A 72089-nucleotide genomic window follows, 5' to 3' on the forward strand; every position below is an offset into this window, starting at 1 on the left:
CAACAAGAATTGGTGGAAAAGGTGATGTCTCAAGAACCCTTGAGCTGCTATCCGCTGGTTTTTCCACAAATCCAACTCGGAGTTGAAAATCCCGTCTCCTAAGATATCAAACATCTGCTTGTATTCAGGCCCTTTGAGGAAGTTTTCGAAGTTGGAACTCATAACGTAGTGAGCATTGGCAGGGTCACATGTCGCCACCAAGTTCATCTTAGCAAACCAAGGGCCTTTCAAAACAAAAGTGCTCTTGCAGCTTTCTTGTGTCTCAGTACACCAGTCGTGGACCCGGTGAACGTTGAGGAGAAGCTCAACAATGCCAGGAGAACTCTTTGGACACCATTTTTATTTCCCATAAAGCGGTATAGAAACAGAAAGAAAATGAGAGCCAAGAAGAAAACTTGAAGAAAACTCTGTAATGCTATAAAATTGATATTGCCAAGTTTAGGCAAATTCCTTGTTTTTGTTAATTCGATTTATTAAGTGAAGTTTTCAAACATTACTCACCGTCCCAACCATCTAATCTCTTGTTTAAGCGCAATAAATAAATTAGATATGCATTAATCAAGAGAAAAACAAGAGATTTCTAAGAAAACTTTTGATAAAATAAATCATGATTATCCATTTAGTTACGTTAATATCATAATTAAATTTGGTGTACTCATTCTAAACCTTTGGAAAATGTCTTCTAAGTTTATGACCAAGCCATGTTTAGTGGCACGGTCAATGATATGCATCAGCCCCATTTCCACCTTGTCTCGTTAGTCCTCAACAAGAATTGGTGGAAAAAGTTGTAACAGCCCGATTTTCAATGATATTAGAAATAGTGATTTTGAGACCATAATTTTGACAAAATACTTCGTTAGTATTATTTAATTAGTATATTTATGAGGTATATATAGTCATTAAATTTTGGTTGAGAAATTTCATTATTTGGATAGTTTAATAAGTAAAAAGAACTAAATTGTAAAAACTGAAAAGGTTGAGTAGTTAAATTAAAGGAGCTAAATGGACAATTTAACCCATGGAAAATTAGTTAGTGGGATTTGATGGGATCATGTTTAACAAAATGGTTTAATTAGCTTAATTAAGAATTTATTAAAGCTCAATTAAGAAAGTTGAAGTACTTACAAAAATGACATAGTATATATATTAAACTAAACCTAAATTAAAAACAAAATTTTCACTATTTCTTCATCTTCCTCATGAAAAAAGAAAGGAAACAAGCTAGGGTTTCAACTTTGATCTTTAAGCTTTGAATTGGTAAAAGTATTGATGCTCGTTTTTAATAATTTTTATGTTTTTGAGTTCGTATCAGTTTGGTCTAGCTAAATTGAGGACCAATTTGTGAAACTATTAAATGTTATAAAAGTTTTCATTGATGAATGAGGCTATTTCTTGAAACTTATGATGAAATATGGAGCTTTGTTGATAGATTAGATTATTTTGAAAAGTGATTTTTGATGATTTTGATATCTAGGGACTAAATTGATTAAATGATAAATTATTTGTACTTGAGGTGAAATTATTGTAAATAGGGACTGATATGATATTATAGAAATTTGGTTATCATGGGTGTTTAGGAAAAATAAGTAAATTTCATGATTAGGGTTTAAAGACTGAATTGAATAAGATGGAAAGTTAAGGGAAAATAGGTAATTTGTCAAAAAAGACTTAGTTGCATGAAAGGATCAAATTGTGTTGTTATTCTAATTGATGGAATGAAATTATTATTGTTAGATCAAGAATGTGTTGATAATCGTGGAAAAGGGAAAACGCAGAATAGTCCCTATGCTTTGAAATCTTTTGCAAAACAATCTGGTAAGCTCGTATGTTCAATTATTCTCCTAAATGCTTACATTCTTGTTTATATATTGTTAGTGAATGATGTTTCATATACTGGAAGTACGCTCTATCGAGCCAAATCTTAATGTTATACTGAATGAGGATCAATCGAGCAAATCATACTATTATACTAAATGGAGCTTAACTGAGCAAATCTTGTTGTTATACTTACTGATATTTAATTGATCAAATTCTACTGTTACACTGAGTGAAGCTCAAATGAGTATAAATCTACGGATATATTGATGAAAATTTCAATCGAGCAATGCTCACTGAGTATATTGAACTATTGAGTTGGTTGTAATTACTGTTATAAACCGCATATAATGGAAATCTCTAAGCTTAAAGTTGATTAAATCTATGTTTGGTTGGAAATGTTTTGAATTTCTAAACGAACTTACTGAGCTTCATTTAAGCTTACCTATAAATTTGTTCATTTTGTAGATCGCATTTTGAAGGCTAAGAAGGTCGGGTCAACGCTAGGAATCACACTACCCGGGAATCTTGGTAGACTTCATTTCTCAGTTTTGGTATATGGCATGTACTAGGACCCTATGTGTTGTTATGTCAAATGCCTAGTTTTTGAGTAAAATGTTGTGACATGTTGTGTACTTGATCAATTTTTGATTTCCTACTTGTTACTTAAATATGTTTGAAAGGTCATAGTATGAAATGTTATGCTATAAGTTAACTTAATGCTCATAATGAAAGGAATGTATGTTTAAAGAGGTAAATGTGTTTGTGGTTACAAGCTGAGAAAGAATATATGATTATGTTTGAGAATTTTTTATGTTGAATTGCACCGCCCATATGTGTATTTGAAAGTGTGTAGGTACTTATGCAATAAGGGAGTGAAATTGAGCAAGAAATGGATAAATTTGAGCTCACACAGCCTGAGACACGGGTGTGCGACTCAGCCATATGAGGCACACGACCTTGCGATACAGTCGTGTGTCACTTGATGGCCTTTTGTATGCAAGTTAGTGAGTTACACGGCCTAACACACGGCCCGGCACACGGGAGTATTGGGCAACTTCAAGAGTTACACGACCTAGCACATGGGCATGTGACATAGTCGTGTGACCCTACTCAGAGAGTTATATGGGTGAAGACACGGGCTAGGACATAGCCGTGTGTCCCTAGTTTGAAAGTTACACAGCCTGAGACACAGGCTTGTCTCTCAGCCGTGTGAGGCACATAGCCTGGCCACACGATTGTGTGTCCCTTTGTTTTCAAATTTTGCTACTTTTTCCCCAAATTTTCTACATTGATTCAAATTGGTCCCGAATTGCCTCTAAGTTATTTTTAGGGCCTCGAGGGCTCGTCTTAAAGACAGTATGCATGTGTATGAATGGTTTATGATGTGTTTAAATTATTGAATGATATTATGTTTAAAGGTTTCCTATTGAATAAATATGCTTATTGCTAAGATATGACTATCCATTTGGGTAGTTATGTCCTTGTGAAGACACATGAGACCTTCTATAAATAGGAGAGAAATTTCATTTGTATGACACACCAAAAATTGTAGAAATAAAGTTTATTGATGTTCTCTCACCATCTTTTATATTTCTAGAATGTTCTATAAAGAATTACTATAGAATTTTTTTCTAGTAATTGATACCCTAGCTATGCTCTGCTAGTGCACAGTAATGTAACACCCCACGCCCAACCCGTCCACTGAATCCGAGTATGGAGGATCACAATGGAATCAAATTAACTTAACTTAAATTCTATCAGCTAACTGTTATAAAATTAACTATATTAAAAATTAATAATATTTCTTATAGCAATAGCCTCAAGTCTATTTAACGGCTTAGTCTCTCAAGGGTTTTAAATTATTAAAGACTGTTGGTTTAAAGATTAACTCTTAAAAATTTCTAAAGGATTGTTTGTCCAAAAAATCCAAATCATAGGTATGTTATCAGGCTTCACCGTGATTGATTCTTAGGTGAATCCTCTAATAGTACCACCTTCCTATATGCATGACCTTGAATCTACAACAATCATGAATCTTCGCCTCATCTCATTTGGTCCCTCCTTGAAGTCCTCGATCATCCTCGCAAGTTCTACAAACATTATTCAACTCTTGAAAGTTTGAACAAACATAGTGAGTTCCTTCATTGTACCTTCAATATACCTTCACTGTACCATATCTAAACCCTATTGCATGAGGGTAATAATCGTGAAGAAAAATAAATTAAATACAAATACTCCCTACTTGCTCAAGGCAAGATTGTGTGTTAGGGTAGCGATCTCTACTCGAGATTTCGAGCTACTCGGTTGGCCATGAGACCTTCATCTGGTCAAACTTAGACACCTTACCACATTCGTAAGTCTATCCTAACTTCTCATATTTCCTTTATGCATCTCCGTGGTAGTTTCTTTGTCTTTCCGCCCAAGGATTCTTAGAACATACCTTCCATGGCAGACTTGATCATACCAGTACCTGATGAATTCTTTCCATCCATACCTTAGTCTCAGAGGACTTGTTGATCTTTCTCTATCGTGCTATCCCATACCAAACCTCTCTACTCTAGCAATCACATTCTCATTCCACCTTATTGTTCACAGTAATCACAGCAATCACACGTGCTCGTCATCTCATTTACATCATTTCCTTTCTACCGACTATCTTTGTGGTGGTATACCCGCGATAGACTTTCCTCAAAAAAGAATAGTTTTGATAGACCTTCTGTCTCCTCGACAAAATCCTTATCCTGGGAGTAGGGGTGTTCAATCGGTTAACCGACCAGTTAACTGACCTGAAATAACATTAATTGAATTAACCGACCTTTCAAAATTTTTAACCGTTAACCGAACCAAAACTTTTTAAAAAAATTAACCGAACCGGAAATTTTTCTGTTAATTCGGTCGGTTAACCGAATTAATCAAAAATTATATGTTTTTTATTTTTGGTTAAAATAAGTATAAAATTAACCAAATTAATCGAATTAACCGAATTAACCAAATTATTTGTATAAAATTATATGTTTTTATTTTTATTTTTAGTTTCAGATTTTTATTTTTATTTATTAAATTATTTGTAATTTTTATGATTGGGTTGGGTTGGGTACTTGGGTTAATATATATTAGATTGAGTATTTGGATTTATGTTGGATTAGGTTTGAGTGAATAGTGGGTTATTTTTATATTATAATTTTTTTATTAATTTTTTTCGGTTAACCGATCAGTTTCGAACCAAATTAACCGTTAACCGAAAACTCAAAAAAATTTTAACTGACCCCCAACGGAATTAATTCGGTTAACTGACCGATTAACCGAATTTGGTCGGTTAACCGAATTTTTCGGTCTTACTCGAGTTTTGCACACCCCTATCTGGGAGGGTATTTTTCGATCCTCCCATGAAGTTTAGCTTCGTAAAACCCTTCTTAATAGCTCTTAATTGTGGATCCTTTCTTGCGATCATCGAACAATTTCCCTTTCTGCATTTCCAAGACCAAGCCAGCTCTCCCATGACTAATCTTCTCTAATTCTTGATGGGTCTTCGCCCAAGCCTTATTTGCTTCCATCTCTATCACCATTATGGGCATATTCCCAAGGATCTGCATACCATACTTGTAGTTTTATTTATCCTTTCCTCCATCTGTGTGGGGTTCTCATACTTGGCACACAAACCAGATCCACTTACCATTTTTTATATTTTCTTCTAACCCTACTTCCACCTGTGTGGTTTCTTATACCTGCCGCACTGGCAGTTTCCCTTCTCTTGAGGTCTTGGCAGCATTTTATCATTTGTTTCTTAATATACTCTACGGGATATTGTAGTTTAACTATGTTCTTATACCCTTCTTACATCTGTCTCACTTCCCAACAGACTTACCCATGTTTACTATCCGATTCCATGTTTACTATCCCAGTGGACTTTATCTCTGTGGATGCCATGGAGTCTTTCATCTATGGTCTTACACCTATTCGTCATCCTTACATACTATCTCACAGTGCCATGGAGTCTTTCATCCATGGTCTTTCTCATCATATGTGGCTGCCATAACATCTTTTATGTATGGTCTTACAGCGTATACCTTATACATTGTCACCATGGCATCTTTCATCCATAGTCTTATGCTCTATACCTTTTACTTTGTACCATGCAACCATGGCATCTTTCACCCATGGGCTTACGCTACGTACGACATACCAAACTGCCATAGCCTTTTTCATCTATAGTCTTACGACATATACCTTATACCAGTTGCTAAGACATCTTTTATCCATGGTCTTATGTTCTATATCGTCGTCACGATGTCGCCTTAAAGGACCAGTCGATACCACCATCATGGTAAATATCATTGCATGGTTTTATTTCTCGAATCCTCCTCCCATTACCTTATTTACACCACCTAACCTTGAGGCTTGAACATTGCAGTGTTCCCTCCATAAGGTTCAAATCTTCGCTTGAGGCGGTAACTAATAGGTTCTTACTCCATACCCTTTCAATCTTCATCTAAACCCTTAAAATTTCCCACAGTCATGGAATGTATGTTCATATCATCACACTTCATGCTTTTGCAACATGAAATGCTTAACAACACAAACCATAGTAACGGGTTTAGAGTTTGGAACTCACCTGAATCCTTATCGTTTCCCAAAGCTTATTCCTTTTCTCGAACATCGTAGCTTCCATTCTCTAGGTAGTATCTTGCAACAAAAAACTATTAGTTATACTTTATATTCTTAACTTAACCCATTTTTCTAAAATAAGCAGAATCCTTAATATGGTTATGAAATTCATAACTTCATCCTACGTATATAGAAGGGTTGAAAACCTTACTCGCTTGTTGGGTTCTCTACTTTTCCAACTTTATCATCATGAAGTTTGCTCCATACAAAACCTTCCAATGACTACTCCTTTTTTTAGCTACCAAAGAAGATGAAGAACAGGAGAAATTAGAGCAAGGTCGAGAAGAAAATCATCCCTAGAAGCCATCTCTCAGCTATTTATAGCTCTTCTCACGTTATCATCAACCTTGTGAGAACTGTCCATCACTAATTATGATGTCTCCCACTAAGGAACCGATTGGTTCCATCGTAACAGAACCAGAATTTGATCTCAATCATGTCCAATTTGGTTTCTAGCTTTCCCATTTCCTTTAATAGAGCTTGTCATCCCATTTGCATCATTTCTTTTCTACTGAATATCTTTGTGGCGGTATACCCGCGATAGACTTTCCTCAAAGAAGAATAGTCTTGATAGACATTATGTCACCTGGACAAAATCCTTAACCTGAGGGGTGCTTCACGATCCTCCCATGAAGTTCTACATCATAAAGCCTTTCTTGATAACTCTTGATTGCGGATCCTTTCTTGCGATCCTGAAACAATTTCCCTTTCTACATTTCCATGACCAAGCCAGCTCTCGCACGACCTAACTTCTCTAATTATTGATGGGTCTTCCCCCATACCTTATTGGCTTCCATCTCTATCACCATTTTTGGCGGATTCCCAGAATCCGCATACCATACTTATGCTTTCCTTTTTCTATTCCTTCATCTGTGTAGGGTTCTCATATTTGGCACACAAGCCAGATCCACTTACCATTTTTAATATTTTGTTCTAACCCTGCTTCCACCTATATGGTTTTTCATACCTGCCGCATTGGCAATTTCCTTTCTCTTAAGGTCTTAGCGGGTTTTCCACATTTATTTCGTAACAGACTCTATGGGATGTCGTAGTCGAGCTATGGTCTTATACCCTTCTTACATCTTTCTCACATTTCGACAGACTTACCCGTGTTTACTGTCCCGGTGGACTTACCCTTATTTATTATCCCAGTTCCGCATTTACTATCCCAGCGGACTTCATCTCTGTGGATGCCATGGAGTCTTTCATCCATGGTCTTACACCTATTTGTCATCCTCACATACTGTCTCACGATGCCATGGAGTCTTTCATCCATGATCTTACTTATAATATGTGGCTACCATAACATCTTTCAGCTATGGTTTTGTACCGTATACCTTATACACTGCTACTATGACATCTTTCATCCACGGTCTTATGCTCTATACCTTTTATTAGTTACATGCAACCATGGCATCTTTCACCATATATGCAACCATAGCATCTTTCACCCATGGTCTTACGTCACGTGCTACATACTGGACTGCCATATCCTCTTTCATCTATGACCTTATGACATATACCTTATACCAGTTGCTATGACATCTTTCATCCAAGGTCTTATGCTCTATATTGTCAACACGGTGTCACTCTAAAAGACCAGTCGATATCGCTGTCATGGTAAAAACCATTCCATGGTTTCATTTCTCGAATCCTCCTCCCATTACCTCCTTTACACCACCTAACCTTAAGGCTTGAACATCGTAGTGTTCCCTCCGCAAGGTCCGAAATTTTGCTTGAGGCGGTAACTAATGGGTTTTCTCCCCATACACTTCATATCTTCATCTAAACCCTTAAAGTTTCCTACAGTCATACAATGTATGCTCATATCATCATGCTTCATGTATTTGCAACATGATATGCTTGACAACACAAACCATAGTAACAGGTTTAGAGTCTGGAACTCACCTGAATCATTATTGTTTCCCATAGCTTATTCCTTTTCTCAAGCATCGTAACTTCTATTCTCTAGGCAGTATCTTGCAACCAAAATCTATTGGTTATACTTTATATTCTTAACTTAACCCATTTTTCAGAAACAAACAGAACCCTTAATATGTTTTTGAAATTCATAACTTCATCCTACGTATACAGAAAAGTTAAGAACCTTACTCGCTTGTTGGTTTCTCTACTTTTCCAACTTTATCCTCATGAAGTTTGCTCCATACAGAACCTTCCAATGATCTCATTTTATTAACTACCGAAGAAGATAAATAACAGGAGAAATTGGAGCAAGGTCAAGAAGAAAATCATCCCTAGAAGCCATCTCCTGGCTATTTATAATCCTTCCCGGGCTATCACAAACCTTGTGGGAACCGTCCATTACTATTATGAAATCATCCCTAGAAGCCATCTCCGCTCAATGTTCAGTGATGTAACACCCCCATGCCGACCCATCCACCAAATTCGAGTATGGAAAGTCACAATAGAATCAGATTAACTTAACCTAAATTCTATCGACTAACTGTTATACAATGATAAAAATTAATAATATTTCTTCTAACAATAGCCTCGAATCATCCCTAGAAGATAAAGAACAAGAGAAATTGGAGCAAAGTTGAGAAGAAAACCATCCCTAGAAGCCATCTCCCGGCTATTTATAGCCTTTCCCGCGCTATCACCAACCTTGTGAGAATCGTCCATCACTAATTATGATGTCTCCCACTAAGGAACCAGTTGGTTCCATCCTAACCGAACCAGAATTGGATCTCAATCATGTCCAATTCGGTTTCTAGCTTTTTCATTTTCTCTAATATAGCATGCCAACTTGCTGGCTCTTTCAATTTAGTCCCTTAACTATTCTAAAATTTCGGGTTATTAGAAATTCGGGTGTTACAGATGAACTGTTTCCATCAGTACAAAATGTAGAAAGTAATTGGGTTTTATTTTATCCTTGAGGTTTATTTGCTAGTAACTCTTTTGCATACCACAATATAGGTAGGGGCGAATAGAACCTTAAAGAAAGTGACATTTATACACGCCTTGAAACCTTTGTTAATTTCTCATAAATTTGTTTTTATCCCTATGCACCAACATATATGAACTTAGAACATATTTTAATTATCAATTTTTTATTCTAGAATATATCACAAACAAATAATCAATCCAATCAAAATGTGGATGAAAAACCTTACTAGTTTTTAATATAGAAATGGATTTAGGGACTTGAAATAAAACAAAACTTATGTTCAAACAACAGTACATATCTACATAACATATCTACATAACTTTAGTTTTAGTATTTAAAGTTCTCTTTTTAATTTAAGAATTTATATTTGATGGTGAAAATTTTATATATTATTAATAAATTAAATGATATTATTTTATAATAAAAATTAAATAATAATAAAAAGTTTATTTTAAATCATATAACATTATATAATTCACTGATATTTCATAAATTTTGGGGAAGGTTGAACCATATATGAAAAATGTAGTGAGATTAATCTTTTCCTTTCCGATAGCCATTCAATTGAGAAGTTAATTAAATAAATCTATAGTTTTATTTTATTTTTTTAATGAATGTGCTAAATTCCAATTTATTTAGGTGGGCGAATTCTATGCACCGTTAGGCTGATGTTGGGTGTCTAATTTATTTGTGTAAAAATTGACTTTATAAATGGAAAAACGTATTATCCCATTAAATTAATCCTTTCATTATTAAATCATTTAATTTATTAAAAAATGCATAATAATTTATTTAACTTTCAATTTTATTGAAAAAATCATTTTAGTCCTTAATTTAATTTTTTGTTGTTTTTAGTTAATTTTTTGTTGTTTTTAGTTCTTAAATTTTTTTTACCAAATCACCCAAAAATAAATGGAAATATTAATGTTTTTTAACTCTACTGACATAGCATACATATGAATTGCCACGTGGATTACACATAAACATTTAATTAGTTTTTAAAAATTATAAAAATAAAAAAATTATTTTTAAAAATTAAAAAGTATAAAAAATATTTTTAAGTTTTAAAAAATTAATTAAATGTTGACATGTTATTCATATGACAATTTATGTACATGCCATATTAGCAAAGTTAACAAATATTAACTTTTCCATCCATTTTTAGTGATTTGAAAAAAAATACAAATTCAAAGACAAAAAGATGTGAAAATTTAAATGAATAGCTAAAATGACATCTTCTTTTTTTTCTTTCTTGTTTTTTGTAAACTTGGAGGGCCAAAAAAAATCATTAGGCCTAAAAAGAATCAATTAAGGCCAACTCTTTAAAAAAAATCATTTACCACTTAACAGAGTTAATACTTTTAAAGTTTTTATAGTTCCGTAAATAGAAATTTTTTGTTTAGAATCAAACTGCAATTGAGAAAAAAATAAATTTCAAGACTTTTTATATGATAAATGTTTACCTTATTATAATTTAGACTTATTTGATTTTTTAATAATATAGGGACTAATTTGATCTATTTAATAATAGAGAGATAATTTGATCTATTCCCTATAATTCAAGGATCTCTTAACTACTTTAATCTTTTATAAATTAAACTTGTCCTGGTATTTATACTAAAACAAATATTTTCCAAAGCTTTGCAATTTCATGGCAATTTTGGCTATCATATTTTTTTTCCTATTTCTATATTTCTTGATAAATAAGAGTTTATCTCTAACGAGTTTTCATTAAACTTCAGTTATTCGTCCAAATTTGAATGTTTGTTCAAAATTTGAAAAGGTCAAAAAATGAGCTTAGGTAAAAAATTAAACTCATTTAAACATGGATCGGGCTAGGGTTTGAATATTTAAGGCTCGAGTTTAAGTTTATAATGTTTTATATTATGTTATTTTATATATTATTTAATTTATAACACATAATAAATCTATTCTAATATATAAAACTACTTTAATGTTTAATGTAAACATTAAAAAAATTCAATAAATAAAAAATATATAAACGTATTTAATAAAATTAAAATAATAAAAATATTTTTTAAAAAAAATTAAAATTAATATGGACGGGCCTAAAATGGATTTGGATTAATTTTTTAAAAATATAGGCAGACTTTCGCAAAATTTTAGGCTCATATTCTGGGTCGGGTCGAGTTTGAATAAATATAAAATATATTAATATTATGCCTAGACTTGACCCAAACTCAACCAAGCCCATCCTATGAACACCTCTCGTTTCCTATTGTTAGGATGATGCCTCATCTTCTCCGCGACATTCATAGGCTCCATGCCTGAATTACCGAGACTTTACAAAGATGTAATGGTACTATTCTTTTTTGTGTCCCTTGGTTTGCTAGGATTAACATGTTGCTAACCTGCAACCTTATAAAATAATAATTTTAGCTCTTAATATTTATAATTTTTTTGGTTAATTTGGTTATTAATTTTTAAAATTATATAAAAATTTTTAAAAAAGTAAAATAAATATTTTTTATATTTTAAATGAAAAGATTATAAATTTTTAAAAATAAAAAAATATTTTTTAAAATTTTTAAAAAATGAAAATTTAAATTAAAAGTCTTTAAAATTAAAAAAATAAAAATAATTTTACAAATATAAACAAAAATTTCCAAAATTCAATGTTAATTGAACTGGACCACATCGACTAGTCAAATTGGGAACCAATTGGGGTATTGGTCCCGTGAGAGGTAAAAAACGATTTGACCCAGAAATCGGAACGGATTGGTTGAACTAAGCTAATTAAATCGGTTGAACTAATAGTTGAATCAATTTTGAACTGGTTTGACTAATTGATTCCTAGAACAACCGCTCTGATCAGCTCGAAACAAAAAAATTATTTAAAAATAAAAAATAAAAATATTTTTAAAAAATTATAAAAATCGATTCAATTGCCAGTTGAACTATTTTTTTGTCCAATTCAATCAGTTTGTTGTTAAAATTTTATTACTTTTTTAGACCTCAACTTTTACAGTTTTTTTGTTAATTTGGTCAATACCTTATAAAAATACGTAATTTTTAAAAAAAATTAAAAAAATATTTTTATTTTAAATAAAAACATTAAAATTTTTAAATATATATCATTTTGTAAAAATAAAAAATGATAAAAATATCTTTATAATTTAAAAATAAAACATAAAAAGTTTAAAAATATAAAAATTACCAAAATTCATTATTATCTAAACCAGACCAAACCGTTTTAAGAACTAGTTAGGGTAAAAAGTTGGTTGATCCCAGGAACCGTACTGACTCGTTGAATCGAGCTAAAAAACTAGTTGAAATAACAATTGAACTCATTTTTATCTATTTTAATTTTTTAATTTTCATTTTGTAATAATTTATTTACTTTGAATCGACGGATTGATCGTTCTGGGAACCAATTGATTAGACTAGTTCAAAATCAATTTAAACAATTTTTTATCTCGATTCAACTAGTCCGTTCCAGTTCATGGGTCAATTAATTTTTTAGCTCATGCTAGAACAATGCCCCAATATATTCTCACTTCGACTAGCTGGTCCAATCTAGCTTAGATAACATTAAATTTTGGAATTTTTGTTAAAATTGTAAAATCATTTTTATTTTTATTTTTTGAATTTTAAAGAGTTTTTGTTTTTTAAAAAATTTAAAATTTTCAGTTTTATGTTTTTTTTTCAAAGAAAAAAATTAAGTTTTAAAAATTTTAAAATCTTAAAAGTACTTTTAAAGGGTAATGATCAAATTGATAAATATATATATACATATATATATAAATGTTGAGAGCTAAAAAAGTTATTTTACCTTTGACACTGTTAAATTTAACAACAAGATTCGTCAAAGAGACTAAGATTTTTAAATAAAAATAATATAGGAACTAAATATCTCAAAACTAAAATATAAACATTAAATTTTAAAAAAGCAAAAAAGTAAAAAACTTTTTACATATATAAACTATTTAGGGTAACTGATTATTATTGTAATCATATATAAACTTCTCAATTACATTTACCAAACAAATATTAAACTGAGTTATTTTTAATCATATTGCACTTGGCATTCAACTTTGTAGTAAGCTGTCATAAATTCAATGCCTTCTCTTTGAACTTATTTTTAATCATATTGCACTAGTCATTTTTCTTTTGTAGCAGACCATCAGACATTTATTCCCATCGCTTGGAGATCCTAGTCATCAGTCCATTCTCGGTGTGCAGGACAACCGATACGGCCGAAACAACCGGAGTTTCTTCCATTACATGAATACGATCATTGTAAATTAGAGCAGATGCCACGGCTTTCATCTGAATAAATGATGTTTCCTTCCCCAAACATATCCTTGGCCCTGCACCAAAAGATAAGAACTCGTAAGATGACTCATGTTTGATTTCTCCTCTCTCATTAATCCATCTCTCAGGCTTGAATTCATAGCAATCTTCTCCCCAGATTGACTTCATTCTTCCCATTGAATACACACTAAACAAGATTTTTGTCTTTGGATGAACTGGATGCCCGCTTGGAAGTATGTCAGGTTTGACAGGTTCCTTATGATTGAAAGGGACTGGTGGATACAACCTTAATGCCTCACACAATGCTCCATGGAGATAAACCAAATTCTTTACCTCATCGACATTGAATAGAAGCCTCCATTTGGTTTCACCTATAGGTATTTTTGATTCAAGTTCTTCTATGATCTTGTTTCCACTATTGGATGCTTGGAAACCAGCCAAGTGAACCAAGTAAGAGCAGTGCTCGTCGTGTCCGTCGCAGCAATTATCATATTCAGAGCGGTGTCTCTCAAGAACTTATCATCACATTTCAAACCTGTTGATTCCTTTTCAGTTATGTATGATGTTAAGATATCCACACCATCTTTTGATACCAACTGTTGGTTCAGCTTGTTCACTTCTTTTCTTTTCTGACATATATATTCAGATAATACATCATCAACAACTTTCGATGCCTTCTTGTATTTCCCTTCTTGTCCTATGTTCAACCACTTCTGCAACTTGGTAAAGCTTCGTGGTTTAACATGCCTATAAAATATTGCTTGCTCGCCATCATGCACGGCCTTGGAGAAAAGAACTTGAGGGAGTTCAAGGGAGAGGGAACTTGGATCAGAGCCGGTAACCAAGATGCATGCAGAATCAAACGTGAACCTTTGGAAAATGTCTTCTAAGTTGATGACCAAGCCATGTTTAGCAGCATGGTCAATGATGGGCATCAGCCCCATTTCCACCTTGTCTCGGCTAGTCCTCAACAAGAATTGGTGGAAAAGGTGATGTCTCATGAATCCTTGAGCTGCTATCCGCTGGTTTTTCCACAAATCCAAGTCGGAGTTGAAAATCCCGTCTCCTAAGATATCAAACATCTGCTTGTATTCAGGCCCTTTGGGGAAGTTGTCAAAGTTGGAACTCATGACGTAGTGAGCATTGGCAGGGTCACATGTCGCCACCAAGTTCATCTTAGCAAACCAAGGGCCCTCCAAAACAAAAGTGCCCTTGCAGCTTTCTAGAGTCTCAGTACACCAGTCGTGGACCCGATGAACGTTGAGGAGAAGCTCAACAATGCCAGCAGAACTCTTTGGACACCCATTTTTATATCTCATCAAGCGGTATAGAAACAGAAAGGAAATGAGAGCCAAGAAGCAAACTTGAAGAAAACTCTGAAATGCCATGAAATTGATATCACTAAGTTTAGGCAAATTCCTTGTAATTGTTAATTCGATTTATTAAGTGAAGTTTTCCAACATTAATTACTCACCGTCCCAACCATCTGACCTCTTGTGTAACCGCAGTAAATAAACTAGATATGCAGGGTGGTAGTTGGATGCATTAATGGAGAGAAAAACAAAAGATTTAAGTTTTTTAAGACATCTTTTTCCATTTGAGAGAATGGAGGAAGAAACAAGCATCATATCTTACTAGGAAGACCTTTTCTAATCACTTCAAGGTCGACCATTGATTTAGAAAAAATTAAATTAACCATAAAAATTAATGGTGAGATTGAAATCTTTAAATGTGGTAATCAACTAAGCGAGGAAAGTAAAAAGAAGTTAGTAGAACAATGCAAAGAATTATTTGTTTCTAAACTCCCAACGCAAGGGATATACTTCCTTTTATGCATATAGAAAGAATAAATAAGTTTAAGAAAAGGGACAAGCGGGCAAAGGTGGAATGGCACAACGATGATGGACTAATACTGATAGAATGTAAGAATCGTCCATCAATGAATTGAATCCGATAGTAAAAATTAAATTATTTGGATTGATGCTAAACTTTTGTAAATTATTGTATATTTAGCTAAATGTTTAGGATAGATTTTAATTTTCATTAACTTTGCATTTTATAAAAATCGTATCAATCTAGAAAATGAAATTTTGAGCAAAAACAGAGCCAATGTCACAACATAGGAACCCTGTGTCACAACACCAAGGGCAGTTTTTAATAAAATTGAGAAAATCCTCGCAACACCGAAGCCAGTGTACTAAGAAATCCAAAAATCTGAAGTGTGTCGTGACATCGAACCCCGATGTTGCAACAATGGTAAACTGTCAGGGATGTCGCGACATAGTTGTAGTTTTTTGCAGGTGACCCAACCCTACAGCGCAACCTAACGACATTAAAAACCCATTTCAGAATAATTTTAAACACCTAAACCTCTAATTTTAACCTAAAAACATATTATTTCACTCATTAAACACATCTTAACCCCTTATCCTCAAACCCATCTTAAAATCTCTTACAACTCTTTAAACCTTAAACCCCCAATCTCTACTTCTTAAAACTTCCATACCTCAATCATACTCGGTTCCACAAGGAAGGGGAACACTTAAGGAACAATAAACACTGTAGGAAACGAGGAATTCAAACAACTTCTACAATGTTAAGGGTTCCTAATTTAATATTTTTTACTATTCCATTGAATTTCTTCATATTTTGCTCTCATTCCCAGTCTTGTAATAATGCCTCTTAGAAAAGTTAGAAGAATTACGGAAATGGAGCCATCGATGGTTCAAAAGCCCTCCAGTTTTTCGAATCTGAGTGTTGAAAAATATTTTAATGAACTTAAAGGAAAAACATTCATTCAAAAGAGGGGATTTGATCCATCCATGATTCTCTACAATGAAATATAGCTTTTGGTTAGATATCATAGGTGGGAGCATTTTTGGATGATCCCAAAAGATAATTTTGTGGTCCCTATTGTTCAAGATTTTTAAGCATCCCTACGGGACCAAGAGTCTAGAAACACTTAAGGTGATATGTGGGAAGTAGTACCTGTGCGAGGGATGGAAGTGCAAATAACCCATCAAATTATTTTTTATTTTTATAATGCTTCATATTGTGAAAGAGATTTTATCGATGAAACTGATTTAGAGTATTTTCGAGACATAGATATGGATAACATTATAAACTTTTTAACTGAAGGAAGGGGCGAATGGAAATATCACCCAGGTACCAATATTCTCTCATCATTTCATTAAGCTATTATGTTTCCAATGGCTAAAATGTAGATCTGATTTGTATACACACAAGTTGTCCTTGCTTTAAACGTCTCTAACATTTATACTTTTCGAGTTGTTTTACTCTATGCTATTTTGTAGAAAAAGCAGGTATCTATTGGAAAATGGATCCACCAAAAAATGAAAAAGATGTATTAGTGGCTAAAAAATGGGAGTTTTCTTTCCCTACTTAGTGACGACCTTATGTAAAAAGGCAAGTGTACCTATGACATCCACTGAGCAGTCGCTAAAACCTTCCCAAAGTATTATTGGCGACACCATGTTCCAACAGTACATAAGACTATGAGCAAAACAAATAAAAGATTGGAACAAATGACAACAAAAAGCAACGACTACACCAGCTTCATGACAGAAGTTGACACTAGGTTAACAAGAAATTAGTGAGAGTAGTCATCCAAGGCTAGATTGGATGATACAATGGATGCATGAGTCAGAGCCAATATTTCAAGAATTTGCTAGGAAAAACAACATCCAAGTCCCCAATTATACACCTGACATGTTTGGGCCAACACATCTAGAGTAGAAGGAAGATGTGCATAACAATGAAGGGGAATGAGAGGATGAGGAAGAAGAATGAGATGAAAACGAGGATATGGATTTTGAGGAGGACGATTGAATATTTTTATAATTATATTTTTAACAGACTTGTATTAATTTTTGGATGATTTTAATCTAACTTTGTAGGAGTTGGATTAATAGCAGATTCTTAGTTATGTAGCATTTTGTTTAAGTTTTCTATGTTGGAACCCAACACGAAGGAGACACAAACAATTTCGAGCTTCACACAGTCAAAATAGGAAACACCAACATTAGCAATTGGAGTTACCACGATCAATCAGGTAATTTCTCTCCTTATTTTTTTATAGGCCACACATTGAGGAAAATGTGTCAACTTAAGCATGGGGGGTAACATAGAAATTTTACTTTAATTTTTTATGTTTTTCTTTGATTTTTCTTGTCTTTCATGTGCCTGAACTTGTATAAATACAAGTGATTGGTTACGAGCACATGCATTGGTTGCTTGTGCTTACAAATATAGTTGGCATGATGATAGGTGATTTTAAATTTTTTATTATTAGACTACTAAGTTTTATATGTTACACTGTAAATAGGCATTAAGTAATCAGTTGTTACAAATGATATAGAAAATGCAAGGAAACAAGCATACTAGTATGAATAATAAATGGTTGAATTTGAGTTTGTTTGGTTGATTAAATTTATGCATATTGAGATATTAAGGGATGACCTAAGGCATTATTTGGAATACATCCAGAGCCAAAAAGCTGTTCTATAATTCATTCATCTTTAGTACCAAATTTTAAGCTTGTTGACACTTCTTGATGAACCTTATTACAAAAACCAAGCCTAAAACGTTAATTTGTATTTGCCCTTTTTCTTTGGTCCTGAACTGCACGGCTATAGACATCTGGTCATACATATTGAGGGTTAAGTAGATACATCACGACGGATTTTGAAAAACCAGAGTAAAATAGGAAAGATTGGTGTGATATAGGAACTATAGGTTAGATTAAAAAGTGCAAAACAAAAGAAATATTCAAAAATAAAATCGATATGAGTAGAAAATTTTCTTGAAAAGCAAAAAGCATTTATGAGTGAGATGAATTGAAAAATAAAGTGGCCAAGTCACAAGAATAAGAAAAACTCGCTGATTAGTGTACAAAAACTCGTAGGCTAGCGTAGTTACTTTGTTGTGTTATGATTTCTTATGTGGAGCAACAAGGAGGTGAAAGAAGGAAAAATAAGGCGGTAAGCGGGTAAAGGTCACTAAAGGAGAATAATAGGGATCGATATGATGTGCCAAACTATTTTTGTGTTCGTTACCCTTTTTATGCTTACTATTTTTGAATTTTATACCTGTCCTAAGCCTCAGAACATTACAAGCCGAAAAGTCCTATGTGACCTAAATATCATTATGTATGACTGGACATTACATTAAACAAATCGTAAAATCGACTATTTGTATTCTACTCGGATAATCAAATTACTTGTATGATTTGTTGTTGGATTCCTATAGGTGAGACCCTTAATGTTCGTATATTTTGTAATGTACTGAACTTAGATGTTTGTGGTCCAAAGTCGTAAATAAGTTATTAATCATGTTAAAGTTGTTTGTGACTATGAAATACCTAGTCGTGTGCCCCAAAGTCAATACTTGAATGATATTTGCTCAAGGGATGTCTCTTTTATTTTTTTGTTCTTGTTTCTGTTGCTTGAGGACAAACAATGACTTAAGTGTAGGGGAGTTTGATCTGGCATAATTCAGTGTAGCAGATTAAACTAATTTTTGTACTTTAGGAGCTTGAAAGCAAGCATTTTCATTAGGTTTTAATTATGTTTTTTCAAGATTTATTGAAGTTAATAAAATGTACAAATTGAGTCTTTTATTGACCTAAGGGGTCAAATGAGGCCTAAGGGGGAGCTAATGAATTGTGTAAGTGTGCAGAGACCATTAGAAGGCATAATAAATAAATGATGGTCACTACGTCGCAACACGGAACAATCAATGTCGCAACATAGGAAGTAGAATGAAGAAATCATGAAACTGCCTTCGATGTCGTGATACAAACTAAGGGTATCGGACATACCCTTGAAGATATCCAAAGAGAAGTATACTGACTCCTATGCCGCGACACAAGTCCTACTGTGTCACGCACTGACTCTGGACAGAAATTAACACGAGTTAAGGGGCGTTTCGGCCTGCACAATCAAATTTAAAGCTTGGGAACGTCAACTAACCTAGGTTTAAGGATGATGACCACCTAAGATATATAAATAGGTTCCTTTGTCACATGTTATAGACATAAATTCCTTAATATAGTTTTTTGGTTTTAATTCTAGTTCAGAATTTCTTTCTTTTAGGTTTTTAGATTTGTTTTCAAATTGTTATCTAGAGATTTGATTTCTGGAGACAATCAAACTCTATGGATTCATATTCATCTTTAATGAAAATCAGACATTTTCTTAAACTCTACACTTCAATTCATTTATCATGTTCTCTCATTACATAAATTCTATATTGTTTATGAAATCATGAAGTTTTAATCCCTCCATGGGGAATTAGCAAGTAAAGGTATGATCTATTAACTATTTTATAGGGTTACTCAACAGATCAACTATTTGGGAAAGGAAGAATCTAAACCCTAAACCTGACAACTTTGGGAAGTCATAAAGGTGCGAATTAACCCAAAATTGGTATAGCCTATCTGTGAATACCTTCACCCCAAACCAATCTGGACTATGAAGTCAAAAGATCAGTAGTCATTGCTAACTCATTATTTGAGTGAAAGATCGAAAGGTCATGCTGAGATAGCGACTAGTTGATTGCTGAAGGACCTAAAACGACAATTGATTGGGATTGCCGAAACGAACTAATCACCCATAATCAAATTTGATTTATTATGTTCTTTGATCTTTTAAATTTTATTTATTTATGTTATTTTATTTTATTATTTCAAAAAATCTTAAAAACTCCTTTTTTTTTACTTTCGTACTATAACTAAATTAAAGTAATAATTAGATCTTTCGGTGTTTAGGTCAAAATTGATCTAGCACTGACCTCCCTTAGGTAAGATCCTCGGAGTACTCACCTACTCCGTTGTAACTATATTACAATTGGACCTGTATACTTGCGGATACTGCCTCATATATCCATATTTTTTACTACAGTATTCACACTCTAAATGTTAGTACGTCCGGAGGTAGTTAGTAGCATTATGAAGCCAGGCTTCTAAAGCTAAAAGGATATTAAAAACGTCCAACCAGTTTAAAAGGCTAGTTGCCCGAAAATCGTTTGGAATCAAGTCATGCAGATAGTATTGGAAAACATTTTTTATTGAAACCACTTCAACCAATTCCAGTACATGTCCTCTGTTTAGTCGTTTGTATTGTTTCCAAGCAACTTGGGAGTCAATTGGTTGAATCTATGCACATACATTCTTCCAAGGAAGAGACCACCACGTGGGGAAACCAAAACCAGATTTAAGTTTATAGATAACCCTCACATACTTATCTTTCTGTAAATAAATATTTGAATTGCTATTCTGAATTATAGGCTCACAACTTGGGCATACATTGAAATAGACATTTCCAGCAAAAGTCTATTGTCTTTTTTTCTTCAGCTGGTAAAACTTTTGGAATACACCCAGCAGTGGTGGCTCTTGGTGCATGCAACAATCTATGAAGTAAGCTATTAAGGTCCACTATGAAAAAGTTGATATTTGTGCAAGTGCAATGTCATATTCATTTAACACTGTACAAAAGAAAGGGTGAAGTGATAGATGGAAGCCAATTCCAATAAAATTAAGGGAAGGATAAAGTCAAGGGTATTATAGCTTAAGCAAAACCTTTGTGGCCGTCTGAAGCAATAATCAAAATTTGAATGAAGAATACCTCAAGCTCCTAAGTATCTATTAGAAACCAAACCAACTTTTCAAAATCAAAAATTACTACCAAAGAGTTTGTATCCAAATTGGCTTCTACCTTATACAACTTGGTTTTCAAATTGGATACAACTTTACAAATTGGATACAACTTTACAAATTGGATAAAGCTTATCATGTTGGAAACTTCATGAAAAATCAAGATGGTAGCAATATTGAAAAGTTCTACAAGGCAAGGCATGTATAATGGATAAGCATTATCATTTATGATATACTTAAGGGATAAGCAATCATTAAGGTAACTAGACTATGTCTATATATATGTATGTATAGTTCATGTATTGTGAGTGCTAAAAAAATTAGCTAGAGTTTGAGAGAAAAAAAAGTATTGTGAGTATAGAAAGAAAAACTAGCAGCAGCTAGTATAGAGAGAAAAAAAAAGAGAGTTTGTATTGTATTTTGTATTGTGTTTATTTGTGTGTAATGAAATTAGTATTTGAGTTTTTTTTTATTACGCTTCCAACAGTATCGATGTATTTCGTCTTGGGTGGAACTACAATTGTACAGAGAAGTCTCCACACGCAGTGGAGTATCATCGGAACCTTGGGATCCATATGATAATGGATTTATGGGATTAACATTTTGGTTAACTTGGTCTCGACCCTCCTTTTAATTTTTGTTCTAACCATTTTGTATGAAAAAAAAAAGTGAAAGGAAAAAGAAAAAGAGGAAAAGAAAATGTTACCTTTGAAAAAGAAGAAGACTAAAGACGAAGAAAGTTGAAGGATTAAGCAGAAAAAAATTAGGGTTTCAATTGATTTGGCAAAGTGTCTACAAGGGATCTTTGAGAATCTACTTTATAGAGAGAAACAAGCATGTGCAAGAAGTTTAATTTGTGATAACTATGCAACTTCTCTAATATAAGTTCGACATCTATCAAAAGGGTAAGTTATATAAGGTTTGAAATTTTGAAAGTGACTTTCAATCTTGAACTCACCAATTAAAATAAACTTTTGGCACTCCTACCAACAGGAGATTTCTAAAGTGTATGTCTCTGAAAAGAAGTCATTATGAATTTAAAGAACAGTTCGCCAATTCATATTATACGCCTGGCGCAAACAGTTAGTTATACAATTTTTGTAGTTGAATTTTCTATGTTATAAAAATTTTGAGGGCGAATTTTTATTAAGGGGGAGAGAGTTGTGATACATCAAATCTAACGGATCCAAGTCTAAGGCATAGAGCTGTGAAGTTATCTGTTTGGTGTAGTGTAATCCACTACGTTACAATTTTTTGGCGAATGGGCCTGTGACGTATACTAACCGTCGTAAAGGTGAATACATGTTTTAGGCTATTATCATTCTAAAAGAATGGTATATCAAGTGAAGTATAAGCCGATTGAGTGACCGCCATATGGATAGTACCTCTTGTTAGTCTGAGTACTGTGTTAATTGGGTTTTGTAAAATGATTTGGTTAAGAGTCAACTGGATTGACTGGTCAAATATCAAATATACAAGATTCTCATTTATGTTCCTGTCGGAATCTATAGGCCATTATGAAGGAAAAACTCTAGATTCAATTGACACTTGTAGAGTCCCGCTTAAGGGAAATTGAATATATTTATATTGTGAGAAGGATTAGTCTGGGGGGGTTCTTTCTTCAAAATCTATCCTATGGTTCTTTCTCTCAGAACTTATATGTTTTCTTCTTTGGAAGCTAAAGATTTTGAATTTATGAGTGGATGTTCCACCTCTTGTTGTCTGTTGGTTTGAGAAAGGTGCTCGAGTTTGGAGTTCAAACTACAATTCAGGTGAGTCTCTATCCTGACTCTTGTATAAAAGCTGTTCAAGTAAAAGTATATATATAAATGATAATGACATCTCTGATAATTGATAAGTATATGAAGAATAGTAAAAATGATATGTGTACTATGATAATATGTATAAAGTTCAGTTTGAAAAGAATGTTGAATAGAACATATGCAGGTACAGTCTAATACAAGGAAAAATAATAATATTTAAACACAACACATTGCACATAAGTTATAGGTGTCATGTTAATTAATATTTATATACTTTTTAATAAATTTATTTATTTTTAATTTAAGAATTAAGTCATTTTATTTTTTATTTAATAATTGATATTTAATCCATAACATTTCGGTTAAATTGGGATTATGTGATTTTTTTTAAAAAAAAATTGTCACGTATGTTACAATATTGAACCTAATATTGTAAAAAAAAAATTTACTTACCATGGTATCCACCACGTAAACAATTTTTTAAGGTAAAATAATTCAATTTAAAAAAATGTCATCAATTAAAATTTAATTATTAAATAAAAATAGTAGAAATAAAATTCGAAATTAAAATTTAAGTGTTAAAAGTAGAATCACCTAGCATGTTAGACCCATCAATAAAGTAGTTATATATACATGTTATTCGATGATTAGGAATGATAATTTTATATTTATTTATACTATGATTAAAGATAAATTTAATAATTGAACATTTGTTCGTGAATGTAGACCAAAAACCGAATAAATTATTGATATTGCGATCATTATTTTTAAATGCAAGTAGACTATTTATAATTATTTTTATTAAGTTTTATAATGTAATATCTCTCTCTCTCTCTCTCTATATATATATATATGCAATTTTCACTCACTTTTTAAATCCACTCAATAATCATATTCATTATTTTAATATAAATGTTATATGAATTACATATATAAATTAATAATAAATATTATAATTAAATAATTTTTACAATAAAAGAAAATATGAATATTACACATTCATCTTTAAATTTTTTAAAAGTATTATAAGTTATTATTGAGGATCAATTGTATAAACAATGAAATACATAAGGTAGAGAAAATCAAACACAAAATTTTATGTGAAAAACTCTTTTGAAGAGGATAAAAATCATTAGCAAATGAGGCTCCAACTTTTCACTAAATGAGTAAACAAACGAGAGTACATTATGGAGAAAATAAATTTAAATATATTAAACGTACAAATTCAAAAACGTACAAATTCAAACCCTGCAAATAAAATCCTAACTCTCATAGAGTCCTCTCAAAATGAATATAAAATTCTCTCCATAACTACCACGAAAACTCTCACGAAAACTCATTTGCGACTACATCTTGTAGCCCCCAAAAGAAAAGCCCTATAATACTACATTTTTAATTGCATCTCAATTGACTTCTCAAAACAGGATACAATGTTCATTTAAATAGGTTAAGATTAGAAGTCTAATCATACTAAAATATTCCTAGAGTAATCAAAGTTTAACTAGGAAAAGATAGTAGAGTTGACTAAGAGAAGAAACCCGATTTATATGGAGAACACGTTGCCACGTCACAACATTGGAAAGCTTCTTGTCATGATGTCGCCTTCTGTTTGGCTGAAAATGCGAAGCACATCCCACAGTTATATAAATGGATAAAACACCATATAGTCATTATTAAGGTTTTTCTAACTTGGTCCCGAATTTTTTCTTAGTGCAAACCAATACTCAAACTTGAATTCCATTAAACGATTTAGTCCATTTTTGTAACACCATTAAAAAATATTGACATTACATTTTAAATTTGTATCACACCGTGACCTAAAAATTTTAGAAATAAATATTATACTTAATTAATATAACATTACAACATTATAAACTTCTAAATGTTTGCTTTATCCCTTATATAAATTATTATTATACTTATTATTAAATTTTTAAAAATCATTATAAATATTGTAATGTTATTGCAATATTATTAAATTTTTAAAAATCATTATAAATATTGCAATGTTATATGCAATATTCATTTTCTCATTTATATTTATTATACATTTTTAGTTCAAAAATGTTTTTGGTGTAATTTCTTAATGGCTTTTATTTTGGTGGGTGCACTACATTTAGGGAGAGATTTGATGAGATAGGCAAAAAGATGAAGATGTTTCATTTAATCATTAGCAGGTAAGAAGACACATATTAGGACCTCCTCGACTGTTTTACATGTGTCTCTTGATGTTTGGTGTTGACTTTTTTTAGGGCCTAGGTAAAATAATAAAATGAGATTTTAAGTTCCTTAAAAGTTGGAGAAAAAAAATTTTAGGTCTCTTAAAAGGTGGTAAAAAAGATTTGGGCCCATAAAAGCTAAAAAAACAAAAAATTAGACACCTTAAAAGTTAGTTTTTTTTAAAAAAATTAAAAAAAAATTAAACCCCTTAAAAATTGAAAAAAACAATATTTTAGACACTTTCAACCTTGGGCCCTAGGCGGCCGCACCTCTAGACGACCCCAAGGATGGGCCTGGATTGTTAATTATGTCTCAAAGATGCTAATGGTAATTAAAAACTTAATCCCCACCTATAATTTCAATTTTATGATATTTTTAGAAGTTTTTTTTTATTGTTTTGGATTTATATTTTTTAAATTAAAAGTACCAAATTGATGGTTCGTTTGTGGAGACTTTAATGTGATAATGTATGGTTTTCAAAAAATGGGAGGGTTACCCCGTGATGAACGAAAAATGGAGAATTTACGTAATGTTTTAGCGGATTGTCAGCTATTGGATGTGGGGTTTTCTAGAAATTGGTTTACATGGAAGAAAGGAAACCTTCCCAAGACAAACATTCGTGAACGACTCTTCCATTGTCCTCTTTTAATTACTACTAAACGGGCTGAAAATTGGGTGACTGCTAAAGCTTTCAAGTTTGAAGCTTTGTGGATAGTGGAAGAGTCGTTTAATGAATAAGTCAAAATATATGGAAGTCATCATCTAGAAACTTGTTGCAAAAGTTAGATATTTTAAAAGGGGGATTGAGACGATGGGCAGGACAAATTCGATTTGATAGGAGGAGAAAGGATCTACTCATAGCTAGACTATCAGAACTTGCAGGGGCTGACAGAGGTGATATCAACATGGCAGAACTGCTTGATGCGAAAATTCAATTAAACTTTGAGATTGAAAAGGACGAACATTACTGGAACAGAGAGCTCGGATAAATTGGATAAAATTTAGGGATAGGAATACTGCATTTTTTCAAAGCCAAGTGACGCAGCATAGAAGGAGAAATGTCGTCCACAAATTGAATAATGAAGAAAGGGTAGATACGGACATTGTGAAGGAAATTGAGGGAATTGCGCGATCTTATTTCCAGAATTTATTTACAATAGAGGGGCGAGGAAATTTTGACCATTTGTTGTCGGGTATTGAAAAATGCTATCTAAGGAGGATAATCAAAATCTTATAAAGCCTTATATGGCAGAGGAGATTAGAGAGGGGCTGTTAGTGATGGGACCCACTAGAGCACCAGGTGCAAATGGCTTTCCAGCTCTGTTTTACCAAAAATGCTAGCACATCATTGGGGACGACGTCACCAAATTCTACTTACAAATTCATAACGAAGGTATGGGCTTTCAACAAATTAATGCTACTCATATAATCCTCATCCCTAAAATTGATAATCCGTCTACTATGATGAATTTCAGACCTATCAGTCTGTGCAATGTGCTTTATAAAATTATAGCAAAAGTTACTGCAAATCGTTTCAGGGGAGTTATTAAAAACTGTATTGACGTCTCAGAGTGTGTTTGTACCAGGCAGATTGATTTCAGATAATGTTCTATTGGCATATGAAATTCTTCATACTCTTCAACAAAAGAAAGTTGGGAAAAAAGGTTTTATGGCAGTCAAGTTAGACATAAGTATATGACAGGGTTGAGTGGAATTTTATCAAAGAAATTATGATACGAATGGGGTTCGATATGAACTAGATTGAAACTTTAATGAAATGTTTGACAATTATCTTCTATTCAGTAGTTGTAAATGGATACATAGGAGAAAGCTTCCACCAAAGGAGACCCGTTTAGCCTGTTTCTATTTCTCATTTGCGAAGAGGGTTTATCGTGTTTAATGCGATTAGCAAGTAGAGAAGGTTTATTGAAAGGAGCCAAAGCTAGTAGGAGCGGACCACAGGTATCACACTTGTTTTTTACCGATGATTGCATTTTATTTGGCCAGGCTACAAAAAGAGAAGCTAATTTATTGAAGGAAATTTTAAGGGAATATAGGAGTTGCTCAGACCAATGTGTTAACTTTAATAAGTCCAATGTCTTTTTTAATAGAAATACCAATGAATAGGATAGGCGGGAAGTGGTAAATATTTTGAAGGTGCGAAGTTCAAACAATCCAAAGAGGTATTTAGGCTACCCAATGCAGTTGGAAGAAAGAAAAAAGAATCGTTTCAGGATCTAAAAGATCGAATTAAGAAACGTATTGACAATTGGAGCACTAGATTTTTGTCTTAGGGCGTAAAGGAAGTATTTATCAAATCTGTCCTTCAATCTATCCCAACTTATACTATGTCTTGTTTCTTATTGCCCAAATCTTTATGTACAGAATTGGAAAGCATTATTGCTCAATTTTGGTGGCAAAAGAGGCATGGCAGACGGGGAATACATAGGTGTGCATAGAAAATTCTTTGTCTATTAAAAGAAAATGGGGGTCTTGGTTTTCGAAATATGAGTCAGTTCAATATTGCATTATTAGCCAAGCAAGGGTGGCGCCTTATTAATTATCTAAATTCATTAGTAGCTAGAGTACTCAAGGCTAAATACTATCCGCATACGAATTTTAATAACGCTCAGTTAAGGAATCTACCTTCCCTTACCTAGAAGAGCGTGTAGGCTACTAAGGGATTGTTGAAGAATGGACTGTGTTGGAGGGTTGGAAGGGATGATGGAATCTCGATCTGGGAGGGCCGTCAGATTCCAAGAACGAAACCTGATGAGTGGAACAATAGAAACGACAGCGAAGGGCCTCAGTTAGTCTCAGAATTAATTGACCCAAATACCAGAACATGGAAGACAAGTATTGTTAGTAGTACCTTCCAAAATGAGATTGCCCAACAAATTATGTAGATTCCTCTTGCGAAAAGTCCTCATAACGACCTTTAAGTGTGGAAAGGAGAACCGTCTGGAGAATTTACTGTCAAAAGTGCCTACAAACTATTTCAAGAAGCTATCTTGGATCCTAGTTATTATTTTATACAGGCCGACTCAAAGAAATTCTACAAAAAAACTTTGGAATCTAGGACTACCCTCAAAAATACTGGTTACAATATGGAGAATTACATGGAACTATATTCCGACTAGGGATTTAAATAGCAGTCCGATACAGCTATAGCGACGCTATATAGCAGTAGCGGCGCCGTCCGAAACCGTTACTATTGAAAATAACAGTGTGAAGCGGAGTCACACTGATAACGGTGGGTTGCGGCTGCAATTTAACGGGTAATGGCCAGTTGCGGCAATAACGGGCCGCTATTCCCGTTATTTTCCGTTGCAGTAAATTAAAAAAAATCCATCTCCTCTAGACAAAAATCAACAAAAACAGTGAAACACAATAAAATAAAAGGGAATATATTCTCCTGCCTGTAAAACCAGAGTGTTTTCAATCAAAAAAAGAAAAATGAAGACCAAATAAATAGAAAAAGCAATCAAAATTCAAAACTCAAAAGCAATAGAAAATATGAAATTCTATTTCTCATATTTCGGTCCCTAAACTCTAAACCAAACGGCAAACAAAGCAAACCCTGATCACTTTCACATTCAGAGATTGAAAATTTTCAAGTAAGTACCTGAAATTTTGTCTTGATTCTTGGCTTCTTGCTTGTTTTTGCAATGCAAATATGTTCTTTAGAGTTTAGACTTTAGGTTAGGGATTAAGGGAGAAGTTACAACCAGCATATTCCAAGAATTTGATAGAGTTTTGAGAGGATATGAGTTTTAAGAGGATGATAGACTTTAGGCCTCTTCAGTTTTTCTTTCTAAGTTTTCTGCCGTTTGATTTCTTTTTTTCTTTATTTTTTCATTTTTATTTTCCTTTCCTCCTAGCCAAAACCAAGGCACTGTCTAGGCTACCAATAGTAGGACAGCTGCCATGCATTTACTCCTAGCCAGCATATTTCATTTTCATTTTCCTTTAATCTCATGCATTTACTCCTAGCCAGCATATTTCATTTTTATTTTCCTTTACAGGTAGTAGGATAGGCTAGATAGCTATTAGGAATTAGGATCAATTTATTCCTAATCACTCTTTAATGGGAGTAATGTTTGACTTAATATGCTATAGATACTTGAAATTAAAGCTCATAAATGAAATTCATTATACCGGTTAAACATATATATAATCATTTTTAAAATAAAACCACTATATATTATTTAATGAGAATGATATCCTCACTATGTTTATTAAAATTATTATAAAAAACGAGATTTAATTTGAATGATAAATTTGAGGATTTGAAAGTTTTTAAATTTGATTATTGTTTGTATTTTCTATATGTATTTTGGATTTAAATTGAATTTTAATATTGTATAAAATGTAAAAACACTTTTATATTGTAATATTTGCTACTTTGTAAAAAGGTTATGTTTTTTTTATTAATTTAGTTAGTGTTTAGTTGATTCTTGACATTAACTTGTCGACAATTAAGTATAATATAAATATTCATATTCTATTTGTTTAATTTTTATTGATATAAATTTTAAAATATTAATAATTTATGAAATTAAATTTTACATACACATATGGAGTTTTAATAATTTTCTTATGTAATTATATACTATGCTAATGCAACCATAAAAAATCATTTATACTATAAATTAAGGAGTTGATTGAGTTGATGTAACCTAATAACTGAGACCAAACTCAATTAGAAAATTATTATCCATTCATTTTATAAAACAACAAATATTATTTCAAGGTATTTATATATTTTTATACTTGATAAATTTAGAAAAAAATACAGGCATATAAATGTAAATAATGACGGTTGAAACCCAACATTAAAATCATCTTAAATTTATCATTTCATGCCTTTAATTTTCATAACAATTTTTTTTATAAATATATTACGTAAATGTTTTCACCTGTTGTTTCTATAAACTAGTAAGTATTTAAAGTGGAAAAGAGTGAATCCCACGTCTCACTCCCATCCTCTTCATCTTTTAACTTGTTGAAGCAAAGTATATTTGGGTTGATTTATTAGAGTTTGGAGAGATTTTATAGAAAATGAAAATTACTTTGACAACAATCATATTATTATATTTTTTAATATGAAAGCTTCAATCTAATCAGGTTTATAATTTTACTTTATATGTTATTTTTTAATTAATATTGTAATTATATTTTATAATGATAATAATTTATTATTTATTTTTATTATTTTAAAATTTCATAACTTTCATAATTTATTATTTATTATTATGTATGGATTATGCAATAAATTTAAATTTTTCATGTTAATAATGTTTACTTTTTTTTGTATTATATTGTTGATAATATAAGTAATGAGTTGCTTATATTTCTAAATATAATTTTATGTTTCTTATATATAAATAAAAATAAAGCATGCCACCAAGTGAAAAGTTCCCGACTAAAGGATTGGAGGGTGCACCAAGGAATGATATAGGTTGGCACTTTGGAACTCCAGTGTCAAATACGAAAGGAGATATCATATGTAAACTTTGTGGTAAAGTTGTGAAAGGAGGAATAACGCGATTTAAAGAGCACATTGCTCATAAAACTGGCAATGTTACACCATGCCCTAATGTTACTTGTATGTGATACTTTATTATTATTTTTAAATGTTATTGTAAATTTTTTATAATGATTATATATAATTGATAATAATATAAAGTGTGAATTATTTTTATTTTATTAACAGGTGTCATTAGAGAATGTATGATGAATATACTGAAAGAAAACAAGACAAAGAAAATAGACAAAAAGAGGAGAAAAGATGAATTCTTATCTCAATTAAGAGAAGATGAGGATCAACACGAGGAATTCATTGATGAGGTTTTTGCTATAAGGCAAGCAACTCAAGAAAGTATCCAATCACAACACGAGTGGCATAGAAGGGAAGAGTTCAGACAAAGTACTGGTGGTTGGAATAACATTTATGAAGAAGCGCGATCTTCTCATGGATCAGCTAAAGAATATCATAGAGAAAGAACAAGTAAATCCATCCCAAGTGAGTCTGAGTTTACCTTAAGGGGAGCTATACTTGAATTGGTTAGAAGCAAAAGTTCAAAGCAAGCAAAGGTCAATGACTCTTTTTTAAAGAGTTTTCGAAGGAAGATAGGTGAAGCGGTATTTAAATTTTTAATATATGAAAGACTTCCTTTTCAATTAGCAAGCTCTCCATGGTTGTATAACTTAATTCAAGAGTCAACAGAAGTTGGACAAGGTGTAAAGCTCCCAACACCTTATGAGGTTTCAGATGTGTATTTGGAGTCAGAGTATCAACGAGTTCGTGATTGGGTAAATAGACTAAAGACTCATTGGAATGAATTGGGTGCAACTCTAATGTGTGATGGTTGGACCAACAGTTTGAATCAAATACACATCATTAATTTCCTTATTTATTGTAGTAAAGGAATCATTTTTTGGAAATCGGTAGATGTCTCAAGTGTTTGTAGTAGAGATGTTGAATTCTACTACAGTTTGCTAGATTCAGTTGTAGAAGAAATTGGAGAAAATTACATTGTCCAAATAGTGACTGATAATGAAGTAGCAATGAAAGCTGCTGGAAAAAAATTAATGTTGAAAAGAAAACATCTATATTGGACCTCATGTGCAGCTCACTGTTTAGATTTATGCATTGAAGATATTGGGAAAAAGCCCAGTGTAGCAAAAGTGTTAGAAGAGGCAAAGAAAGTGACTTGTTTTATATACAATCACATTTGGACTGTTAATTTGATAAAGAAGTATACACAAGGGAAATAAATACTTCGACCCGCTCTTACTCGATTTGCAACTCATTTCGTTTAACTTGAAGAGATAACAAGACAAAAGTAAGGTCTGAGAGAAATGTTTAATTCAAAGGTTAGTATTTTATAATTAGTTAATATAATTACTTAAATATAGCAACCTTTAATGATTTTATTAGTTCCAAATAATTTAAATTATATTATTTTAAAATGTTTCTTATGAATATATAGGAATTTAAAGAATCAAAATGGGGACAGCAAAAGTCAGGGCCTGCTTATGAAGCCAAAAAAATTGTTTTGGGAAAAGAATTTTGAAAAAAAGCTAACGACCTCATAAAAGTTTACGAGCCCTAGTAAAATTATTGAGACTTGTGGATAGTGATGAAAAACCAACAATGGGCTTTATTTATGAGGCTGTTGATAGAGCTAAACGAGCAATTCGACAAGATTGTCAATATTTCACTGAGTATGAAAATATTATTGACAATAGATGAAATTTTATGCATTCCGACTTGCATTCAGCTGGTAAGATAAAATGTTTCATATAATTAAGAACTATTTTTATATTTTATTATTTTAAGCTTTAGATTATTATTTGATGATATTCTAATAAATTATACTTAGGTTGTTTTCTCAATCCTCAATTTCAATTTGGGGTGAAACATTCTGAGAATGTACTAATAGAAACATTAGAAGGTACACGATTAGTAATTGAAAGATTAGAACCTTCTCTTGATTCTCAAGTCAGAATGGTTAATCAGGTTAGATTCAAGTAATATTATTTGTAACTTAGTTACATGATTTGAAATATATATATTTTTTTATTTTTACTCTATCTTTTATTTACGCAGTTGTTACTATTTAAAGATAAACAGGAAACATTCTGTGCTCCACAAGCACAAAGAGCTTGGAAGCAAATGAATCCGGGTAAACAGTTAATTAAATTATTTTATTTAATTTATATTATTTAATTATATTGTACATTTTGTAGTTATTTTGAAATTTAAATAATATTATGCAGCTGAATGGTGGATAATATACGACACATGCGTTCCCGAATTACAAAAATTAGCAATTAAAGTGCTTAGTCAAACAACTTAAGCATCGAATTGCGAACGAAATTGGAGCACATTTAATTATATTCACACAAAGGCAAGAAACAGGTTAAAGTATAAAAAACTTGAGAAACTAGTGTTTACCTATTATAATATAAGGCATCAAAAAAGAATGAGCACTGATGATATAAACGCTAGTTTTAATCCTATCAGCCTTGATCATATATTTGAAGAGGTTGATCCACTATCAGAAAGGCTTCATGGGAAAGAGAATCCATTATTAGATGGTGAAAATGTCGGTGTGTTGCCTGTGGATACCTCTGATGATGAAATGGATGTTGATCAATCTCAACAACACAATTTGTCTCATTTTCAAGTTCTAGTTCAACGCCAAGTCAGAGTGGCGATGGACCCGATGGTGGTGGTTTAAGTCCAATTGATGAGGATGACGGATTTAGTGGTGATAGAGGTGAAATTAGGTCTTCTAGTCGGTATGGAAAAGAATATGGGATTGGTACCACTAGTGGACATTTCCGTGATAAATTAGAGTTTGATGGAAATATGTTTCTTGAACTTAAAAAGGATAGAAGTGAACTTAGAACTCCATCAAAAGGAAAATGCAAGAAGCATACTTTTGTAGGCTCTTCATCCGGTAGGAGATCAAGTTCTAGTAACCTTGGGTATAGTGATTCATCTACTAGCACTCAAGATTTTTATCCACCAGAACAACCTTCATATTTTCAACCTTCACATGGTTATCCACAACCATATGATTATTATGCACCATTTCCTTGTGCTATACCAGCCTCAAATACATCCTCCACCACCAATGTATCACCCACCTCCACCTCTCATGTATCCTCCTCCTCAAATATATCCTCCATATCAATTATATGAAAACCAAGGTGAAAATGTTACTTTTTTTGAATTTTTTTTAGACAAAGGCCAAGAGAATCAAGTCAAAAACGCTCTCAAAGTAAAGGTGAATGATCCGATCTTCCTCGTCATTCCACTAATTGGTAAAAACTAAATCGCCCCACTACCATTATTTGTAATGTATGTTTTTTTAAAGAAAACTTTTGTTAATGTTCTTAATTTTGATGATATTAAAACATTTAAAATATTTCTTTAGATAAATGAATAGAGTATATTTTATAAAAAGATAATTAAAAATCAAAGCATGTTAAATAATATACGAAAGTAGAATGAAAGTAAGAATAAATGGTAAGAAATAAGAATAATTAATGAGAATCTATACATTTATCTATTCCTTTTTTCTTTTTGTACCACAAAATGTTTATATCTTCACCATATTTAAAGCTATCAAAAAATATTGAAGACATCTTTCGAGTATAAATTTTAATTATTTTATTCATAAAAACTTTCAAACTTATTAAATATGATAAATGTTTAATATTTTCTCTCTTTTTTTACTTTGTTATTAATTAATATAACATTCTTATAAAATTCATAAATAAATATACAAATAATTAATTATTATAAAAATTGTGTTCTCATATATATCATATTAATAAAAATTCATAAGTGTTAGAAAATACTCTAAAAATCATTCAAAAGTGATTTTTTTAAATTGTGCAAATTTTAAAAAAATTCACAACCGATCCCTTATGTCAGCAACTGCGATAAACGCAACACGAACGAAAACGCGGCCGTTACCACAATTTAAATGCTTGATTTCGAATTTTGCAAATCTAAAATACAAGCGAGTGATTAATAGTGCTTTATGTCCTTGATGCGGGGAATGGAAAAGAAGACTGTGTGCATGTTTTCCAGCAATGCCCTGTAACAGTAGAGATTTGGTAGAAGTTAAAGGTCTCATGGGTTATTACTAGAACGGCTCAAAATATCTGGGAATGGATTACCTGGATCTTTCAGAATAGTACTCATCAACAGTGTCGCCTGCTCTGTTGCGATTTGTGGATCATATAGAGCTCAAGAAATAAACTCGTGCATGAAAGATAGAGTTAGGGGGAGAGATTTCACAGAATATCCGAAGATATATGGTTGAAATTGAGGGATTAGAAGAAAAGAAGTTTACCTCTTCCATTGGTAGCAGGAGCAACCATCTAGATGCAAACACCAGGGCAACGATTCAGTTTGACACAGCATTCAACAACAGAAGTCACAAATCAGCATCGGGCTTAGTGGTTTAGAGTCGGATGGGAGAACTCTTTGCATTAAAGACAGTGGTAAACGCAAACGTTCCATCTCCGTTTGCAGCAGAGGCTTACGCAGGCTTGCAAGCTGTTCAGTTAGGGATCTTGATGGCCCTTCCTTCAATAACGGTTTTGGGAGACTCTCGAACAGTTATCAAAAAATGCCAATCAAAAAACTCAGACAAATCAACCATCGGTGCAATAATTAGAGATATTCAAAGTAGTATGACTCGTTTTCGAGAAATAAAATTCTAGTTCATCAAAAGAACAGAGAATGCCTATGCTCACAACCTAGCGAAGGAGTCTTTAAGAAAGAGTGAGGAAACGTACCAGAGAAGGGCGGATCTAACTTAGCACCATTCGCAATCGGAGGGAAGATGGAAAAGCAACCCAGATTGAGGTTTGCTTATGGTAAATGAAATGTAACAGATAGCTTAATATGGAATATGGAGCGGCTATCGACAACACAGAGGAGATGGAGATGTGAAAGAACAATACGGAAAAGGAGTCCAGCTGTGTCTTTGGAACCGGCTAGTTTCATTACAATAAGTTTCCTTTTATTGTTTTCAATCAGTAGGTAGGCTTTTATTAGGGTTATTTTATTTGTTTTATTTTGAAACTAGTGGCTAAAGTCGAAAGCTAGTCTAATGCTTCATAGGCCTGAACCAAAAGAATTAGGCCATTTATTGGATAGTTAGTCTAGTGTGTCATAGGCCCGAACCAAAATAACTAGAACTTTTATTTGATTTTATTCTTTTCATTATTAATAAATCCACCCGATTTTATTTCAAAAAAAAAAAGAGTACCAAATTGATATTTTAATTAGAGTTTAGGGATCAAATTAACTACTAAACCCACTTATGAACATGCCATGTGATGAGCTTGTTGTTGTGTTAATGGATAAGAGACCAAAAGCTTATAAGTTAATAACATTAAATACTGTTTTGTAATTTTCATAAATGTGCACTAAAGCTACAAAGACAAACACGTAACCATTATGAGTTGTTTGATGCGCATGCTTGTTATAAACTTTGTTTTGCATACTAACGTGAGTGATAATAGACTTCTTGCTCATTGCAGACCGCTCTACACTAATTTATTCCGAAGCACACTCATAACTGATTTTAATATTTAATTTATAATTATTTTTATTTTTACGATGTAAAAATAATTTTTTATATTTACAATAATAAAATATCCTAAAAAAACTAAAAATTACTTTTTCAGAAAAATACAATATAAAAGTTATTATCTTGCGTACTTGAAAATTTATTTTTTTAGAAATATTTATGAATTTTTATCAAATAATATCCAAAAATCAAAAAATAAAATTTATTTTTGATAAACTAAGTCCATAAATTCAAAAGTCAAAATTAATATGAAAAAACCAAAATCAAATCGAATTCACTCCTAATATAGAGAAGATCGATGCCTATGATGTTCTTTTTGTATTTCACTATGATTACCAAAATCAAATCGAATTCACTCCTAATATAGAGAAGGCCGATGCCTGTGATGTTCTTTTTGTATTTCACTATGGTTAAGTTAATTTAATGCACATTTCAGATAAAAAAGAACAATTATGGCTTGTTTCCCAAAGGGAAAATCTAAATCATCCCCTAATTCCTAAACCCATTTTCAGCCATCCTATCAATCCATTCCAACTATCAAAAGACACCGATACCTGTAGACATGGTCCGAGCTGAACTTGGACAATGTTATACTCACAACAGTGAATTCAAACCAGGCCAAAAACAGGCTTAAACAAAAAAAAAAATTCCGGCTGCACATGAACAGGTCCTATATAAATAGTGACTTGTGAAGTGAATACTCAGGAATGTGTCATTGAGTGAGCTAAGAATCAATCATAATAGTAGGATTAAAATTGTTTGCAACTTGTAATTTTTTTTTTTTTTCAAGAAACACACTTCCTTGCGAATGTCAAATATCCAGTATGCCCTCGTGTTTCAGCAGATGGCCGGGCCATAACTGCAGGAGAACTTGCATTGTCCCCCACACTTGCTTCACTCGAAGGCTGCCTCCTCTTGCGTGGAGGGCATGCAGTGGAATTACCATCATCGACTTTCGAGTGATCCATTTTCCATTCACGGACTTCGTACGTGCGGAGCAGTATTTCCAAGGTCCGTATATCTGTGCATATTACAAGCAAAGTTCATGATGCTTTAAAAGAAAAACTGCTTGAACAAGATAGGATAACTCATTTCTAATATGTTACCTGTAAAGTCAGATCTAAGAGTTTCACATGAACGTTGCACTTGTTCGATGCATGGTGAGAAGGAACACAGAGTTCCATCTTGTTTCAACATGTTTCGAGCTGAAGGAATGGCTAACCAAGGTTGCGGTAGGTCCAAAAATACAGAATCAGCCAATCCAGAAAACTGATCCGGAAATCCATCACCCTGAATATCTCGGACTCCCACAGTGACTAAAGTGCTTATTCCAGTCCTCTCGAAGTCCTCTCTGTTGAAGTAGCAAAAAATCATAAAACATTCCTTCTTTCGCAAACCGACACATAGAAGAATCAAAGAAAAAAACAAAAACCATCCTTGGATCTTTCTATTATCAACTAGAAAACCAAAAACCATATAATAGGATAAAATATGCATCATAAATGAGTCCTACGCAAGGTTCCATAAAACCGAGATAATGTTGAGACTATGAAGCATGAAAGCAACAGAATGTCGATCGAAGAATACATCTACCCAAACAGACTTCTGAAATCTACCTAGAATTCAAGCTCAACCTAAGCAGTTACTAAAATCATATTTCATAACTGGAATCTTTGAAACCAAAATTTCATAACAATGCCCTCACTAATGAAACTAATAAAGATCCGTAAACCGAGACAATTAGAGACAATGAAGTACCACGGCAACAAAATGTAGATCTATGAAGACATCAACTCAAGATGACCCAGAATTTATGTTCAACCTAAGCAGTTACTATATCATATTTCATCACAATGCACTTTCGGAAACGATAAACATTAAGGCTTACCTAGCTGAGACAGCCCTCTGTTCATGGAAATCAAAGGTATACACATGTCCCATTGGAGACACAGCCCTTGCAAACGATGTTGTTAATGAGCCACTACCGGTCCCGGATTCAAGAACCAAACAACCCGGAACTACTTCCAAGTACATGATCACAAAGCTAATATCCGCAATATAAAGAATCTGAGTCCTATGACTTAGAACCAAAGTCCATAACTCCGGTGTTGGAGCCAATAGGTAAACGAATCCACCTTTGTTGCTGAAAACTTTGGAACCAAACGGCTTGCCAATCCAATCCGAATGTTTAAATACACCGAAACGATTTTGAAGAACCGAATTCTCGCACACTTTAACAGCTTTCATGGTATCATGCCTCTCATATACAATAACCAAATCTCCATCTCTAATGCAACGATTGAAAGATATCTTCGTCGAGGAATCCATAAGCAACATCCTTAAAAGATGGAAAACATATTCAATTAAATACACAGATGATGTTGTACTAATATGTAATTTCTGTACCAAACTTTACTCCCCAAAACGAAAATAATTACCACATACCCAAAGTTCCATTAAGAATAAACTATCACCCAGAATACCAGGAAGATCCGAATTCACCAAAAAATATATGGATATAAATAGGAAAAGAATGTAAGATGAATGGTTTAACCAATAGTTAAGGTAGAAAATTGAGGAAAAAAAAAGACTTACCCAGAAGTACTTCTGTATTAGATAGCAATATTTTCCAGATATGAAGAAGAAAAGAGCATGGAAGCAGCCAAAAACCCTGGGTTTTATTCAACTTCCATTGTTAACCAAATAGGGTTTTGAATATTTGATTATAGTGTTATTAAAGTACACCGTGGTCGGCGGGTCACTGAGTTATATGTGGATTTCCGTTTTAATCTTTAAACTGTAAAAAATTATAATTTAGTCATTTAACTAACTCATAGTTAAATAATTAAAGATGACATGGCTTTTCTAATTGGTATATATATCATATCAATTTGTTCTTAATTTTTAAATATTTAACTATTAATATTTATACATTATGATAATTTAATCTTAATTTTAAAATTTTAAAAATTATAAAAAAAATACAATTTTAAAAGAATTCAAAAAATTATAATAAATTAAAATACAGAGATGACAACTTGATCCGACTAAATATGAGTAAATACAAAGGGAAGAAGGAGGTCTTATCTCTTGGAAGCAGAGGTGAACCAAAAGACTAAAGATTTCTCAGCCTCTTTTGGCCCTTCACTTGGATATATTTATGGATAACAACCACCCTTTTCTCTTTCTTTCTCTTTCACCCCACTTAGGCCTTCATCATTTTTTTGTTCTTTTTATGCCTTTTCCCTATAAAACCCCATTCTAAATATCTACCAAAAATATCTCTCAACCCTACACTTCTTTTTCTTTTCGCTCTCCTTTTTTGGTTTTCTCAAAAATGTGCCATAAGCATCAATTCCCTTGTTTGCATTGCCACCCACATGACTACATTAGAATGGTATAAACTTCATATTAATTACGTTACTATCTCCCAATCAAAGTCTTGGGGATACTTTCAGAATCTTGTGCTTTGCGTACATATTTTAAACATTTAAATTATGGTTTCCTTTTTCCTAATGTTTTCTAAGAAAAGATTCGATTTCTTTTGTAGGTTCAACATATGATAGAGAGCTGTCTGGTTTTTCAGATGAGCAAAGATGAGTGCGTCGAAGCACTTGCTAAGCATGCCAACATTGAACCAGTCATCACCCTAACAGGTAAAACAACTTCCTAGCTTAATCTCCCATTCGTATATTTCATCATATCATAACCATGTTTAAAGCATTTTGTATTTATATTTTTACCTTTATAAGTTCATTTTTTGCAGTTTGGGAGGAGTTGCTTAAAGAGAACAAAGCCTTCTTTCAGCCTTTTTATTAAAATAACCCATAAATTTTAAAAAAGTTTCAAAATGACCTACTTTTTTAATAAAACACCAAAATAACCTAAAATTTACAGTAAAAGTTGTGGAGCCAAATTAAACAGCGCCACCAACTTGCCACATCAGCAGGGACCATAAAAATTAATTTTTTGGTGGAGCCATGTAAAATGACGCCACTTGTATAAATACCAAGAAAATATTGAAATTTTTTAAAACATAAGAGGACTTAAAAAAAATTATCCATTTTTCTGGTGGAGCGTAAATGGCGCCACCAGTCTGCCCATCTGTCAGTACTTTTTTTTTTTTTACTTTTTAACTCTTTTACTTTTTTTTGTCTTTATTTATTTTATTTTATTTATTTTATTTATTATTAATTTTAAAAATTTTGAAATATATATTTTGAAATATTTTATTAATATATATTTTTTAAATTTTAAATATATATTTTGAAATTATTTTTTAAAATTTTAAATATTATTTTTTTAATATTTAAATATTTTAAACTTTCAAATTTGTTATTAGTTTTATAATAATTTAAATATTATTTAATTTGTTTTATAATATTTTAAATTATGATTTTTAAATTATTTTCAAAGATATTCTGCTTTTTAATAAAAATAATTTGTAGATTTTAGGTCACTTTCGTGTTTAATTAAAAAATTAATTATTTTAATAATAAATTAAATTTTTTGTGTTATTTTTATAAAAAAGTCAAGATATTCAAACCATTTTTTAAATTCTATTTAAAAGTTAAAAAATAGTATTTAAATTAAAAAGTGAAATTTGATTAATTAGAAAATAAAAAATATTTATTAAAAAAAATTTATTTGTTAAAAAATAAATTTATTTAAATATATATATTAAAAAGTAAAAATTAAAATTAAAAATTATATATTATATATTATAAAATCACATCATGTCAGTGATGTGATAACACAAAATAATATGTTATTTGAAAAATAATTATTATTGTAATGAGATACATGTTCTATTAGGTATAAGTATTTAAATTTTTGTTTTTGTAATGTGATACATGCGTGTATATATATATAATCATATTAGTGAATCTACTAATACATATTTCATCCGGATAAAGTATGCATTATTAAAATTAAATTAAAATATTAAATAAGAAATAAAATTATAAAACAATATGTTATTTAGAAAATAACTATTATTGTAATGAGATACATGTTCTATTAAGTATAAGTATTTAAATTTTTGTTTTTGTAATGTGATACATGAATAAATCTATATATATGTAATCATATTAGTGAATCTATTAATACATACTTCATCCAGATAAAGTATGCATTATTAAAATTAAACTAAAATATTAAATAAAAAATAAAATTATAAAACAATATGTTATTTGGAAATAACTATTATTGTAATGAGATACATGTTTTATTAGGTATAAGTATTTAAATTTTAGTTTTTGTAATATGATACATGAGTAAATATCTATATATATATAATCATATTAATGAATTTGCTAATACATACTTCATCCAGATAAAGTATGCATTATTAAAATTAATAGTTTGTTTAAACACAATATAGTGAGTTGAAGGGAAATAAAAAGAAAATAATACATAAGGAGGGCTTAAAATGAAATTATCCAAATTAAAGTTTAGTACCGCCACACTGCCAGGCAGTAGCTTACCATTCTTTTTCAGCAGCCATTCAAAAATAGAAAAATTACATAACAAGTCCCTAAATCTTTTAAATCATTATTTTTTTATTTTTTTACTATTTTGGGTCAGAAATCCAAAGTGATGACGCCTATGCACCACCCTCCACCAAGAAAAATGTACCATTTTGGTATCTAATTTTTGAAACAACTTATTTTGATATTTTATTTTATTTTTTATGTTTTTTTGGTAAAAAACCCAATAAATAAAGACAAAAAAAAGGTAAAAGACTTAAAAAGTAAAACAAAAAAATACTGACATATGAGCTGGTAACGCCATTTACTTTGGCTTCACCAGAAAAATGAGTAATTTTTTTTAAGTCTCCCTATATTTTAAAAAAAATTAATATTTTCCTAATATTTATACAGGTAGCGCCATTCTACATGTCTCCACTAAAAAATTAATTTTTATGATTTCTACTAATGTGGCAAGTTGGTGGCGCCATTTATTTGACTACACCAACTTTTACTGTAGATTTCAGGTCATTTTGGTGTTTTATTAAAAAGGTGAGTCATTTTAGAACTTTTTTAAAATTTATGGGTTATTTTAATAAAAAGGCCCCTTATTTCAAGAGAATTTCCAAGCTTTATCTCCAAGGCAGAGCTCTGTTGATTGAAACTCTGCATGCGGATGATTAATGCAGTTCAGCAGAGAGTTTCCACTCAAAATATGACTGCTTTTAGAAGAAGAAAGCATTGGCAAAGATTCAAATAGCAAAAACATCATCATCGTAAGCTGCATGAATGAACTTCTACATGTAAGACCTTGTTAGAAATTTAATAACCGAGCAGGAAATTGAGAGACCTGAGATACAGCCTACAGACTACAAATTATAACCGAGTATAATATTCAGGTTTGTTTCAGCTTTTAGGACCTGATAAAAATTGTAAGCACGGTACCAGCTATTTCAAGCATATATCTGTATGTCAATCGGATTCAGGGACGAGCATCTTTAGAATAAGTTCGTTCAAATTTATCTATTTCATTTCATACAGTTATAAGTTAAAATCATATACCGATATCAGAATATATGTCAAACAAACATTAAAATCCATAATTTAAAGCTTAGTTCTTAAAATTTGGAATAAAGTTGTGATATTTGTTGTCGTATAAACCAGTTCCTGTTCCTGTTTTATGTTTATGGTAAAACCACTTAACTGTTCAAGCCAATCTTTAGGGCATTTAAGGCAGAAGTCATGAAGAAAAAAGTCACAGGCAAAACAGCTGAAATCACATAGGACAAACATGACAAATCTCTAATTAGATCCAGCTAAAACATTTCTGTAAAAAGAAACTTGAACATGAAAATATTACTAGGAAGTTCAACAGCAATTCAGTTCGATATCTATATGCTATACTATGGATTCAACTTAAAGGACAGAATCAACATGAAATCAAACTTGGTATTCGTTTATTAATTTTAGGGGAGACAAGCAGCTTAACTCTATTCTAAACAGATGATTTTGTAAAAGCTCCAGCTTCAGTCAGCAGAGGAACCAGCTTACCTTGGTTATGCAAGCCTGTTGTAGCTGCAAAAATGTACAGAAACACGGTAATTAGTAAACAAACAGAGATGGTACGAGGGATTTCATTTGTCTATGAATAAAATATAATAGCATAGAGTTTAAAGGGCATACAATCACAGCCACCAATGTGATTCCCACCAATGAAAACGTTTGGCACAGTTCGCTGACCGGTCCACTCAGCCAGAGCTGCTTGAATATCAGCTCCATCACCTGGAAAAATACAAAAAACGAAAGCCATATTTACTTTGACAACCAATGTGTATATATTCTCACTATTTATTTTGAAAGCAAGAAAGAGTTGCAAATCCAACCCTCAACTCATATTGACAACATAAAATTTCCATGTATGCATCCACAACAATCCTGTGAGGAGCATACTGCTTCACTATATTAAACTACGATACCAAATCCCCAATTGAAGATAATGTACTCACACTTTTATAAGGCCAGGAAAAGACATTCAATCACTTTAAAGGCATTATTTAATAGCCATTATTATAGCTAATGGATGGAGTTGCATTCCATTACCTCATACCCAAAACCATACACTTGTGTTATTCAAACCTACGTCTCAAACCAATGGAACCACAAACAATGAAACCAACCATGCCTTACAGTCTTATAGGATCTTTCAAAGCAAGATTCAAATCAATCGAAGTTGGCTTCAAATTCATTTGTTCAACATGATCGAGACATGGATATTGATAACAAGACTACAGATTTTCCTATACAACCATGTAAATAGACCTTCAAACTCAAGATTACTGCCCACATAAAGCTTCCAACTGCTCCTTTTTCTTGTAAAGTTCAAGCAACCAACTAAAAATGGCAGCCAAGTTGAATCAACATGATCCACATCAGTTAATCAATGTTTAATAGAACGCAAAGTTTGGCTAACCAAAACAATCCTAATTGTTCTTAAAAGACTTGGGTTAAAAAGCTGAATAACTTTGGATTAATCAAATACTACAAACAAATAAATAAAACATGAAAAATTAACATGAGCACAGCATGAATATACATAATTTCTCTAACTGAATTGACGTTGAGTTAACTCATAAGACCAACTCATTTAGGGCTCAATATTAGTTTAGATGACAAACTTTATGCAAGATTTTTCTTTTTCTTTTTCCTTTTTTTTTTGCTAATTTAGCTATAATTCATTAGATTATAAAAGAACCGTTTCCTAAAAAGTGGGGAAAATACTTTCACACTTGATATAACCCATCACGAACAAAAGTTTCGTTTGATTTTACTGAAAGATATCACAATATCAAGACACTAAACAGAATCGAATCAAATTAATAGTCACAAAATTCAAGCAATTAAAAGTATTTTCATTTCAAAACCTTAAAATCACAAAATTGTTACGAAACGGCATCGTACCTCAAAAAGGGAAAACTAGAATAAAAAAGAAAAAGAAAGAAAACTAACTTTCTTTGTCGAGCTCAATGGCCTTGAAAGAAGCTCCAAGTTTTTGAAGCAATTGCTTTACATCCACACAGAACGGACAGTAGGACTTGCTGCATCAACGAATACGTATAAAATACCGCAAAAAATGAGCAAAAATTGTATACGAATACGTATAAAAACTACGGATACCTGAAAACGACGACGGTATTGGTAGATATGATGTCCTTAGCCTTTTGCAAAGCCATTTTTTTCTCTTTCTTAGCCCTGAAAAATTTACTCTTTTTTTTCTTTTTTGGATCTAAAGAGGGAGAGCGTTGAGGTTTTTATAGTGGAGGGAAAATGAGATAGAAAAGAGGTGTGGATATCGTGAGAGTGGTGGAGCGAAGAAGAAGGAAGGTTCCTAAAATGATCTGGGCCGTTGATTTTATGCCAATTAAAATATTGGTGGACACTTTTGGATTTTGATCCACGAATCTTTTCAGATTTTCTTTTAAAATAAAAATATAATTAATTAATAAGTTGATTTTGATTGGAGAAACGTGAACTAAACGTGACATCCTTATTAAATTCACTTTTTTTTATTCCTTACGAATGATTCCGTGAAGGCCTTATATTATTATTTTGGGTAAATTACACTAACAATCACTCAGCTTTGAGGTAGCTGATAAAACAGTCACTTTGGTTTCATTTCAGTCACTCAACTTTTAAAAAGTGACAAAACAGTCATTTTTATCGTTTTCTGTTACAGACGTAACAGTAATGTGACGTGGCAGATGACGGCGTCCAGCTGATCGGTTAGCATCAATTTAAACAGCCATATCAGCAGTAATTTAGGGTTTATATAGTAGTATAATAAGAGAAGAAGAAAAAGAAGAAGGAGAAGAGAAAAATGGAAATGCTTGGAGATAAAACAGATGAAAGACATGTTCCATTCTCTGTAAATCTTATTAGACTTTAATTTCCTCTTTCATAAATCTTTGGGTTTTCATGGTGGAAATCAATTTCAATTTCCCCTTTCATAAACCATGACTTACCCCAAATCTTACTCTGTTTTCATCCACCAATTTAACATCCCTATCATCGAGCCGACGATCACACAGTCGAAGACGGACCGCCAAGTCCTGTATCAATTCTTGAACAGTTCTTTGTAGAAGAGAGCATTAACTCTCCTAGCACTGTATCTCTAGCAGGTGAATGAATTCCTTTGGTAGAAATTGCTTATTATATATAGGGCATATGTTTTCTTTTTTATGGTGAGTTAACATTTGAATCTTGTGCAGCTAAACCACCGGTCGGACCATTTTGTATAGATATCGAAGAACACAATGTAACTTCGCTATTGGAATCCCAGTTGGATCTGAAGAGTACTGCAGGTACTTCCAAGGATAAGTAAGGATCTTTGTCTGAAAGCATAAGAGTAGTTCTCCAAGTTTTTGGTCTTAATTGGGGTGAGCTTTCTAGGAGATGGCTTCAGTTAGACCAAATGCCTGATGCATCCTTGTTCAATAATGTTAAAGTATGGCTTGAGAAGTCCTATACCGATCGTAGGCTACTTTTTGGCTATATCAGTGAAATCATTTTGGATATATATATCAATGTTATTTTGGATGCTCCCTATGGATTTCACTTCTCTATCAACGACTTCAACCGGCTATGTTATCAAAAAATCAGGTTCATGAAGTGTTGAGACATGTCGATTGGCAACTCCTTTTGGAGCTGCCCTAACAGACATTACATCAACTTGCTGAAAAGGATTTGCACAAGTCTGGAATATGGATGGATAACCAACTCGATATGGAGGAAGTTTTTACAGAGTTAATTGATAGCATTTTAGAGGATTTGGTAATTGATGCTGCTATTCAATTGCAAACATAGAAAAAGAGCAAAGACATGGAGTTTCAATGGCAAAGAATGAAACCCCTCCAAATTAGGCAAATAAGACTTTTCTTTTTACAGTCTATTCTTCTTCTGCTGCTACTGCCTCTTCTTCTTCTTCTTTTTCTTCTTCTTCTTCTTTTTCTTCTCTGTTAAAGGGTTTTTTTAGTGTTTTTTTTCAATTTCTTCATCCAATGTGGCAAGTTAACTGGCCTGTAACACCCCTTACTCGTATCTGACGCTAGAATAGGGTTCGTGGTGCTACCTGACTTAAACTCTACCAACTGTATAAAACTGGGCCGTAAAATTTAAAACAATTTAAAAACTTCTCCTTTCATAAGCGACTATATCGTATATGGGCTTACGAGGCCCAATCATAGATCCAATGTTGTTTACAACCCAATCGAGACCTCATGGAAACTTAAAAAAAATTCATGCAACAAAGCTCCACACGCCCGTGTGGGTATAGAGCACACGACCGTGTGCTAGGGACACGCCCGTGTCCTAAACCCATGTCTGAAAACCTGGGCATTCTGCCAAAACCACACGGCCCAAGCACACACCCGTGCCCTATAACTGTGTCCTTCACACGGCCGAGACACATGGCCGTGTCTCTTGCCCGTGTTCTACTAGCATGCATATTGACTTTATGACACGGCATGGACACATGCCCGTGTGGCCTACCCGTGTGCTAAAATGACTTTAAAATTTTAAGTGTAGGGGACGCACGACCATAACACAAGCCTATGGGTGTGAACCGTGTGTCACACACGGCCTAGACACACGCCTGTGTATCTTACCCGTGTGGACAATCTAGGCTATTTCCCAAGCCCTTTTGTCACCCATTTTGCACAACCTACACAAGATCTTTTCAATATATAAATCTCATCACAATAGGCACTAATTCATCCATAGAAAGAACATTATATACATTCATCAAAATGAATAATAGCCATTGTTCCAGGCTTGAATACAAAATGAAGGGCCTTTGACTTAAGCCAAAATACATGAACCATTCTCTTAATACAACATCCTAGTCTAGCCCTATACATGCCACCATCAAAAATATAAATCCAACTATATTGGGTATTACGGTCGATAGTGTGATCGATATCTCTGACTTTAAGGGATCCTTAAGTTAGCTTGATAACACTGAAAGAAGAGGAAAATGAAAAAAAAGGTAAGCATAAAGCTTAGTAAGTTGCATATAAATAAATATACAACAATAATCTCACCATTAGTCATCATACTTATAGCTCAAAGGTAAACATAATTTAACTTACTCATTATCATCTACTCGAGTCACATTCTCTAAAATTAAGCTCATTTCTCATGTTTACCGTATAGGTACCGTACCACTTACAACATGATTATTCTTTCTTTATCAAAATTGATCTATAACTCTCATCATTGAAACGTTTGGAATACTATTGGATATTCTATGAACCTTCAACTTGGGATATACTGCCAATGCCATGTCCCAGACATGGTTTTACACTGGCTCTCATATACGCGTGCTGACGCATGTCCCAGACATGTCTTACACTAGCACAACTCTTAGCCGATGCGTGTCCCAGACACGTCTTACACTGGCTATCTCTGTCGAGGCCGATGCATGTCCCAAACATGTCTTAAACTGGCACTTATCTCTGTGCCGATGTCATGTCCCAGGCATGGTCTTACACTGGCTATCATAGTATGGCTGATGCATATCCCAGACATGTCTTACACTAGCCCTCGTCTGGATGCCGATGCCATGTCCCAGACATGGTCTTACACTGGCTCTCATAATGTGGCCGAAGCATGTCCCAGACATGTCTTACACTGGCGCACAAATCACCTGATGCCTTGGCATGAATATCCAGTTTGTATTCTAATGTCTCAACGGGATATTTCTATTATCTCAAATATCACTAGGCATTCTTAATTCATAACTGAACAACTCATACAATATCAATTCAATGGAAATATGAATACAACTATTAACAGTGTAGTTGTTACATTTACATACAACTTACCTCAGTTTACAAAAAGTACTTGACTATTCGGTTTAGTCGGTTTGCTTGGCCTTCCCCTGATCTGAGTTAGAAATTTGGTAAATCTTGATCTATAATAGCAATATACATTATTTAGTCACCAATTACAATTAGGCAATTATAAATTTACAACTTTGGTAAAATAACCATTCTACCCCTTATGCCCGAAAATTGATTTTTGTCGAATTTCTTTGTATCTTAGGCCTAACTGAACTATTTTTACTCTTATAGCAACTTCAAATTCTCACTATTTCACATACTTATTAACTATTTTACAACTTATGAAAAATAGCTCCTTTAGGTGTTTTCATGCTAACACATTTTATAAAAGTTGTTTATAACACAACTAGGACTCATATTCCTCCATAAAAACTCAATAAAAAATACAAATCCTTTCATTGCAACACTCTAAACTCTTGACCATTTTGCAAGATATCACCCTCATTTGAAAACTCATGTTTCAAGGGTTTCAAAAATACAAAAATCATCAACAATGGGTGTGGGGATCACTTACTTGTGAGGGCTTTTAGTTGCTGAAAATTTTCATCCTTCAAAACTCCATTTTTGCTGATATTTTCGGTGGAGAAGAGAAATGGAGAAGAAAGAAATGATAGCTAGGCTTTTAGGCATTATTTTATCACTAAATCATGACATCATCCACCTAACCCTTTGACCATTTGCTTAAAATCATTCACATGGCCAGCCAACACTAATAAAAAGGGTGAAATTGCCCTTTAAAAGCCCTCAATTTAAGTTCTTTAGCTATATAACTCATTTGGGTACTAAAATGAAACTTTTGCCTTTTATGCGATTTAGTCTTTTTTCAAAATTGGGCTAGAAAACGTGAAAATTAGCTCACCAAATTTTTCATGCACTAGTAAAATCATACCATAACCTCATAAAAATAATAAAAATAATTTTTCTAACTTCGGATTTGTGGTCCCGAGACCACTGTTCCGACTAGGCCCTAAATCGGGTTGTTACATGGCCACATCAGTTAGTTAACTTGCCACAATGCTAACAGAAACTATTAGTCAGTGACTGTTTTGTCACTTTTTTATAACGTTAGTGACTGTTTTGTTATTTTTCAAAAGTTGGGTGACTGAAATGAAACCTAGGTAACTATTTTGTTAGCTACCCTAAAGTTGAGTGATTGTTAGTGTAATTTACCCTATTATTTTTTTGGACCAAACCTTTTCAATCATAGAAAAGTGTCAAATTCCCATGCCAAAACTACAATCGGTACAAGACAAACAGGACAAGAAGAGTTCCAACATGCTTGAAACAAGTTCCGAGAGAAACAACAAACTTCACTTGAATCAGCTTGCCATTCCTTATAAAAAACTAAGCAAGAGCTAAAACTTTCATAGATTTGTTGGTGTTCAGCCGTTAGATGGGAAACCACCATGATGCTTGGAGCCTTTCATCTCCTTGATTTTATTGTAATTGGTACATTTATGCTAAGTTGAAACTATTAATGCGAAAAGCTCAAGCAAATCAGGTAATCTCAGGATATCCCAAAAATCCGTTATAGGAACTAAACCTTTCAAATGGCAACATCTTGTACCAAAGAAGTCAAAAACCACCATGACAATAGGGGTGGCCACAAGCGTTGCCAACATCTATTAGATCAATGCCAGTACATTATTGTGCCCCAAAAAGGTAGACTCTCATTCTCATCTCCACTGGGGGCCAAATGTTGGCATCTGGGCTAGTGAAATAAAAGAGGTCAACAAGGTTAAAAGCGAAAACAAGTTGAAACAAAGAAAAAAAGTGAAGCTGAAGAGGAAAAGAAAGGACATAAGCCAACATACTCTCTCACTATGTATTGTTGCGTAAGCCGGTGCAACTTAACCCAAGCCTCATCCTCGATATACTCTGGTAAAATTGTGACTTGAATTCTCTATAGAACTCTTTCCAAGTCCATTTAGCAATATTACACCGTCTCTCATCTGTAGACCTATGACGCCACCATAACAAAGCAATATCAATAAAATATATGGCAACAATATTTACCTTAGTAGCATCATCCATAATGCCTTTGGCACAGAAGTATTGCTCCATCCCTCACATGAAGTTGCCTACATCCTTTGTGGACCTCGTCCCATTGAACTCTTTCGGCTTCAGGACATCTATCCTATGCCACAACTAACACCCCATTACCCAAAGCAGCTTTTGCAGATATTGAGCTCCCCCTTAAGCTCCTCGATTTATTCCTTCAAGGTCGACACCATTACTTTGAGAGCATTATTCTTCTTAGTTACCTCGCCCACAGCGATATTCAAGACCCCTTGCATCGAACCTATTTTTTGGCCTCTATGTCACATCCTGAATTTGGCAGATCCAAGAGAAAGGTGAATAGATGGGAAAATTATTTGTTTTGCGCACTTTGGTAGTTAGTTTACCAATTTATAAGCTTTTGGTGAACTAATGTTTGGCACATAGAGTACCCGCCCATAGAAGTTTCTTTGGATTTAATTATTGTAGTATTCTTCAATTGAAGAAGGATATAACACCCCTAACCCGCATCCATTACTAGATTAGGGTTATGGAGCATTACCGTACAATCAAAAAAATTTAAACAAAATTTCATTCACTAACATAAACATATCATATGTCAATCATACATTCACATTCCATCCCTAAATCGAGCCCTCAATGCCCTAAAAATACCTTAGAAATGATTCAGGACTAAATTGAAAACATATGGAAAGTCTAAGAAATATTCACAAAAATTTGGAAATAGGGGTACACGACCATGTGGCCAGACTGTATACCCTTCGAACTAGGGACATATGGCCATGTCCCAGCCCGTGTCCTCACTCGTGTAACTCTCTGAATAAGGTCACACGATCGTGTCACATACCCGTGTGCTAGGTCGTGTCACATACCCGTGTGCTAGGTCGTGTAACTCTATGAGTTGCCCCACACACCCATGTGCCAGGCTGTGTGCTAGGTCGTGTAACTCACTGACTTACATACAAAGGAATTCCCAAATGACACACGGTCGTGTCGCCATGCTGTGTGTCATACACAGCTGAGTCACACACCCGTGTCTCAGGCCATGTGGACATAAATTTGCCTAAAAATAAACCATTTCCTATACCATTTTATGCATAATCATTTGAAAAAATTGCGCACATTTACAAGGCATCAAACCATACCTAAACATGCATATATTTTCCATTCCAAAGGTCCTAATTCAACTAACCAATATGTCATTCAAAGGCACCTCAAAAGCAATCATCATAACTTACATAAACATGTCAACTTTACCTAAATTCAAACATCAATATCTAGTTCAACATTTACCAAAACATGCCACAAACATATCCCTTAACACACCATTTCAAATATACCATTGGAACCATTCAAACATGCATAGTAGTATAACCAAGTTGACACAATTTGATAAAGTATCACATGATGCCAAAACAAGATCAAAACTTATTGATGCAGTCGTTGAAAGCACCAAAAATATCTTATCCTATAAAATAATGAAAAGAATAGTATGAGGGAAGTATGGTCAAATCCTCAGGGACTGGATTTGCACAAATTCCTATTTCTCGAGATCCTGGATAGAATAGTTCCGAAGAAAACTTGCGTACCTAGAAAAATAAAAAAATAGAATTAAAAACTCGATTGAATTGAAATTGCAGAAATTAAAATTAAAATTATAGAGATAAACAGAGTTGAGGGAAGAGAGTTTTTTTTTTATTTTATGGAGAGATTCCAGCCTCTAGTTGTCTTGATCTGCCTTTGGTTCAATCCTAGGCTTTTAGATGATCCTTCTCGAACAGAATAAGCCAGTTATACTAGAAGAGGATGCTTACGACCACCAACTCCACTTAGATTTTAGACTTATAATTTAGACGAACCTGACTCTAGCCAACCGTTGCTTTTGTGGGACTGTCTTACATTAGATCATAACTTTTCAATGGCAAATGCCACGCCATTTTGTCTATTGGGCTTGACAACCACTAACGCAGTAAGCTAACGAACATACTATGTAACCTTCCCAAAACACACAAAGTGGTCGTTCTTTGCACAAGTTGAAAAGATCACCTTTGAAGGGACATGGATAGAAACGTCAGCCCCATAATGCAGAGAAACGATTAATACTTGTTGAGAAGACTAAGTGCAGATTCTAAGCCTCATGAACCCTTTTTGGGGAATTTCTACGACCTCTGGCTAGATAAATTTAGTGGCTCATGCTTTTTGGGAAAAAAGAAATAAACGTAATGAAAATGAAATTTTATTGAATAATATGGAAGATGGAGTGTTTATAGAAAAAGATGAGTCAAATTTGTGTCTCTCCATCTCCTATTTATAGTACTAGAAAACCTAGTCTATTCCTAATTAAATTCTAAAAGATAAATAAATATAAATAAAAATAAAAGCTAAAATTAAATCTAAATAATAATCTTTAACAATTATCCTAATATAATTAAAATTTAAACAGGGCCTTGTGTTTATAAAATCTCTTTTTTGTACTTTTGCCCCTCAAGTCTTCCACACTTTGTATTTTCGGCACCACTTCTTTCTTATTTCGCATGTTGGCCCATTTTATCTTTAAATTCATGTTTTTGCCCCCAAATTTCCTTTTGCCTTCAATTTAGTCCCTACAAGATAAAAAACCATAAATAGCTCAAATTAGTATGATCATACTCAAAATAAATATGTAATTAATACATAAAAATATGTCATTCTAAAGTATTATCATTTATACATACCAAATCATCCATTAAACATTCAACCAAACATCATTATAAGTCCATCTATACATGTCATTATAACATTGGCCAAAACATTCAAAAACTACCAATATTTATGTTGGATAGTGTGATAGATCTCCGACGAGTTTCCGATAATCTATAAAACATAGGAAATAAACTACGTAAGTACTTAATGCTTAATAAAACATAACTTACCATTTCATTTACATAACAACAAGTATAAGCATAATATAACCCAAACCACAAGCATGGCACAAGCCTATATATCATCATCAATACACAAGTTAGTGCATTTATCCATAACTCATTTGAATTAACCAATGATAAGTCATTTGCATATGAAAATGCATCATTTGATTCATATATCCTTTTCATATACATATGCATAATTCCACTTGGAAACTTACCATTTTAATCCCTTTTCTTGCCCGTTGAACCATCTAGAATATCATTGGATACTTGGGGAAGCTCACATAATTGTAACATTTCATTTACATCATTGCTCACACGAGCTGTGAAATGGGTCTGCTCACACGATTTGTGAGTCAGAATGTAAGCTATACGATGCTGCTCAAACGAGCTGTGGAGTATCCACAACAAATACAGGACCTCAGCCATTGTAGGACATTCAAGACCAACACCCAAAACATGAAATCCCTAATGACATTTCATTTGTATCCTACGAATTTCTAAGGTTCAACCGGTACTCGATAATCGTCATCGTATTGATCTATTTAAACATCGATCAATTCACACGATAAATATCATATTAACATACGATTTGAAATAACATTAAAATGACAACTATTCACACGAACTTACCTCTACAACTAGGGGCGTAAAAGTAAAAACGAGTTATTCTGAAGCTTTTGGTTTGTCTCGATCTAGGTCCGTACGTGGTCTATCTTGATCATGCAAGTGCTTAAGCTAACCAAACTTCAAACCTTAAAAATGGCTTCCTTTTTTACAAATTTCAGTGGTGACTTTCATTTAGAAAGATGATACCATATTTCTTTTAGTTTAAATTTAAGTTAATTTATTAATTTACTATTTTAACCTTAGTTTTTAACTTAAAATCACTTAAACCGCATCCAAATATGTCCACTAACTATTCAAATGGTCTAATTACCATTCAAGCCCATTCGCTTTAAATTTTCATAGCAATTTAACTCCTTTAACTAAAAAAACTCTACTTTTTGCACTTTTTACGATTAGTCCTTTTCACTTAATTAATCATGCAAACATTAAAATTTCTTAACGAAGTTTTAATACGCTCTTACTAATATCCCATATAAATTAAACTAATAATAAAATAAAAATTTACTCATCAAATTTGTGGTTCCAAAACCACTATTCTGATTTCACTGAAAATGGGCTGTTACATACGCCTCAGAAGTTTTGGTTAATTATAACATGCCATATATGAGTTATCGCCAATAGGTATAGTACGCCAAGTTTACTTGAACAATGTGCAAAATGGGTTCTGTAACGTGATTGGTTGGGAGTCAATTGTGAATTTTATACTTCTAATCCTTTAAATTCATGTTTTTATACTTAATAGAGCATTTGGAAGCAAAATAATGAAAACGAGCGACAATCGAAAAATCGGAGCAAGCTACATGAGCCACACGAGCTGACCCATTACACAAGACCGTGTAAGCCACTCGGGCTACAACATGACTATGTGGCAAGTCGTGTCGATAGCATGAATTTGCACTCTAAATAATGAAAAATGCGAGTTAGGTTTTTTGGGCATTCTAAGACATATATATGACAAAAATAAGAATATGGAAGTGAGCCATCATAGAATATTCAAGAAAACAACTCAAAAAACAAAATTGAAGTCGATTTTGAAGTATATTTCCATTAAGATTGAAGACTCCCAGTTGATTTCTTAGGAGATTATAATGACTTTCTTTATTTCTTTCGGTTATACTGTCTTGTGGATATTTTTATTTTCAACCATGAACTAATTTTCTAAATTCCTAGGGAGATGAACCCTATGATGAATTCTACCGTTTGATTTTTATTTTACGCAATAAATTCTTAGTTTCTTGTTCTCAATTATGTATTTCTAGACTATTAATCCACGTTTGATGTGCTTAAATTAGAAGAAAAATAGACTATGTTTAAGAGTAGATCTTACGTAAGTGAGTGGAGTTGCATGCAATCTTAGAAATAAGATAACATAAATCTACCATATTAGAGCCAAATCTAATAGGGGAATCCATAAATCGAATGCGATAATAGGGGTTTTAATTAGAAAGAAATTCCAATTAATCAACCTAGAGTCAGATGTTCTTACTCTAGAAAGAGATATTAGCATAAATTAGGGATTTCTACGGATTAAGTTACCAAGTAAAGAAATTACGTAATTTAGATTGAAAATGACAAATGAAATCTAGGTGAATTCTTTCATTAGTATTATTTTGCTTATTGGTTGTTAATTGATTATTTTCTTGATTTGTTTTTTGTCATATTTATTAGTTAATTAATTTAGTTAATTTTAGTTTTTAATCGATCACTCAAATTATTTGGTTAAATAATAGAAAGACGGTAATTACTAGTACTTTTAGTCTTCGTGGGAACGATATCTTTGTTCACCATAGCTATACTACTAATTGATAGATACATTTTCCTTAGTCAAATTTTTAGTTGGTTTCGTGGATATCAATTGACTGGTCAAATAGCAACGACTTTGGATTTTCTTTTATATTTTCTCTGATTTTTGTAGGACATTAAATGGACAATTTTTGTATGCAATTGACACTTTTCAAGATCCACTATGAGGTATTGAGTATATATATGGTAAGAAGGGGAAAGTCTAGATGGTTTTTCTTCTTTCAATATTACTCTTTGGTTCTTCTTCTTAAACTTAAATGTTCTCTTCTTCTTTCAAGTTGGAAGTTAAGGTTTTGAATTATTCAATGGATATTCCACCTTTTGGTAAGCCTGATAGTGTTGCATATAGGTTTTTGAAATAGTAAGGATGTTAAGAAGCTTATAATGTAACACCCCAAACTCGGCCTAGAAGTTTAGACCAAATTCGGAATGCTACATTGATCACCAAAGTGATCGTAGGAAAAATTTTCAAAATAGTTTATCTTATCAAACCAAATCATTTAAAACGTTTATTAATAAATCAGTTCAAATCCTAAAATAAAGTTCAATGTAAAACCAGTTCAGATTATACGAATTGAAACATAAATCAAAATTGCACCACAACACTATAAATCCTCACAGTTTAAACTTTAACTGAATAATGAACAAAACTGAAAATGTAAACAGAATTCATAGTTTATCCACCAAGACTGTCTGAGATCTCCGCGTATTGAGTCCAGTGTTCAGAATCCAGAATTGTACCTGAAAGGGGAAACAGAAGAGGGGGTAAGCTATACAAGCTTAGTGTGAGATCAAACTAACTAACCATCGCAGATATAGTAAACCGAAAAATAGTTTAGTAGCGGAACATACTTACAGAGGGACTTAACAAAACAGACCATATGTAACTTTACAGTCATATGGCTCTGTTAAACACAATACCCAAAATTCTCAAAAGTCACAAACTTGGCCTAAGCCCTTTTCCAGAATCTGAGTCGATTGGGCCTTAGCCCATCACACAAAATTTCTTTAGGTACGAATGTCTCAAGTCAAATATTGCAGTCAGATTTCCCAGACAACCAGACAGAAATGTTTCAGTCAAACAGATATGGCAGTCACAGAATCAAACAGATGTATATGAGTGCGAATGAGTTATAAAATAACCTACCCATCCAACCAACACACCATCTCCGTCCCCCATCAAACCTCAATAGAGCTGTAAGCTCATCCAACCAATCACTCCAATTAGGACCTCGAAAAGCCCATCCAACCTTATATCCCCTATACATTGTCCATGACCCTCAGGAAATTGGGACTATCAAAAAGCTGTACAGTACCATGCGGATCCCGCGGTACAACCATGTAGTATAACTGCCAGATCAGATATGTTACGCAGCAAAGCTAGCTTATACTGTATGTGTTATGCGGTGAATCACAGTACATATGTTCAATATAAACTGGCAGATCAAATAATAGTATGTAGCGTAGCTAACGTACATGCGGTACAGTGCAAGGTGGTAAACCGCTATATCGTTAACGGAAATGTCCACGACCTTCAGGGTATTGGGACTGTCTATGACCCTCAGGGTGTTATTAAGGCATTCAGAATGCAGATCAACTGCCAGATCGTAAATCTCCTTTATCTTCAACATCCCACCCAAAAAGATTTATGCAAATGTATGTATGTATGCAGTTAAATGTACACAATCCTCAACACAATCTTAGATAGACATTCAGAAACATTCACTTGCAATCAGTCAATCAATTACAGAAACATGCACACTTGTGCACTCAGATTCGATACCTAACATGTCACACTTCAATCACAAACAGTACATAAATCAAGGTGAGAACAGAGTCATAATCAACCATAGAAATTTTAGTCGAAAGATTGGAACAAACAGAGATCACGAATACACTTAAATCCTAAAATCAAACTTGGCGAAATAGGGCCACACGCCCGTGTACTCCAGCCGTATGGAGTAATCCAGGCCGTGTGGGGATCTATACGCCCGTGTAAGGAGTAGCACACGGCCGTGTGGCAGAGGCACACACCCATGTGGTGCAGAGGCACGGCCGTGTGATCAGGTCGTGTAAGATCTGTCATATTTCGCTAAATTCAAGTGCAGAGTAGACACGGTCGTGTGAAGGTGTCATATGCCCATGTGGCAATCAGACACGGCTGTGTATCTCACAACACACACCCGTGTAGAATCCCTAAGCCCCAAATTGGCTACACAATCGTGTGTCCCGAAACACACGTCCATGTGAGAATCTTAAAATTCCCAAATCAGTCACACGGTCGTGTGGCCAGGCCGTGTGACCCTAAATTTCAAATTCCTAAATTCCCAAACTCACACGCCCGTGTGCCTTAGGTGACATGCCTGTGTGGTTTTCGACAAAAATCCCCAAATCAGCCATACGCCCGTGTGGCCAGGCCGTATGGTACCCATAACTAGCCTGAAACCCTAATCCCCAAATCTACACGGCCGTGTGCCCATGAGAAATAATAACTTTTATATTGAGCTCCATTGTGAAAAATGAGTAAGGGATCCATGAAATGGTAAGTTCATGATAGTTGGAAATGATATTATGATAGTGATCATTATATTGTACCAAAATAGATTTGGACAGCAGCATTGGTCCGACTTTGAAAATCCACTTAAAATAGTGGAAATTGAGTTAGAAGCTTAATAAAATATGAAATTAAATCTTAATGAGTCTAGTTTCACATAAAGGAAATGGTGAAAGCAAAAGAATTCTGTATCATGAGATATTTGAATTCTTGTGAGATAGAGTCGGAGTGATTCTAGACTCCCCTATCTCAAATTTGGAAAATCACTAGAAATTGTACAAAAATAATTATGGGTTAAAATTTATATTTCTGAAATCATTAATGAGTCTAATTTTAGGAGAAAGAGACAGGAACATTATTTGAGTCTCGTACTATGAGATAAATAAATTTAGTGAAAGAAGGTCAAAGTTGTCAAATAGAGAAATAGGGGAGACTTTGAATAATAAACTGTACTTATTGGCTAGACCAAAAATTCTGAAAATATTATGATTTTCTATTAAAATTAACAGATCTTAATTTGAAGTTCCATAACTTCAGATATAAATAATTTAATGACTGTGACTTGGGAAAACAGCTTAGCTGGAATTTGAATAATTAGAAAGAATATGAAAATAGCATGTTATCGCATTACTTATTATTTTCATGCGAGTTTACTAAGTGAAAAGCTTACTCCCTCCTTTTCATTTCTTTTAGTTTTGTCAGGTCAGCTCAGGGTTAGAGATCGTCAGAGGTAGCATCACACTATCGAGCCATTATCCTTGGAGTATGGGCATGTGTATGGTAAATGTTTTCATGTGAGTGGCATGTATAGGGACTTAGTTTCTCTATGATGAATATTGTTGTGATTAGCCAAAGGTATTGGTTTATATTAATTTATTGTTTATAGCCATGAGATATGGCTTATAATGATTTTGGCTTGTAAGCCTATTTATCCATGATATGTGTTAATGTCTTGTGATGTAGTTATGTGGTTGTGCTTGTTCACTATGTATGAGAAGTATATGGCATATGTACATGATGAATGCCATTGAAATCGTGTATGTGTGTGTATGTAAAGATGACAAAAAGGCTTGGAAATTAGCCTAAGTCTTGACCACACGGGTAGAGACACGGCCGTGTGTCTCAGCCGTATGGAGGACACGGCTTCTGGCCACGGGTGTGTGCCTTGGCTGTGTGCCCTTAAACGGTTGCTGACGTCATAAACAGAGAGTTACACGGGCTAAGGATATGGGCGTGTTCCAAGCCATACGGACGTGTACGACCACACGACCCAACCTACACGGGCGTGTAACTCTCCAAAGCTAGAAAATTGTTAAGTTGCCCAAAGACTTTCAAAAGTTCTCGGTTTAGTCCCGAACCACCCCGATATATGTTATATGCTTTAAAGGTCTGTATAAGGGACAATATGCATGTGTTTGAAAAGTTTTAATTTTGGGCGAAATTTGGTAACTCGGTTTTGTATATTTGTGAATGTTTAAGTCCGGTAACGCCTCGAACCCTGTCCCGGAGTTGGATACGGGTGAAGGGTGTTACAAGTTGGATGAAACACTTTCAGCAAAAGTATATACAATAAGGAGTTTTCAATCATGGTACTTCTTGTAAACTGACTCCATGATTAAGTAATTACGAATTATCTGAACGATGCTTTTGGACATAATTACAATCACTAGAGCCTAATTGTATATGTCCGATTGGTCCTTCAGCTAGCTCAACAAAAGCTCGATCGAACTGCATTTGAATGAGAAGAAAATTCTATGACTTTGGGAATAATTTAATTGAGTCAATTTATTCGATGTAGAATTAAATTATGTGGTCATGAGAATTGTTCAACTAGAGAATTTGATTAAAGAATTTTCTTAAAAAATTAATTTGGAAAATCAGAGTGTTTTTTGGAAAAATTAATTTTGATTATGCAAAATTAAATTAATCAAATTAATTAAAATAAATATAATATTTTTGGAAGTTAATTTTCAAGTCAGACAATTGGCTTAATGGATAATTGAACTTGAAAATTGGACCTAAGATCGTAAATTGGGCTCGGGAGCCTAAAATTGATACTAAGACCCAAAAACTGGTCGAACTAGGCCTGGTATGTGAAAATAGGCTGACGATCCAACCAGTGGCTAGACTGAACTGGTCCAGTTGCCATTAACCTAAATTGAACCGGTACCAGCCGAACCGGCTCAGGGTGCCATAAGGGTGTCACACCTAATCACCAAATACCGCGGTGCCAGTCGCTACGACGGTGGCGTCCCGGTGGCTGACAATGGTTGGTAATCGGTGGTTGAGTTGTAGAAGGGTTACACTCCTATTGTGACTCTACCAAAAAATTTAATTTCTGGTTAATTATTCCAAAAATAATATTATTTTAATAGTTAATATTAAATTTAATTTAATACTTATCTTAATAGTATTTTATTAATAATATTAAAGTGATTATCTTAATATTTAATTTAATTTAATGTTTATCTTATAGATAAATATTAATCTTACTTTAATCTAATTAAATATTGGATTAAATTCAATATTAAAGTGATTAAGTTTAATCATAGTTGAACTCTCTAAACTCTCCCTATATAAAGAAAGCTTTCGTGATATGTTCTGTAATGCCTTTATGGCATATTCGATGAAGTCTGCGTGGCTTATTCTGTGTTATTTGTGTTACGTAATCTGTAATGCCCTTATGGAGAAGTCTGGTCTAATGCTTCTGTGTCGTGTTCCGAGTAAACTTCGAGACTTCTTTGCCAACTAATGTGATGATAGAGAATTGGTAAGTTTGATGATCTCTTAGCTTTGCTGGTCTTATGACAGAATTTGAATGTGATTTAATTAAAACTTCTAAAAGAGTCTCCAACAGTGTTATCAGAATGGTGAATTCGCCATATTAGCCTGTCAGTATAGGAAATTTGGTGTATTTTAAACTATGAATAAGTAACTGATCGACAGTCCTAAGTTCGTCTACGCTATTTAAGGGAGTAATTTGAGCTATCTAGTAACCGCCAAGTCTGAATTATTTTCACTTCATGTATAGAGGTCATTTGGAATCTAAGTTGTTTTGTCAAGTTGGGCGTTCTCATGATTTGTAACATAGTTGTAAGGAATTCTTTAAAGCAATTTAGAACATATCATTATCAGTTTAAGTTATGATTTTTGGGTCGATTTGAGATACAATCTGATTGGTATTATGATAATTAGCAGAATCAGTATGAGAATTTGCCAAAGGTAAGGTCATTATTGAGTTCTTCTTAAAAGATCAGTTAGTTTAATTATTCGAAAAAAATCATATCTGTGAGAACACCATCTTGGGTAAAGTATTTAGTGTTCATCTGAGTGAGAATCCATCGAAAGAGGTTCTATTTTTTATAATAGCCCAACTTTTTAGTGGTGTCAGAAACAGTGGTTTCGAAGCCACCAAATCCGGCGAGTAAGTTCGTAAATATTATTATTTAATATTTACGAGTCAAATATGGTTTTAAAAAGGTTTTTGAATTGGTAATTTATATTTTATAATGATTTATTAGGTTCGAGTGGTAATACCTTAGATCAAGTGGTTTTACAAAGTGAGGTATCTGGACCTCATTTCTATAAACTGAGCCGTAAATATTTTTATAAATATTTACGGAGTGTTATTAAGGTGGTATTAAAGTTCCGTTAAAAATATTTAACGTTTCAATACTTAATTAATTAACAAAGACTAAATTGAAACATGTACAAAACTTACTAATTATAATAATTTAAGTAATTAAATGGCTTGATTAATAAATATACCTAAATTAAAATGATGAGGCATCATATGAAGATAAAATAATAAAATAAAGTGATGGAATTGCAAAATGGTAATTTTGATGAAATTAAAACAACAAATTGAATTTTAAAACTTTCTATGCAATTCATCTTCAATTTCGTCCTAAACCGCCATAGGAGAGAGCTTTAAGCTGGTTTCTCATATTTTTGCTTCATGTGAGTTCAATTCTTACCCGTTTCTTGTAATTTCTATATTTTTGAGATTGTTGCAATTAGGTCTAACTAAACTTTAACTTCGCTTTTTATTTTATTAAAAATTTTGGAAGTTTCCATTGATAAATATTATTTTTTTTATGAATAACATGGATTTAGAGCTTTTATTTTGTTGTATAATGATTCTATAAAGTGATTTTGTTAAATACTGATTTTAGGATTAAATTGTGAAAAGGTTAAAATATTAGGGTTTGATAGTGAATTTTGGCTTTATTAGGGGCTGTATGAAGGCCTAGAATATTTGGATAGATTATTGATTGAGAAAATTAGTTAATTTGATAGATTAATTAATTAAGGGATTAAGTTGCAAAAATTGAAAAAGTTTGGGATAATTACATAAATTTGAAAAATAAAAGGGTATTAATTGTGAAATAAATTGGAAATGAAATGTATGCTAATAAATGAGTAATTTTTATGTTCTAAATCAAGATCCCGTAGATACTCGTGAAAAAGGAAAAATAACGAAATAGTCCCTGAACTTCTACAATTACTACAAATCAATCCAGGTAAGTTCGTACAGTTAAAATTTAATATTTTGTATAAATTTATGAATGATATTATGCATTTATTCTATTGCTAGAAATGAATTTTGTTGGAATTATAATATTGAATTGGATATTCGGTTTGAATTAAACGTGGGATTTGAGTACATTCGTAATTTGGTGTATAATGGTATTAGAGGGAGAGATCATCATTTTACCCAAGTAAATCAGGGTTCAGCATTTGTTCCAAACTTTCGTGTTTTACTTTCTGTTTGGCGTAATTGGGTGGATCAACTCTTATGAGCTTCTGTTCAACTCTTACGAACTTCTGTTTAGCTTTCGAGCTTCTGTTAACGATGTACTCTTATTCGTAGGTCGTTCTTCGAATGGAGAAATTTCAGTAAGGTGATTTATTTATTAAATTTGAAAGATATGTTATTTATTTGCATTGATTTGAATACGGATGTATTTATCGATTGATGTTGTAAATGACAGGGAATTGTCATGGATGATTTTTAATATCTAAATTAATTATAGTTAGTTCGGTAAGATTTTTGTTTAACCAGTTGAACTTACTAAGCTTCGTTAAGCTTATTTGTATTGTTTAATGTCTTTGTAGATTTTCAAAAGGTTGGACGACCGAATCGGCACTCAAGTCACATTGTCCAGCTTATCTCGGTAGACTTTGAAACGTTAAATACAGTTTATATGGCATGTATAGGCTTTTGTAGGGTCTTGTTCAAAGTTTAATTTATATAAATATTATGAATAATATTTTGTTTATATAATCAACCTACATATTGGTAAGAGATTAAGGTATAATTGTGATGTTAGTATAAGTGATATATGTATGCATGTATTTGAATTATAGTGAATTTTGGTAACTTGGTTATGTAAATTAATTAGGTAAGTTTGGATACTTGGTTGACATATTTTTAAGTTGTCATTTGAGGTGCCTAAAGGCATATTGGTTGTATGTGGTGATAATACATGTTTAAGATTTTATTTTAGCTTGTGTTCAATACTTTGTTATGACTTGTTGATGTGCAATTTGTTGAAGCTAGGTTGGTGTAATGCCTTGGATTTTAAGTCTGTTTTTATGAAATCTAACACAAATATTTATCTGCTTCTGTGGTTTAGTGTTCTGGATGTGTGTATGAGGTCTTGGTTTCAAGTCCCACATTTGGAAATTTTGTTATTTTTAATCCAAGCCTTATCCCTATTGGGTGGGCTTATATAAAATTGTCTGTAAATTCATATTAGAATGAACCTGCTGGTTCGAGTGGTAAGGAGTTAGCTTGATAAAGGTCTTGTGTTTGAATCCCGGTGCGAGCAGGGGTGATAATTTTTTATTCGGGTGACTGAGAGATTTTGGTTTGAGCTAAAAGTCTGAGGTAGTTGGATGTGGTTAGTGGGTAGGATATTGAGGGATTAGGTTGTTAATGGATGAGGAGGGGAGTTAATCCAAATTTGTATTTTATTTTATTTTATTTTATTTCCTATTCTCTTTCTTTCAAAAAATATTCGACGTAAGTTTTTGCCTTTTCCATTTTTCTATTTTTCTTTCGTTTTCCCATTTTTGTTCTTTGCGTGCACTTCAGAATTTCTGTGTTTTACGTGCAATCAAGTAAGTGAGGGCTTTCACTTGTCGATAGGTTTCAATTTCAGTAAACTATTTGGGTTTTTCTTTTCGTTTGAATTCTAAATGTGTAGTAAGGGAGGTTAATTCTCTGTAAACGTATTGTATAGGAGAATACGGTGAAAAGGTGGTTTTCGCACCAACGGTCTAATCGGTGCATGTGATCGAGTTTGGAAGTGGTAAGTGTGTACGCATTGCTCAGTTTTGTATGGATGGATTTGCAATTTGATTGCTAAAAAAGTTTTGGGTATTCTGTTTTTAGGTGCCGGTGGTCTCGGGAGTGGTTTCACATCAAAACTGAATCAAGTATGTACTCCTAACACGAAAAATTGAGCTTCGACGAAAGCCAAAAATGGAGTATATTGATGCCACACGAGCGTATGGCAGGCCATGTGGTTGGTAGTGTACGAGACACGGCCGTGTGACCAACAAAGGCGTGGCCTTGCACAAGACACGACCGTGTGGCAGTGTGAGTGTGGCCGTGTAGACCATAGGGTTAGGCCAAGTTGGCAGTGTGAGCCTACACGAGCGTGTGGGTTTTAAGCCAGACCCTGTGGGCCACATGGGTAAGGCTAATCTGGGCGTGTGGGCTCACACGGACATGTGGGCCCAAAATTTTAAAAATTTCCCTAGGGACACTCTAGTCGTTCCAATCGATTGTGGGCCTACCGTAGGGTCGGTAAGGGCTAATCAAACCCTATTTCATGTGATTTGATATTCTGATAAACTGATCTAAGTAGGATACTGATATGTATGTCTGACTGTACTGTTTAAGTATGTATCTATCTGTATTCGAGCATGTTAAGCATGTTAATTCTGATATTTCTACATCTGTATTCTGTATCTATGTTTGGGTTGGGAATTGTATATGTGGAGGAAGTGATCTGTTTGGCGACTCTTCGCCTATATTCTGGCAGCTTGTCTATATATTATCTATTATGTGCCGCATCGACACTATATGGTCTGTAGGGATGGGTGGGTGTTCTTAACCCCATGTGTTGTGATGGGATGGACGGAGATAGTGTGTAGAGGATAGGGGTAGGATTCTGTTTATCTGTTCTGTACATCTGATTTTGATATTTATTTCTGTGATGGACTTAGGTTCGGATCTATATATGACAGTATATGAAACTCTGTATATATTGCATATCTATCTCTAATGGGTTACATACTGAGTTTACGTAAACTCACATATGTTTGTCTGTTCTATTCAGGTAATCCACAGGCATAAGTGGGTCGGTACGACAGAGGCTTAACGGTGACCACTCGATGGGAAACTGTTTTCATTTATTGTTATTTCATGGTTTTTACTTAAACTTTCGGCTTTCATGAAAGTTTTGTAATTTTTGGACTCTCCTGACTTTTTGGACTGTTTGGTTTAAATTTTTGGTTTGGTTACGTTATAATTTCTAAACTGGGACGATTTGACAAAATATCGATTACACACGAACAAATGTTATTTTTGAAAACACGAGCGTGGTTTTGATTTTAATAGTTTTTTAAACTTCCGTTGCGAAAATGATTTGGTTAACTTTAAAGGATAATATATAATAGTTTTAGTAATAAATATATAAATGAAAACAATTTATAACTTGGATGTTTTATCGAAGTATCATCAGTTTCAAAACCTTTTTTCGTAACACTCTCAGATTTGACCATAACGTCTAGGTCGGGTTTGGGGTGTTACAATTGGTGTCAATTTGGGTGAGAAATGTGGCTTAGAAAATGACATATTTTTGTCCACACGGGTAGAGACACGGGCGTGTGTCTCAGCCATGTGTGACACACGGCCAAGTGACATAGTCGTGTGTTCCCTATATCTTTTTAAGAATGCAAGTCAGCATGCTCACACAGCTTAGCACACGGGTGTGTGACTTGGTCGTGTAACCCAAGTTAGAGAGTTACACGAGCACGGACACGGGCTTAGACACAACCGTGTGTCCATATTTCAAATGCCCACACGGCTTGAGACACGGGCATGTCTTCTAACCGTATGAGTCACATGGCCTAGCTACAAGGTCATGTGACCCCTACAATGCTGAAAATTTTAAATATTTCTGAACAGTTCTCTAAGTTTCTGATTTAGTCCCGACTTGTTTCTAATATGTATTTCGGGGCTTGAGGGCTCGTTTAAGGGACAATATATATTATTTTGATTGGTTTTATTACGAATACTGATATGTAATGCAACGTTTGAAATTTCTGTCTGATTGATTCGTAAAACTCAATAATGCTTTGTAACCCTATTTCGGCGACGGATACAGATTAGGGGTGTTACATTTGGAAATTCTTCTGAGGAGTACATTTGTTTTCCAAGTAAGGAAATAAGGTCTGTATTAATTTATGAAATCTAATATCTGTCAAAAGGGTGAATAGACTAGTCAAGCTTAGAAGTGGATGAATATGTATACACCATTGTGAGAAAGTATCTGTCAAAGACAGAGATGAAATCTAAAGCCTTCAAGATGGTGAATTCAAATGGAATTACTTCAAGGTAATTTGGAATTTAAACACTAAGTTCGTTTGAACTTACAGGTGCTTGTTTATATTTCAGGTTCTGTTGTAAGATTGAGCGTCTAGAGGGACCAAGCCAGAAATGCGTCAGGGTAGTAGCAAGTTGGGATCTTATGCATACAGAGGACATCATAGGTGTATGGCATATAGTACCCTACACCATAAAGATTCTGTTTTAAATAAAATTTTATATTGTAACATAGTTTACTATTTAGTACTGGAATGCAATTCTTTAATATCCTATTTATATTAAAGAATAGTTCAAAAGAAATAATAAATATTTTTTAAATAAAGTTTTCGATGGTAGTCTGAATTTATTTTAAGTGTTTTGTGTTGTAACATCAATATTTTGATTTGGTAGTTTGGGTTGGGTAGAAGGTGTTACACTTTGCCACATGATCCTTGAGCTGAACATGCCTTGATTCCAGCTCTGTGGTATGCCCATCATCTTTCTTGAGGGTCTCTTTCACATCACTTATAAAGCCCTCAAGTTTGGCAACCCTGTCATCTAAAGCTAACAGCATATCCCTCGATTGGCTTGCTTTCTTAGCCCTCCTACAAGTCTCCATTGGCTCTTTCTCGTCTACGCCTTCTGACATCCCAAACGGTGTCTTTGTAACCTTAGCTCGAATACCAACTGTCACAAGCCTAAACCTTTAGTCTTGCAATTCGTGCGACTTTAGGCGATTTTTTCGCTTCAAATGCACCTAAGTTTTCCTATCTCTCAAAAGATGAGAATTCTCCCGAAAATTGTCTAAGCGATACATGTACGAATGGGGAAAAATTTATGAAATTCCATTCACTGGAGCTACCAATTTTCAAGTTTAGAAAATCAATCAACTTGCAACAACTTTTTGAATGGGATCTAGACATTTTTGGGTTAAGATATCTCACAAAATTCGAAGATCTATCTCTTAATTTTGAAACGCACTTTGAATCACTAGATTTTGAGTTTGAGAACTCATATTATGATTGTTTTAATGAAGACTGCGTAAGCAGAATTTCTAAATAGGATTATTATGGAAATTACGAGTTTCGTACTTTTAATTTGAATTCAAATCATATTGGGTTCGATTTTTAGCTTAATTTTTATTACATATGAGCCCAATATTGTATTTATTAGATATTATTATTTTATTATTTATTTATTCCAAATTTTTTTATATTTTTAAATATTTTAAGTTATTTAGGAATTTTATATTTCTTAATTAACAAGAAAGTTAATTTAAACTATTTCTTATTTAGATTAATTAGAGTTTCAGTATTCTTTAGAGTTTCATTTGGTAGCTTATATAAAGACCTCTTTATTGTTCATTAGAGACACAATTGTATTCATTAATAAAGTTTTCAACTTGGGAGTTAGTTTCTTTGTGCAAGATTTTTTTCTTATAATTTTTAATAGTTTTTTTCTCATTTTTTTTCAAGGACTCATGGGAATTCATTCTCCATACTTCGATTTGCCAAGAATTATTTCTTGGAGGGTTTATTAAAGTCATTAATTGAGTTTATTGGGATTTATATCTCAAATGGTTCAATTGGACACTTATCCATCTATTCATTATATCCATCAGTTACTCATTCCATCTCCCACTTTGTTTGTTTTTTTTCTAATTTTTGTATATTTATTTATTATTTGTTCTTAAATCTCTTATTTTAGTTATTTTTGTTTTCGTTGTTTTTCTAAATTTATTTGGTGTTTTCTTTTCAGGTCAAATTCAAATATTTTTTTTGAGTTGAACAACTTGAATATGATCCTCCTTTTGCCTCTTTTACTTCACTCTTTTATCATTAAGGCATCGAAAAATATAATGGAAGCAACTCGAAATGAAATAAGCAACAAAGTATTGAAAAACCACAAGAAAACAATGCATATCAAGTGTTCGAGTAAATGCTCTCAATATATTCTTAACTCAAGAATAATTGAATATAATGGGATGAATACAAATGAAGATGGAGACTTCTATTTATAGTTGAGCTCCCCAAAATCAACGGTAGAGATTGAATTACATCGACGTTCAAGATTAAAGTTTATATACAATTGAGAGTTCTAAAGGATTTAAACTTTATATAATCTTATCCATTTAGGGTTACCTTATTTACCTTGGTAACTCTAATTTGACTGAAGTGTTTCACTAGACTACCAAGACTTTAGATAGGTTTCTCCATTAATTCCACGAGTCAGGCTAGTTTAAGCTGGTTAAATAAGTCATATTTAATAAGCTAAGTTGACATTTATGGAGTGTTCTATGTGCAATAGTCACAGGTTTTGATCCGTAGTCTGTGACATAAACACCTTGTTGCATACTAGGTTGCACCAAAGGTGTTAAACCAGAAATATGGCAAGAAGATATATGTGTGGAGTGCTGGTGTCATTTTATACATTCTTCTTAGCGGAGTGTCTCCATGAGTTGATATGTACGTGGAAACTTATTTTGTTTTTCAGATACGTTCTTTTGGTTGTGATACCTCTTCAACTGTTGATGATAATTTTGTTGCAGAGACTGAGAAAGAAATATTTAAAGCGGTTTTAGAAGGTAATCTTGACTTGAAAAGCTTGCCATGACCATCTATATCTGAAGGTGCAAAGGACCTCATCCGAAAGATGCTAGCAAGAGATCCTAAGAAACGGATCACTGCTGCTGAAGCTCTAGGTAAAAACATTAAGCTTTCTGTAGACAAAACCCTTCAAAATAATGAAAAAAGGGAATAGTAGGATTGGCAGCATTGAACATTGGTTCATCCTTACTAAAGAACACAATTATTAGATATGTGCCACTAATGTTTACATTTTGTGAATATGAACCAGAACATCCATGGGTGAAGAAGGGTGGATTGATAGTGCTGTCCTTAGTAGGTTGAAGCAGTTCAGAGTAATGAACAAGCTCAATCTATGATAAATTTACTCGACCATAAAAGCACAAATTTCTTTTTCTCTGTTTTATGTTCCCTCAAGCTGATATTTTTGTCTGTAAATATGGTTTGTGGAAGGTGATATCAGAAAGCCTATCAACGGAAAAAGAGATCAAGTGCTTGCAACAGATGTTCAAAAACATCGGCACTGATGGAAGTGTTACAATAACACTAGGGGAACTCAGGGATGGATTAGCTCGCTTGGGATCTAAGTTAACTGAAAATGAAATAAAGCAACTTATGGACGCTGTCAGATTTTATCCAATTATATAATCCCTTCCCTCCACCATCCAAATTATGTTATTTATATATAATAGTAACCATTTCCATAATAATGAAACAAGCTGCAACTTCCGAATGCCTAAACCCCATTCTGTCAGGCTGATGTTGACAATAGTGGAACTCATTGATTACATCGAATTCATAGCTGCTACAATGCATCGACATAGGCTTGAGAGGGAAGAAAAAATAGTCGAGGCTTTTCAGTTCTTTGACAAGGATAACAGTGGGTTAGGATATTGCACTATTGCTTTTTTCAGTTTTGAACATTATATTACTTGATTGATTGACTCTGCCTATTATTCTTCTTTTCATTCAGGTTTATTACAAGAGATGAACTAAGACAAGCTATGACACGGTACGGAATGGGAGATGAGGCTACAATAGAGGATGCTGATACTGAAAAGGATTTTCGTTTGCTTCTTTTATTTAAAACAAATAGTTTGTTTGTTAGTGTTTTTTGCTTGACATGATCGGTTGGATACGATGGGAGGATCAACTACGAGTTGGTAGCCATGATGAAAAGGAGAACTCATGATGGGGATTGCAATTGGCAAATGAACAACTAAGGGCTTTCTTTAGTCGGCGATGGCTGCTCCATTTGTTGTAAACTTATTTCCATCTTCAATACTCCTCATCTATTATGATGCTGAAGCTAAACAATTCATTTCGTTTATTTGGATGGGATTAGATAACAATCATTATTACCAATATTATTATAATTGGATTGATTTCTGGTGATATTAAATGGATTTGATCGACTAAGCGAGTCACTTTCTGGGTTGATAACTTATATTTGCCAATTTGGCACCAAATATGCTTGGTTACAAGTTCAGCAAACTGCCATGGAGGCAATGCAAAGGAACATTTGTTTCCCCCCTTCAATTCAATGTTCAATCGACGCCAACATACAAAGGAACACTGCAGTAAAATCGAACTTTGATTTCCTTTAGTTTTTCCTCTCAATTTTCTCATCAACCAACTTCTGGATATGCGGGAATCACAATCGAACAAGGCTAACGCATAAGCTAAGAAATGAATCAATTTTTATAAGACCAAAATACAACATTTGTTCTTCCTTGAAAGGATAACCAAATTCAAAATTAGAGAGAGTAAAGAAATGAATCGATCATCACCGACCATCTCCCCGCTCCTTCTGAATCTGATGCCTCTGCTTTTCCGCTAGCTTCTCCAATGCAGATTCAACCGCATGACGCCCACCGATAAGCAATCGGGTCACAACTTCCGGATCCTTCTCGAAGCGAGCTTCATCGAACTCCTTCCTTGCGTTCTCTCTCAATATGTCTCTCCACAGAACGCCCCGAGAATCGGGCCACATGAAGAATCGGGTGGCTCGAAGGATGTCGCGGTAGAGACTCAGTACCTCTCGTCGAGTGCTGGTGAGGCGCTGTCGGTTCAGCGACTCTTCTTCCTCATCCTCTAGGGATTTCTCCTTCACAACGTGTCTGTCAAGAAGCTCTTCCACGGTGTCCGGACCATTGTGTAGAAAACGCTGGAGGAAGAC

At 33.2% G+C, this 72089-nt stretch overlaps 4 protein-coding genes, 3 long non-coding RNA genes and 1 pseudogene across 9 annotated transcripts in view; 2 read left to right on the forward strand and 6 right to left on the reverse strand.

Annotated features, from left to right (window-relative positions):
* Window positions 1-13354: 13354 nt before the first annotated feature.
* LOC107888675 (alkane hydroxylase MAH1) lies at window positions 13355-15055 on the reverse strand. Its single transcript, XM_041076113.1, has 2 exons — window positions 14247-15055; window positions 13355-14181 (listed from the first exon to the last, which is right to left on the reverse strand). Exons 1-2 carry the CDS (start codon window positions 15052-15054, stop codon window positions 13544-13546), a joined length of 1446 nt encoding a protein of 481 aa, XP_040932047.1. The 5' UTR covers window position 15055; the 3' UTR covers window positions 13355-13543.
* A 9234-nt stretch (window positions 15056-24289) lies between these two features.
* LOC121206532 (uncharacterized) lies at window positions 24290-29335 on the reverse strand. Its single transcript, XR_005901575.1, has 4 exons — window positions 28947-29335; window positions 28194-28740; window positions 27978-28090; window positions 24290-24714 (listed from the first exon to the last, which is right to left on the reverse strand). It is a non-coding gene; the product is annotated as an uncharacterized lncRNA (long non-coding RNA).
* Window positions 29336-34707: 5372 nt separating this feature from the next.
* On the reverse strand, window positions 34708-36060 carry LOC107888673 (uncharacterized). Its single transcript, XR_001681443.2, has 2 exons — window positions 35024-36060; window positions 34708-34941 (listed from the first exon to the last, which is right to left on the reverse strand). It is a non-coding gene; the product is annotated as an uncharacterized lncRNA (long non-coding RNA).
* A 1041-nt stretch (window positions 36061-37101) lies between these two features.
* LOC107888670 (tRNA (adenine(58)-N(1))-methyltransferase catalytic subunit TRMT61A) lies at window positions 37102-42988 on the reverse strand. 3 transcript variants are annotated; one of them, XM_016812841.2, is made up of 4 exons: window positions 40191-42988; window positions 38336-38785; window positions 37554-37798; window positions 37102-37468 (listed from the first exon to the last, which is right to left on the reverse strand). In XM_016812841.2, the coding sequence occupies exons 2-4, from the start codon at window positions 38782-38784 to the stop codon at window positions 37233-37235; spliced, it is 930 nt and encodes a 309-aa protein (XP_016668330.1). In that variant the 5' UTR covers window position 38785; window positions 40191-42988; the 3' UTR covers window positions 37102-37232. The 3 variants fall into 3 exon arrangements, with proteins under 3 accessions (XP_016668330.1, XP_016668329.1, XP_040933442.1); XM_016812840.2 differs by lacking the exon at window positions 40191-42988 and adding an exon at window positions 39043-39838; XM_041077508.1 differs by lacking the exon at window positions 40191-42988 and adding an exon at window positions 38893-39816.
* Window positions 39713-40354, forward strand: LOC107888671 (uncharacterized). The gene is made up of 3 exons (XR_001681442.2): window positions 39713-39844; window positions 39998-40103; window positions 40214-40354. It is a non-coding gene; the product is annotated as an uncharacterized lncRNA (long non-coding RNA).
* A 208-nt stretch (window positions 42989-43196) lies between the features above and the next one.
* LOC107888669 (glutaredoxin) lies at window positions 43197-45326 on the reverse strand. The gene is made up of 4 exons (XM_016812839.2): window positions 45090-45326; window positions 44922-45010; window positions 43599-43697; window positions 43197-43490 (listed from the first exon to the last, which is right to left on the reverse strand). The coding sequence occupies exons 1-4, from the start codon at window positions 45143-45145 to the stop codon at window positions 43411-43413; spliced, it is 324 nt and encodes a 107-aa protein (XP_016668328.1). The 5' UTR covers window positions 45146-45326; the 3' UTR covers window positions 43197-43410.
* A 24354-nt stretch (window positions 45327-69680) lies between these two features.
* Window positions 69681-71198, forward strand: LOC107889902 (calcium-dependent protein kinase 29-like; annotated as a pseudogene).
* Window positions 71199-71491: 293 nt separating this feature from the next.
* LOC107888668 (uncharacterized) overlaps window positions 71492-72089 on the reverse strand; it is a 2349-nt gene continuing 1751 nt past the window's right edge. Inside the window, exon 2 of the mRNA XM_016812838.2 lies at window positions 71492-72089. This exon is cut by the window's right edge and continues 96 nt beyond it. Coding sequence (XP_016668327.1) covers window positions 71697-72089 — 393 coding nt within the window. The 3' untranslated portion in view covers window positions 71492-71696.

Source organism: Gossypium hirsutum, chromosome A09 (assembly GCF_007990345.1).
Source record: "Gossypium hirsutum isolate 1008001.06 chromosome A09, Gossypium_hirsutum_v2.1, whole genome shotgun sequence".
NCBI classification, from domain to species: Eukaryota; Viridiplantae; Streptophyta; class Magnoliopsida; order Malvales; family Malvaceae; genus Gossypium; species Gossypium hirsutum.

What these genes read in the sequence shown, in the direction of transcription:
- LOC107888670 (XM_016812841.2), bottom strand. Translation starts at nt 38,784, where the DNA reads ATGTTGCTTATGGATTCCTCGACGAAGATATCTTTCAATCGTTGCATT. An exon ending in CAGAGGGCTGTCTCAGCTAG is followed by an intron (nt 37,799 to 38,335) that starts GTAAGCCTTAAT and finishes CTACTTCAACAG; the next exon opens with AGAGGACTTCGAGAGGACTG. An exon ending in TCTTAGATCTGACTTTACAG is followed by an intron (nt 37,469 to 37,553) that starts GTAACATATTAG and finishes TAATATGCACAG; the next exon opens with ATATACGGACCTTGGAAATA.
- LOC107888669 (XM_016812839.2), bottom strand. Translation starts at nt 45,145, where the DNA reads ATGGCTTTGCAAAAGGCTAAGGACATCATATCTACCAATACCGTCGTC. An exon ending in AATACCGTCGTCGTTTTCAG is followed by an intron (nt 45,011 to 45,089) that starts GTATCCGTAGTT and finishes TCGTTGATGCAG; the next exon opens with CAAGTCCTACTGTCCGTTCT. An exon ending in CATTGAGCTCGACAAAGAAA is followed by an intron (nt 43,698 to 44,921) that starts GTTAGTTTTCTT and finishes GTATTTTTCCAG; the next exon opens with GTGATGGAGCTGATATTCAA.
- LOC107888675 (XM_041076113.1), bottom strand. Translation starts at nt 15,054, where the DNA reads ATGGCATTTCAGAGTTTTCTTCAAGTTTGCTTCTTGGCTCTCATTTCC. An exon ending in ACAGTTGGTATCAAAAGATG is followed by an intron (nt 14,182 to 14,246) that starts GTGTGGATATCT and finishes TGTGATGATAAG; the next exon opens with TTCTTGAGAGACACCGCTCT.